Source organism: Triticum dicoccoides, chromosome 3B, assembly GCF_002162155.2.
Source record: "Triticum dicoccoides isolate Atlit2015 ecotype Zavitan chromosome 3B, WEW_v2.0, whole genome shotgun sequence".
NCBI lineage: Eukaryota > Viridiplantae > Streptophyta > Magnoliopsida > Poales > Poaceae > Triticum > Triticum dicoccoides.
Window position 1 is genome coordinate 132,219,067 of NC_041385.1, and position 72,089 is coordinate 132,291,155.

General features: G+C 45.2%; 2 protein-coding genes and 1 long non-coding RNA gene across 10 annotated transcripts in view; 2 read left to right on the forward strand and 1 right to left on the reverse strand.

Moving 5' to 3' along the window:
• The window catches only part of LOC119275155 (DDT domain-containing protein DDR4-like), a 5,999-nt gene extending 3,844 nt beyond the window's left edge, over positions 1-2,155 (forward strand). The window contains exons 7-12 of one of the 2 annotated variants that reach the window (XM_037555955.1): positions 1-124; positions 201-290; positions 407-527; positions 971-1,013; positions 1,108-1,598; positions 1,638-2,155. The exon at positions 1-124 is cut by the window's left edge and continues 39 nt beyond it. In XM_037555955.1, the coding sequence (XP_037411852.1) occupies positions 1-124; positions 201-290; positions 407-527; positions 971-1,013; positions 1,108-1,598; positions 1,638-1,882 (1,114 nt within the window). In that variant the 3' untranslated portion in view covers positions 1,883-2,155. Of the gene's footprint in view, positions 125-200; positions 291-406; positions 528-970; positions 1,014-1,107 lie in introns of both variants that reach the window. The other variant, XM_037555954.1, reaches the window with a different exon arrangement.
• A 1,272-nt stretch (positions 2,156-3,427) lies between these two features.
• On the forward strand, positions 3,428-9,458 carry LOC119275156. Of its 6 annotated transcripts, none has more exons than XR_005135529.1 (7): positions 3,430-3,726; positions 3,797-4,194; positions 4,295-4,395; positions 4,483-4,575; positions 6,043-6,315; positions 6,401-6,467; positions 7,471-9,458. It is a non-coding gene; the product is annotated as an uncharacterized LOC119275156 (long non-coding RNA). The 6 variants fall into 6 exon arrangements; XR_005135532.1 differs by having other exon boundaries at positions 3,432-4,194; positions 7,471-7,558; positions 7,671-9,458; XR_005135533.1 differs by having other exon boundaries at positions 3,433-4,194; positions 7,471-7,558; positions 9,120-9,458.
• A 19,311-nt stretch (positions 9,459-28,769) lies between these two features.
• LOC119275157 lies at positions 28,770-29,958 on the reverse strand. Of its 2 annotated transcripts, none has more exons than XR_005135534.1 (2): positions 29,721-29,958; positions 28,770-29,356 (listed from the first exon to the last, which is right to left on the reverse strand). XR_005135534.1 is itself a non-coding variant. In XM_037555956.1 (2 exons), exons 1-2 carry the CDS (start codon positions 29,733-29,735, stop codon positions 28,893-28,895), a joined length of 597 nt encoding a protein of 198 aa, XP_037411853.1. In that variant the 5' UTR covers positions 29,736-29,958; the 3' UTR covers positions 28,770-28,892. The 2 variants fall into 2 exon arrangements, 1 of the variants encoding a protein (XP_037411853.1); XM_037555956.1 differs by having other exon boundaries at positions 28,770-29,474.
• Between the last annotated feature and the right edge of the window lie 42,131 nt (positions 29,959-72,089).

The following is a 72,089-nucleotide window of genomic DNA, read 5'->3' on the forward strand; positions in this document are numbered from 1 at the left end:
AGAAGATGTATTGGTTGGTTTTAAGAATAACTGGAAGGGGAAGGATGGCCGTTTGACAAAACCAGTTACCAATATTCAGTGGGAAACAGTTGCAACTAATCTTGATGAGTTTCTTGAGATATCAGTTACGTTTCCTGCTGAGATGTTCTTCATGTGCATTTAACTTTTTAGTACCGATATTTGACATGTGATGTTTACAGGAGAAGTTATGCAGCAAGGGTCGATCTGAAGCTACCATTGGGGAGCATCTTAAGGAAAATATTATTCCAGCTGTGGAGAAGTTCCAGAAGGTAAGTTCTACCATAGTTGCATTTTTTGTTATGTTTGCATCTATCTATCCTTGGCAACAGATTACTTTTGCGCTGATGGTTTAGCACAACATTTTTACCTGTTCTTTAACTTGCAGAAGAAAGAGAGGGACTTGAAACGTCGGCAGCAGAAGAATGAGCGTTTGGAGCGTTTAGCTTTTGCTAATGTTTTCCAAACCCGTTCATTGCGCGAACGTAAAGCTGTCAGCTACGATTACTGTAAGGAGCATTTCTATTCCACAACCTTAGCTACAGATGAAAAAAACACACTCTAAATTTCCAGCAGTAGATGAATAATTGCAATTTTAATGAAACCTTGTCACAATTGTTCCTTACATTGGCAATATCTTTTGGCTTCACGGCCTGCAGCTTGGCTGTTATATTAAAACTCGTGTTCTTTGGCATCCCTCGTTTATGTAATCAAATTTATGCATTTGTCAATATGCTTTTACTGGTAATGATCATCAGAGGCAAATTAGGGGAGTTGGAACACCGATTCTACTGTATTTGTTAGTATTTGTTGTTTGCAATATGTGATGTAGGTTGCTTCCACTATGTTCCAATTTTGTAGAAGATTATATCTTGACCGTTCAAAATATTTATATTTTGTGATCACCTGCTATCCTTTTGACATTGATACCATGTGTTTGTTTTCTGGGCAGCTGATTATGATCGTCGCATAAACGAGGCAATAAAAGCTACAGCGTAAGTTCAACAATTCCACTGCTGTTTCCCCCTAGTTTCTTAGTAAATACTATAGTGGTGCATATGTGAAAAGAATCTACTTACTTGGATGCAGGAAAGGAAAGGAAGCTGATTCACGCAAGGAGGCGGCGAAAAAGGAAAAGCAAGTTCCTTGTCAAGCAGACAACAAAGCTGATATAGGTGCTGACATTGAGCATAATGAAGACAGAGAACAGGAGGATGCCAAGGAGGGCCTAGATGATCTTAGTTCTGGCGACGATGAAGTCTCAGACTACGATGACAAGGATGACGGCTCCTCCAGCAGCGATGGAGACACTGATACTTCTGACTCCCACGAGAGCAACTCGGATGAGGAGGTTATTGTACCACGCAAGAGGACCCGCCTTGCTGCCCGGGCTCTTGCTAGCAAGCAGTTTCGACCAGGGGTTCGTCGGAGTCGAAGAAACATGAAAGGTTCTGATGAAGAGATGGTGCACCCAGGGGAGGTGACTCCTGAAGCTATGACAAAGAAAACAACGAGGCAAAGACCGACGCCCATCTCCAAGCAGTTCTCTATGTCAGGCTCTGAAGATGGCTCCGAAGAAGATCATCAGTCAGAGTCAGCTGCAGATTCTGAGAAAGAAGATCATCAGTCAGAGTCAGCTGCAGATTCTGAGAAAGAAGATCATCAGTCAGAGTCAGCTGCAGATTCTGAGAAAGAAGATCATCAGTCAGAGTCAGCTGCAGATTCTGAGGAAGATCATCAGTCAGAGTCAGCTGCAGATTCTGAGGAAGATGATCATCAGTCAGAGTCAGCTGCAGATTCTGAGGAAGATGATCATCAGTCAGAGTCAGCTGCAGATTCTGAGGAGGAATCTGGGTCGTCTTAGAGATGAGTATCTGTGCATCTCTTTTGCATTTTGTGTTGTGGATGGAAGTCGGCGAGTTCGTTAGGTTTAGGGCCCTCGCCAGCTTCCACTTATACCAGCTCGAGGTAGTGGGAATCAGACGGCACCATTGCCTAGTTTATCTTTCTTTTTTTCGAAGAATTGCCTGGTTATCTTGGAAGTCGTGGGTATACTTTGTTGTTGTGGTTGTACATACTTGTCGTGTTGTCAGACTGTTCACTTAAATTTTGCTTTATGAAACTTTAAACTGATCAAGCACGCTCTGGCCAGCCTGAAGTTAATTGTGGTGCTCGTGTGCTCTGAAAGTGGCTTGTTTTTGATGCATGTGACGCTGGAGATTGTTATGCGGCATGTTGTTGGAGGATGTGTGTCCTGTGGAGGAGCCCAATGACAAGGGATATGGAGCAGGAATTGTTGGGACGCCCGCTCAACGCTGCTCCGGTTGAAGTGAAACGTACTAGTGTACATCGGTGGTGGTTTCCCGTACCCCGTCTTCCACTTCGAGGAAAAGAGGCGACCCTGGGCAGGCGGTTTCTCCTCTTGATGGAAGCAGGCGAGGCCGTGGGTCTCCTCCTCTGAAGCAGCGAACAGGCGGCGTCGACAAGCCGATGGCCTTGTCTTCTCATCGTCTGGTCGGGGCGGTGAGATTAGATATTCTTTTTCTCTTCAACTGTTGTTGTTTTTCTAAGTGGTGCTGGAGACTGGAACGAGTTGGATTTTCTGAAGCGGGATTGCTGGTTCGACAACTAGGGCTCTTCCCCGACTACGTCGATGGGATGCGACAGATTCAGATCCAGGTTAGCACGGGGAAGTTCCCTGGTCGACGCGCCACACCAACAAGCGTTGCTGCTTGCAGCAGGATTGCTTGTTGACTCATAAAGTATTTATGGCGATGGTGTTCCTCTGAATTGGGCGATGGTAGAGGTTGTGTTTCTTCTCGGACCAGCGGATGTTGGATGCAGTGATTCAGTGTGTGCAAGGATCCCTATGGACTTTCTTGTATTTCTTTTTATGTCAAGGGTTCCTCTCTCGATAGTTTTTAGGACATCCGTCAACTTCTATTTTTAGTTCTCAAAAGAAAAAACTTCTAATTTCTCTAGGAGTTGGCGCGTGTGCTTGTACATGTATTCTGATTGTTGATCAATGATATGCGTGGTTTACTAAAAAAACACTGCTCCAACTACAATCACCATGGCGAGGGAGGATCCAGTTTCGAGGGGAGGACATCCAGAATCCAGAATCCAGAAATAAGAGAAAGATGGATGTACAAGACTCCTTAGAGCTCAGGCACTCTAGGCCGTCGGATCGTTTCCCTTGATGCGTTCTCGTCCGTCCGATCGAGATCTGGAGATGACTGGGCCGTTGGATCTGGGATTGACACTGCTGGAATGAATAGTAATGGCAGCAAAATGTAAATATCGTGCCCCCACCGGGGTATTTCGGTCATTTCATTTTCCGGGGTATAAAACGGGAGAGCTAGCGCTGGAACCCTAGCCGATTCCCTCTCGCTCCCCCCCGCTCTCCTCTCCTCCCTGTCGCCGCCAGCCATCCTCCCAGCCCCGCCTCTTTTCCTCCCCACAGCCCCCCTCCTCCAGAGAAGCAGCAGGCCCCGCCCGCCGCGCCGCCGCCGCCGTCGCGCGCGACCCTCCTCTCTCGACGCCCGCTCGCACCGACGCATCCAGGGCTGCTCTGGCTCGCGTGGCGCCTCCACCGCCGGCAGGAGGGGGCCGCAGCGGCCGTCGTGCGGCCCGACGACCAGGAGCGCCTCGCTTGTCCGCGTCCACGCCTTCGGCGGCTCCTACGCCGACGAGCTCGTCTCCACCGCGGTGAGCGCCCCCACGCTGCCCACCAACCCTGCGCCTGCCCTCCCACTCTGATCCTCGTAGCCTTGCCTAGGTCTAGGAGCCGGTGGCCCGCGGGAGGATCTCGCCCGTGAGGCGATCCACGTCTGCGTCAGCAGCTTGTTGAACTGCGAGTACTCCGGGTACGCCGCCAGGATCTTGGTGATGTTGTACCCCTCCGCCGCCGCCGCCAGGGCCAGCACCGCCAGCGCCACCGGCAACGTCCGCCGCCGCGCCTCCATTATCCTCTCCTCCTTGGTCGGTGCCGCTGCCGTCGGCGTTTGGAGCTTGGCCGCTAGCGCTGGCCGGGGTCGTTTCAGCTCAGCTCGGGATGGAGTGGGGCGGAATGGTGGAGAGCACTGAGCTGAGCTGAGCAGAGCACCACTGATGGTGTAATCCTCCTCATCCACGACGCCCATCTCCGGCCATGGCGACCTCGGATCTCCGGCCCTGGTTGGTTCCCTCCTGTCCTCCCTCCCCTTGTCTTCTCTGTTTCTTCATCTCCCCTCCCTCTCGTTCATCCTGTCTTTGATTTGTTTTGTTTTGTGTGCAGGTTGCTCAGATGTTGCTGCTGCTGCTGCAGGTGGACGTGGTGAGCTCCATCCCATCTTTTTACCCTGCTGAAGCACATACTGATTATGTGGAGTTTTTCGAGTATGTTGAAGAAAAACTCATCTGCTTTGGATATTCGGCCAAGCACATGAGCATATGTGTTCCCTGACCTTTGTTTCAATTTTTTAGACTGCCTGCTATAAAGGTCAGGGAAGAATAGCACAACATGGATTCATAAACCCACGGTGGGTGGATGGTGAGCTGTTGGTACTCAATGGCAAGGTAAAAAAACATCTGGCGCTTTTGGTTTGCATTTGCAGCAGCACTGCTAGAATTCTACTGAAATAAATGTCTAAGCATCACCATCATGTATAAGTTGTGCACGCTAAAATAGTTGTATTCAATTTTGGAGACTTTTAGAGTATAGTGCTGCCGTTTCCATTTGGAAGACATCAATATAGTGTTTCCAATTCCAAGATTATATTTCTGGATCTAAGTAGCGTATATTTCTAGCATCCTTCTGTGCTAAGAATTTTAGAGAAATCTAACTTTGAGAGAAATATAGTGTTTCCTATTTGTAAAACTATAGAGATTATAGAAGTATTGGATGCCAGAATATAGTGTTTCCAGGATTGCTTCGGCTAAAGCTTATAGATTGTTTTCTATCAATGTTAGATTTGTTTATTGATGTCTTCCAAGTACTCATTTGATGTCACTTCCTGACTTTTGTAGAGTTTTATATCTTGGCAAAATACTTTGTAAAAGAAATGATACGTAAATATGAGGTCTCGAAAGTTCTGTGTATTTTCAGAGCATGGAAACTAAATAAACACTTTGAGTCCATCATTTTGTGTTTGAAAGCTCTTCAGATTTTGTTTATTTGCTACCGTTGGCATTGGACATATTACTCATGCAGTGATACATATATCATATATGTGATGATTTCTGACTTGACTTATGCTATCTCCTTGGTCCTCTGCATGTTCTGGTTGTTGACAAGCAGGCAATGTGCCATGATGAGAGCAACGCAAGTAATGGTTGTTTTAGTGTTGCATATACATCACTGATTGTGTGTATCTACTTCTCAGTTGGCTGAATAATTAGTGGCTCACTAATTAAACAAGCATGGATGCTAGAGCTAATTTGTAGCCCCCTAATTTAACAACCCAGGATGCTAAAACTTTCTACAATGGAGCTAATTAAACAAACCAGGATGCTAGAATTAATTATTTAGTGCCATTATCGAAGTCAACTCCAGTTGTGTTATCGGAAAGCGCTGTAATCGGAAACGAGACTTTTCCACCCAACCAAACGCGTCGATAAATTGTTCTATGCAACTGAATGAAGCAACTTATTATAGTATATGCCTGATAGCTATGGCCATGTAGATTTTTATTACCTTTTTTATTGTGTTCCTCCTTTTGGTACTTCCTCTCTTGTGTTCGTGCTCTTAGTACCGAACTTAACGTCAGGTGGTTACCTTTTGTGGTTTCACGAATGCGCACTGAACTGAATGTTGCCTTAATTCTCATGATGATGTTGAACTCAATGATGTTTTGCTCCTATTACATGTGAATGTTTATTTTTTCCTTTTAGTTTGTTATATCCTGTTTGAATACCCGTGCTAAACCTGGATTCCTTCTAACTTAGCATTACTGGTTTTGATCAACATGTTGGGACCGCACCCTCGCGCCAAGGTTTAATGGTTGGTTATTTCTCCTCTGTTGAACCATACTCTTTTCCTCGCAGGGCAACCATATGTATGCAGAGATGCCTAAGAAATTTGTTAACCAATTTATATGTGTCCTCCAAGAGTGTGGGTTGATGATCGTTGCAAGTTTCTGGTCTTTCTCAAGAAGTATGTCTTCGGGGCGGTGGAGAGTCAATACATGATTAAGTTCACTAGGTATACATCTGTTGCATGGTGGGAGGGTCTAGAAGCAGAATGTCCTTTCTGCACCTATGCACTGACTCCAATTAATCAGCTCCCAAGGTCTACAAACATGCCTGAGCGTTTCACAGGTACTTTTTATGATGCGTGTCGTGATGCTCCTTTTGTATTGGGCATGCCTTTGGTGTATTGACTTGTGTTTTTTTGTATGGACAGATGTGGCTGGGATTATCCCAGTTTTCTTCCTTTTTTCATGTTGGAATCAGTGACAATACCTTGCCGGGTAAATTACCTTCTCTCCTATTACAAAGTAGTGTATACTCTCTAGCTACTTATTGTGTTCTTTCTTGGCTGTAGCTTATTTGCCATTTTTAACTTCAAAATGATATGTCAAATATGCTCTAAATTTTTTTATGCCATCGGAGATCTCAGCTCATATTACTTCCTCTCTGTTTATGGTTGGGTAGTGGTGATTTACTGATTTTCTATGGGTTCATACTTACTTCAACTTTGAAGTGGCATTCTAATATTTAAAAGCCACCTTTATGCTAGCAGATAGCCTGATTTTACATTAAAATTTCTAAGGATGAAACAATCTGCATACCATAGAGCACACATCATTTAACTTACTTTATCGAACTGCGCAATTTAAAACCTTGTTCTGTAATGCAATTCACATTTGGCCCGCTATTTCTTACTTTTAGATGAGTTTTAATGTTAGTCTGATGGAAACTGCAGGGACAGTTATTAACTTAATTTTTTTCCTAACAGCACTCCTCGTATTCTCTCCACTATGTTTAGCTAAGGTTGCAAAGTAAGAAGCATGTATGCTCTTGGTATTCAGTTCTAAAAGTTCAAATAAAAATCATCTAGATTTGGTAACCGTGAATGTTTGTGAGGGAGGTACATAAAAGAGTTAATTTCACAAAGCATAGTGTAGAAAATATACTGACCCTTTTAAGTTAATGGCTCTGGGTACATATGTATTGTATAACAGTTGACCCCTTTAAATTTCCCTTGTCTTTCATGTTCCAGATAGCATGTACCCATTATATAATATATTGTGACAAATAGATAAGAAAAGGCACAACATAATCTCATAAACCTGTTGTTAAAATATATCTGGTTGTATTTCAGCTTCTATAACGTTGCTTAAAATTCCTAAAAAGTTAATAGTTCTTTGTAGCCCAGAACATATCCTGTTCATGTACTCAATAGCAGCAGAGACGAGCACGTGATGCGTTGGTCTTCTGGTGGGTTTCTGACGATTTGGCTCTTGGATGCAGGGTGGGTACCAGGAGATGAGTCTCGTGGCGGTGAGCGGAATGGAGACAAGGATGGCGACTTGATGCTTCTCAGAGACCTCCTCTGGAGGTGAATTTTCTGGGCCTTTTGTTTGCTATTTCACAGAGTTGGATCTGCATGCTCATGTTGTTCTTCAGCTTATGTCATGTAGTTTAGGTTCATATATACACTACTTAATTAGGTTCAGGAGATGGTTCGCTGTTGGACGTGTGCTATGGGATGTTTTGGTGGTCTGATGCTTTTAGCCACCGCTCTCGTTCAGGAGGTGCTCCTTTATCTTGACCATGACTCTGATTTTTAGTTAGACACCATGTTTGCAGATTCAGTTCCAAAGTCAGGGTACTGTTTTTTATTTTTTGTAAGCATTAGTGAGCTGAAATATGTAGAGTTTGGATTGGGGATATAAGCATTGTTAAACTAAAGAAGCCTTTCCATGCTCAGCATTATTGGCGACCTCTCTAATTTGGAGTTGTGAACCAATGGGAGATTCATCGTTTAATATTATTCTTTAATCACTAAATCATATAGGAGATTCCTTTGCTGCCCCATTAACCAAATATTAGTGTTACTAAAAAACTGACAAAATGTTATTCTGGTTGCGACTGAGCCCTACTGAGGCAAGGTCGCCCCTTTTAACCGCTTACATCCTCAATAGGTGAGTCCCTGGCACCCCTCTCTCTATTGATTGATCCATATATCGCCAGGAAAGAATGGCTATCAGTTCAACTACTATTGGACTATGAATTATTGTTTTTTTAGGGAAATTAATTACTCCTTGGAGAATCATAGATCCATGTTCTATTTTTGTCATGTAAGTTAGGTTATAACTATGTAGTTACAACCACATATTCAGAGTTGCAATAAAAAACAATTAATAATAGAAACAAGTCAATTATGCGACTCGGTTGCGTCTTTCCGCATATCAATCTTGGTTTAGGTCATTTATTATTTGATCCAGTGATTGTGTTGATGGCTTAGTTTCTATTTCTTCAGAAAGGCACAAATAGGATCAACCCTATCCAATTAAAGTTTAATCACCTCACATATACATGCTTTTTTTGAATATATATAGTTGTATTCAATTTGGCTAGGATGTAATCCCAGTGCTGCTAAAGTTATTCCCCAAGAAATCACATATTTGCAGTGTTCTTTTTGAAGAAATGTCTTCCTGCACAATACTATGTATGGCTAGCTGCTAGCTGTTGATATATATTGATTTCTGTCAAAGAGATTGCAGTTATATAAACCTTAATTAGACATCTTTGAAGGGAGTTTAGCCATTCCATATTTCTCTTTTGGGCATGTGTTGGCATGAGATTAGTACCAGCGACTGTGGTGGCTTACATGAGAAGTGTTACATGTCTTGGCATGGTTTTATATAAGCCAGTAACACCGTTTTATTTTCTGTCTGTCATGATTTATCAGTTTGGTTGTTATAAATCTGTTTTTCATCAAGCTCATATCACTGTTTATTTGAATTCCTTGCATTTGTGATTAGTTGACGGTATAAGCCTTATTTATCAAGTGAATTTGTAGACTGATGTACTTGCAGACTAATAATAGTATTGACATTTGCTTACTAACTAATGTCTCTGTAGCAGGCTAATTTGTGTGTTTTTGGTTGTGGCAGACCATTTTTAGTCAAATTGAGAAACAACCGCCTTTTTGTCTTGGCCCATAACCAGCCGTGAAAGACGAGATGTTTATGCTGCCCTTCTACCTTCCTCCTTGTCCCTATTTTTCCCCATCGCGTGTTGCGCTCTCTGAAGTAAAATAAACAGGAAACTGTATGCTGAAAAGTGGGGTGATAAATATCTAGTTACTAGATTAACTAAATTTGTGATCCCAATATTGTGAGCAAAATAGTGAAATGTCAGGGTTTGCTCTACTGCAAATTTGCAGTTTACTTGAACTTTGTTGTGATGAGCAATTCTGGTCTGACCAAACTAATAAATGCATGTGCTTTCCATGTTTTGTTCCCAGTAAGAAGTTGATTCTGTATTTTATGTATTTGTTGTGAGCTACTTTTAACTCTGATAAAGAATGTACATTGTATTGTTACTTGCTGGTGTTCTTACATCTTTCATCTGATGCTTTATTACCTGGTTGGGAGTGATCGCACCCGCGGGTGTGCGAGAAGCCACAGTTTCTATCTGGTCTATGTTAAGCCTGTCGAGATGACTTCAACTTCTGTACCCTAAGACCAACCAAGGATTTATCAGTTTGGTTTATAAATTGTCTGTAAGCTACTACGTGTTGTCGTATCTTTTATGCCTAGGATATTTAGTGCTAAACCTATCGGCGAAACATGCTTTCTATGTTCATGCATTATTCAGAGGCTTCTTATTGTGTGTATACAAACATTTGGACCAGCACCCTCGCGCCAAGGCACAATCCCGATCTAGTGCACTATTAGTGGAGAGTGTGGTGGCTGCCCGAGCCGCTTATGAGAGTGACACGAGAGATTGGGCATTAGCCCTTAGGGTTAGGAAAATGATCGCTTCCGACCGACCTTCCTAACTTTCGTTAGGTCACGCGCGGGCCTGCAATGAAGGTAGATCCCACTGCCACGCATCGCTCGATGCTCGTGTTGTCCCCACCTTAGAGCATCTCCAGCCGTGCCCCCAGAACGGCCTTCCTAGGCGATTTTTTTGCGTCGGCGCCGAAAAAACGGCCCAGTCGCGCCCCCAGGACGCCGAATTTCGCCGGCTCGATCCGTTTTTGCGCCCGGCAATCGCAGGCCGAACCCGGCGCACTAGAGGGGTGCTCGGGGGCTCTGGCGCAAGGGAAAAGCGTTCCTGGAGCCACATTAGCAGGCGAAAAGTCAAGCTACCCGTCCAGATTCACCTCCTACCCCCCTCGCTCAACCGCCACCCTGCCGATCCCGGCGCCGTCCACCACCCACCGCAGCTAGGTAGACCATCTCCCGCCGGGAAAAAGAAGGGATTTCACCGAGGCAGCCTCTTCGCTGCTGTCCGGGCAACTTTTCCGGTGTTCCGGCTGCGCAGGGTCTGTACACCGGCGGGCTTGCGCCCACCTCGCCCGCAAGTTGTTCGGTGAATTGCCCGGCCCGGTGATGGACTCCGAAGATGAGGAGGCGCTCGCGGCGTTGCTGGAGGAGGAAGCCGAAGCCGACGTCCAGGAGAAGGAGCATCTCATGGTGCTCGCCGCCCTCGCGGCCTGCTAGCAAGCAGTGAAAAGCCGCGGCGAGGTGGCTCGGCGCTTGGGCGGGTGAAAGCAAAGAACTGGCATCGTCTGGAAGGCTACTGCATGCTCTACTCGGACTACTTCACCGACGCTCCATTGAACAGTGAGAAAACATTTCGGCGCCGTTATCGGATGAGCCGAAAGCTTTTCCTCGGGATTGTGAATTCCATTCGGGAGTTCGACAGCTACTTCAAGTGCAAGATGGATTGCACCGACACACTTGGATTTACCTCGATCCAGAAGTGCACGACAGCTATGAGCATGCTTGCATACGGAGCTCCCGGTGATTCACTCGACGACTATGGGCGCATGGCCGAGTCCACCACCATTGAGTGTTTCTACAAGTTCTGCAGGGCAGTGGTGGCAGTGTTTGGACCGCAGTACTTGCGAACACCCAATGCGGAAGACACTGCTCGGATCCTAGCACAGAATGAAGCAAGAGGATTTCCTGGGATGCTTGGAAGCATTGACTGTTGGAAATATGCCCTAGAGGCAATAATAAAATGGTTATTATTATATTTTCTTGTTCATGACAATTGTCTATTGTTTATGCTATAATTGTGTTATCCGGAAATCGTAATACATGTGTGAATACATAGACCACAACATGTCCCTAGTGAGCCTCTATTTGACTAGCTCGTTTATCAATGGATGGTTACGGTTTCCTGACCATGGACATTGGATGTCATTGATAACGGGATCACATCATTGGGAGAATGATGTGATGGACAAGACCCAATCCTAAGCATAGCACAAGATCGTGTAGTTCATTTGCTACAGCTTTTCTAATGTCAAGTATCATTTCCTTAGACCATGAGATCGTGTAACTCCCGGATACCGTAAGAGTGCTTTGGGTGTACCAAATGTCACAACGTAACTGGGTGACTATAAAGGTATACTACATGTATCTCCGAAAGTGTCTGTTGGGTTGACACGAATCGAGATTGGGATTTGTCACTCCGTATGACGGAGAGGTATCTCTGGGCCCACTCGGTAATGCATCATCATAATGAGCTCAATGTGACCAAGTGGTTGGTCACGGGATCATGCATTACGGTACGAGTAAAGAGACTTGCCGGTAACGAGATTGAACGAGGTATTGGGATACCGACGATCGAATCTCGGGCAAGTAACGTACCGATTGACAAAGGGAATTGTATACAGGATTAGTTGAATCCTCGACATCGTGGTTCATTCGATGAGATCATCGTGGAACATGTGGGAGCCAACATGGGTATCCATATCCTGCTGTTGGTTATTGGCCGGAGAGCTATCTCGGTCATGTCTGCGTGATTCCCGAACCCGTAGGGTCTACACACTTAAGGTTCGGTGACGCTAGGGTTGTAGAGATATTAGTATGCGGTAACCCGAAAGTTGTTCGGAGTCCCGGATGAGATCCCGGACGTCATGAGTAGTTCCGGAATGGTCCGGAGGTAAAGATTTGTATATAGGAAGTCCAGTTTCGGCCACCGGGAAAGTTTCGGGGGTCACCGGTATTGTACCGGGACCACCGGAAGGGTCCCGGGGGTCCACCGGGTGGGGCCACCTATCCCAGAGGGCCCCATGGGCTGAAGTGGGAATGGAACCAGCCCCTGGTGGGCTGGTGCGCCCCCCTTGGGCCTCCCCCTGCGCCTAGGGTTGGAAACCCTGGGGGTGGGGGGCGCCCCACCTGACTTGGGGGGCAAGTCCCCCCCTTTGGCCGCCGCCTCCCCCTTGAGATTGGATCTCTAGGGGCCAACGCGCCCCCAGGGCCCCTATATAAAGTGGGGGGAGGGAGGGCTACGCACCCAAGCCCCTGGCGCCTCCCTCTCCCCCCGTAACACCTCTCCCTCTCGCTGAGCTTGGCGAAGCCCTGCCGAGATCCCCGCTGCTTCCACCACCACGCCGTCGTGCTGCTGGATCTCCATCAACCTCTCCTTCCCCCTTGCTGTATCAAGAAGGAGACGTCTCTCCCAACCGTATGTGTGTTGAACGCGGAGGTGCCATCCGTTCGGCGCTAGGATCATCGGTGATTTGTTTCACGACGAGTATGACTCCATCAACCCCGTTCTCTTGAACCCTTCCGCTCGCGATCTACAAGGGTATGTAGATGCACTCCTCTCTATCGTTGCTAGATGACTCCATAGATTGATCTTGGTGATGCGTAGATTTTTTTTATTTTCTGCAACGTTCCCCAACATCGACTGCATGCATTGGAAATGGAAGAACTGTCCATTTGCTCAGGGGTTGTACAAAGGCGCCAAAAGCGGTTGCATTGTGGTACTTGAGGCAATGGCCACACAGGACCTCTGGATTTGGCACTCTTTCTTTGGGATGCCAGGAACTCACAATGACATCAACGTCCTGGAGTGCTCCCCAGTCTTTGCCAAGCTTGTTGAAGGTCATTCTCCTCCGGTGAACTTCGAGGTCAATGGGCGGCAGTACAACAAGGGGTACTATCTAGTTGATGGCATCTATCCAAGATGGTCGACATTTGGAAGACCATCTCAAACCCTGTGCCGGGAGGCAAGAACGCCTGGTTTGTGAAGGTTCAGGAGGCTTGCAGGAAGGATGTTGAGCGGGCATTTGGTGTGCTCCAATCTCGATTTGTTGTTGTCCGGTTCCCTGCTCTAACCTGGTCGAAAGATCAAATGTGTGAGATCATGACTTGTTGTGTCATCTTGCACAACATGATCATTGAGAGCGAGAAGGAAGAGCCAGTGTTTGACACTGAACCATATTGCAAGCAGGGTCCTCTTGCCCAAGTTGATCACCAGCTACTGGCAAACTGGACTGACTACCTCAATATGCGTCAGGAGATCCGAGACCCACAGGTGCATCAAGAACTGCAACACGATCTGGTGGAGCACCTATGGAGGCTCAAGGGCGAGGCCGGGAATGACGTGTGATGAAATTTGAGTTTTTATTTGTTAAACTATATAATTTGTATTGAACTATTTGGTGAACTATTTGATTTATGTGATGAAACACACCGAACCATGCCGAACTATGTGACGAACTAATTGATTTCTATTTGTATGCGAAAGTTCACGCCGAAACATGCCGAACCGCACCGAATATGGGTCGATTCATGCATATATCAGGTCGTTTTTGGACATAATTGGGCCGAACACTGGGCCGAAATCGGCGCCTGGGGGCGACGGCTGGGTGTCGAACCGCCCCTAGCGCCGAGTTTATCGCCGTCTCACCCCCAGGCCACTCTTTTTGGCGCCCTGGGGGCTGAACAGCTGGAGATGCTCTTATCTCTTTCCTTTTTCTCCTCCTCCCCTCGTGTCTCATCTACATAACCTCTCCCTCTCTCCACACTAAAGAGCTCACTGCGGCCAATACCCGTCGACCCATCGCTGCTGTGAGCCCCTCCCCACCGCATGTTGTTGCCGCCGCGCGTTGCAACCCAGGAGCTGCAGAGTAGAGGCCCCATGGTGCGGCGAGCCTGGCCACTCCCCAGCCATGCTCAAAAATTGAGATCGCTGCATGGAATCGGTTGGATTTGATGCTACGACTACAACTATACTATGCTTGACCCGGCGACGCGCCGTGCTGAAACCGACATGTATTGTGGACAAGTGACGTGATGTGCTAGAACCGGCGGCGAAATTTACCACAACCGGCAATCATGGTGCTATAAAACAGGTGACACATGTGCTCCACGTTGGAGACATTTTGCTGCAACCGTTGAGCAGAAATGTTGGAATCGGCGACCAGTGATGTTGGAACTGGAGAGTGAGGATGCTGCAACCACGGGGGCTTGGAGCTTGCCTGTGTAGAAACTTGGAACGAGCGATGCATTGTGCTGGGACCGGCAGCGTTTTTTTGCTAGAACCGACGACCTTGGTTGCTGCAAACCCGACGGTCAGCAACGTGTGTGGCAACCGGACGCTAGAATCGGCGTCCGGTGATGCTAGAACCGGAGTGCAAGGATACTGCAACCACGGGGGACCAGCAAAGGTTGTGTGACCATCGGGGTCGATTCTTTTGATGGCACCACGGGGCAAAGTTTCTGCAAACGAGTGGCGGATTTGCTACAAGCGGCAAATGGCCGGTGCTGGAGAAGAGGACTAGTGTACATGTTAGGCCGGCGCCTATCGTCGCCCTTAGGGTTATAAGAGCATCTCCAGCCGTTTGGGCCCCCAGGGCGCCGAAAAAGAGCGGCCTGGGGGCGAACCGGCGGTAAATTGGCCTCTAGGGTTCGGTTCGCTCCCAGTCATAGGCCCATGGTCGTCGTGGGTTCGACGAAGTTTGTTTCATTTTTTTGCAAACTCGACGACTTTTGCAGGAACTCGGCCATACTTCATCAAAATTTGTACAACAACGTAAAAACATGCAAGAACTACGTCTAACTTAAAAAAAACTAAAGAGCCTAGCCGCCGCCATTGCCGCCGTCGCCGTCTACATGCCAAGAATCCTATAGAAGTGGATGTAGTCACCGCCGTCGTCGTTGTCGTCGTCGTTGCGCGCCTCGCCTGCGGCGTCCCTGCTGCAGCCTTGGCCGAGGTCGCCGACACGTGGTGGGGCGCTTGACGGCCCGGCCTCGCCCTCATCGTCGTTGTTGATGACGATAACGCCGCCCTCCTTGGCTCGGCGATGGGCCTCAGCGCGGCTACGGGCCTGGGCTCCAGGTACGCCCGGTGCTGGCGGCGCACCTGCTCGCGGACGTAGTCCTCCTTCGCCCATATGAGGGCGGACTCGTCGTCGGGGGCCACCATGTCGACGTGCTCTGGCTTCACGGGGAGCAAGCCCAGCTCGGGCTTTGGCCGGACCAGGCGCAGGGAGCGCCTCACCGGTGCTGTCGCAGGTGGTGAGGGTTCGTTGATGATGAGGGCGCCGCTGCGAGCGCGACGCCCGAGCGGTGTCCCCTCGGGCTCGGGCTTGGCGGGACGTAGGGCCGATGAGCCAGAGCCCGACGACGAGGACGACCCCGACTCCATTCGCCGCGGCATCCAGGAACTGCCGCGGCGGCGAGAGAAGGAGGACCGCGTCGGATACTCCAGCCGCGGCACGCTGCCGGTCTCGATGTGGTCGAGGATGGCGTCGAGTGTACGGCCGGGGACGCCCCACCACTCGCGCCGTCCTTCGGAGTTGAGGCGGCCGCGGGGAATGATGCCGTTGGCAGAGGTGATCTGCTCCTCATGGCGGCACTGGAAGTACAACGTCCACAGTGTTTCGCTGTCAGGCACGTACCTCGGCTGGTTCCGTTGCTCCTCCGATAGTGAGGAGCGGACGCGGGCGATCTGCGCCCGCTGTGCCGCCCCTTCGGGCACCGGCGACACCGGGACTCCGCCGGCGCTCAATCTCCATGCCCCCGGCACGTGCATGTCGGGGGGCGTCGGGTACTTAGCCTCGTAGAGAAAGCGTGCCTCCGGCTCCTAGAGGTGTCGGTGGCTGAAGCCGTTCGCCGCTGCGCCGTTGCCTGAGAACCTCTCGGCCATGCTTTGCTCGTCGGCGGGGAGGGGAGTGGGGGGGGAGCCCGCCGGCTGGGAGAAGGCTTTTGCGAGGGGGAGAGGGGCAGGCTGTGGCGCTCACCGGCGGGCAGTGGGCGCCTTTTATTGAAGGAAATATACCCTAGAGGCAATAATAAAGTTATTATTTATTTCCTTATATCATGATAAATGTTTATTATTCATGCTAGAATTGTATTAACCGGAAACATGATACATGTGTGAATACATAGACAAACATATAGTCACTAGTATGCCTCTACTTGACTAGCTCATTAATCAAAGATGGTTATGTTTCCTAACCATAGACATGTGTTGTCATTTGATTAATGGGATCACATCATTAGGAGAATGATGTGATTGACATGACCCATTCCGTTAGCCTAGCACTTGATCGTTTAGTATATTGCTATTGCTTTCTTCATGACTTATACATGTTCCTGTAACTATGAGATTATGCAACTCCCGTTTACCGGAGGAACACTTTGGGTGCTACCAAACGTCACAACATAACTGGGTGATTATAAAGGAGTACTACAGGTGTCTCCAAAGGTACATGTTGGGTTGGCGTATTTCGAGATTAGGTTTTGTCACTCCGATTGTCGGAGAGGTATCTTTGGGCCCTCTCGGTAATGCACATCACTATAAGCCTTGCAAGCAATGTAGCTAATAAGTTAGTTACGGAATGATGCATTACGTAACGAGTAAAGAGACTTGCCACTAACGAGATTGAACTAGGTATTGGATACCGACGATCGAATCTCGGGCAAGTAACATACCGATGACAAAGGGAACAACGTATGTTGTTATGCGGTTTGACCGATAAAGATCTTCGTAGAATATGTGGGAGCCAATATGAGCATCCAGGTTCCGCTATTGGTTATTGACCGAGAATAGTTCTAGGTCATGTCTACATAGTTCTCGAACCCGTAGGGTCCGCACGCTTAAGGTTTCGATGACAGTTATATTACGAGTTTATGAGTTTTGATGTACCGAAGGAGTTCGGAGTCCCGGATGAGATCGGGGACATGACGAGGAGTCTCGAAATGGTCGAGACGTAAAGATCGATATATTGGACGACTATATTCGGAGTTCGGAAAGGTTCCGAGTGATTCGGGTATTTTTCGGAGTACCGGAGAGTTACGGGAATTCACCGGGGAGTATATGGGCCTTATTGGGCCATACGGGAATAGAGGAGAGATGCCAAAAGGAAGGAGGCATGCGCCCCCCCCCCTCTGGTCCGAATTGGACAAGGGGGGCAGCCCCCTTTTCCTTCTCCCTCTCCTCCTCTTTTCTTCTCCAACAAGGAAAGGAGGAGTCCTACTCCCGGTGGGAGTAGGACTCCCCCCTTGATGCGCCTCCTCCATAGGCCGGCCGCCTCCCCCCTTGCTCTTATATATATGGGGGCAGGGGGCACCCCAAAGACAGACAACAATTGATCCTTGAGATCTATTAGCCGTGTGCGGTGCCCCCCTCCACCATAGTCCTCCTTGATAATATTGTAGCGGTGCTTAGGCGAAGCCCTGCGACGGTAGAACATCAAGATCATCACCACGCCGTCGTGCTGACGGAACTCTCCCTCGACACTCGGCTGGATCGGAGTTCGAGGGACGTCATCGAGCTGAACGTGTGCTAGAACTCGGAGGTGCCATAGTTTCGGTGCTTGATCGGTCGGGCCGTGAAGACGTACGACTACATCAACCGCGTTGTTCTAACGCTTCCGCTTTCGGTCTACAAGGGTATGTAGATTACACTCTCCCCTCTCGTTGCTATGCATCACCATGATCTTGCGTGTGCGTAGGAAATTTTTGAAATTACTACGTTCTCCAACAGTGGCATCCGAGCCTGGTTTTATGCGTAGATGTCATATGCACGAGTAGAACACAAGTGAGTTGTGGGCGATACAAGTCATACTGCTTACCAGCATGTCATACTTTGGTTTGGCGGTATTGTGAGATGAAGCGGCCCGGACCGACATTACGTGTACGCTTACGCGAGACTGGTTTCACCGTTGCGAGCACTCGTGCTTAAAGGTGGCTGGCGGGTGTCTGTCTCTCTCACTTTAGCTGAATCGGGTGTGGCTACGCCCGGTCCTTGCGAAGGTTAAAACAGCCAACTTGACGAACTATCGTTGTGGTTTTTATGCGTAGGTAAGAACGGTTCTTGCTAAAGCCCGTAGCAGCCACGTAAAATTTGCAACAACAAAGTAGAGGACGTCTAACTTGTTTTTGCAGGGCATGTTGTGATGTGATATGGTCAAGACGTGATGCTATATTTTATTGTATGAGATGATCATGTTTTGTAACCGAAGTTATCGGCAACTGGCAGGAGCCATATGGTTGTCGCTTTATTGTATGAAATGCAAACGCCCTGTAATTGCTTTACTTTATCTCTAAGCGGTAGCGATAGTCGTAGAAGCAATAGATGGCGTAACGACAACGATGCTACGATGGAGATCAAGGTGTCGCGCCGGTGACGATGGTGATCACGACGGTGCTTCGAAGATGGAGATCACAAGCACAAGATGATGATGGCCATATCATATCACTTATATTGATTGCATGTGATGTTTATCCTTTATGCATCTTATCTTGCTTTGATTGACGGTAGCATTTTAAGATGATCTCTCACTAATAATCAAGAAGTGTTCTCCCTGAGTATGCACCGTTGCGAAAGTTCTTCGTGCTGAGACACCACGTGATGATCGGGTGTGATAGGCTCTACGTTCAAATACAACGGGTGCAAAACAGTTGCACACGCGGAATACTCGGGTTAAACTTGACGAGCCTAGCATATACAGATATGGCCTCGGAACACGGAGACCAAAAGGTCGAGCGTGAATCATATAGTAGATATGATCGACATATTGATGTTCACCGTTGAAACTACTCCATCTCATGTGACGATCGGACATGGTGTAGTTGATATGGATCACGTAATCACTTAGAGGATTAGAGGGATGTCTATCTAAGTGGGAGTTCTTAAGTAATATGATTAATTGAACTTAAATTTATCATGAACTTAGTCCTGGTAGTATTTTGCAAATTATGTTGTAGATCAATAGCTTGCATTGTTGCTTTCATATGTTTATTTTTATATGTTCCTAGAGAAAATTGTGTTGAAAGATGTTAGTAGCAATGATGCGGATTGGATCCGTGATCTGAGGTTTATCCTCATTGCTGCACAGAAGAATTATGTCCTTAATGCACCGCTAGGTGACAGACCTATTGCAGGAGCAGATGCAGACGTTATGAACGTTTGGCTGGCTCAAAATGATGACTACTTGATAGTTAAGTGCACCATGCTTAATGGCTTAGAATCGGGACTTCAAAGACGTTTTGAACGTCATGGACCATATGAGATGTTCTAGGAGTTGAAGTTAATATGTCAAGCAAATACCCGAGTTGAGAGATATGAAGTCTCCAACAAGTTCTATAGCTAAAAGATGGAGGAGAACTGCTCAACTAGTGAGCAAGTGCTTATATTGTCTGAGTACTACAATCGCTTGAATCAAGTGGGAGTTAATCTTCTAGATAAGATAGTGATTGATAAAGTTCTCTAGTCACCATCACCAAGTTAGTAGAACTTCGTGATGAACTATAATATGCAAGGGATGATGAAAACAATTCCCAAGCTCTTCGTGATGCAAAAATCGGCGAAGGTAGAAATCAAAGAAAAACATCAAAGTGTTGATGGTGGACAAGATCACTAGTTTCAAGAAAAAGGGAAGAAGGGGAACTTCAAGAAGAACAACAAGCAAGTTGCTGCTCAAGTGAAGAAGCCCAAGTCTGGACCTAAGCCTAAGACTAAGTGATTCTACTGCAAAGGGACTGGTCACTGGAAGTGGAACTACCCCAAGTATTTGGCGGATAAGAAGGATGGCAAAAGTGAACAAAGGTATATTGGATATACATGTTATTGATGTGTACTTTACTAGTGTTTATAGCAACCCCTCGGCATTTTGATACTGGTTCAGTTGCTAAGAGTAGTAACTCGAAACGGGAGTTGCAGAATAAATAGAAACTAGTTGAGGGTGAAGTGACGATGTGTGTTGGAAGTGGTTCCAAGATTGATATGATCATCATCGCACACTCCCTATACTTTCGGGATTAGTGTTGAACCTAAATAAATGTTATTTGGCGTTTGCGTTGAGCATGAATATGATTTGATCATGTTTATTGCAATATGTTTATTCATTTAAAATTAGAGAATAATTGTTGTTCTGTTTAAATGAATAAAACCTTTGATGGTCATACACCCAATGAAAATAGTTTGTTGGATCTCGATCGTAGTGATACACATATTCATAATATTGATGCCAAAAGATGCAAAGTTGATAATGATAGTGCAACTTATTTGTGGCACTGCCGTTTGAGTCATATCGGTGTAAAGCGCATGAAGAAACTCCATAAAGATGGATTTTCCGAATCACTTGGTTATGAATCATTTGATGCTTGCGAACCGTGCCTTTTGGGCAAGATGACTAAAACTCCGTTCTCCAGAACAATGGAACGAGCTGCTGACTTATTGGAAACAATACATACCGATGTATGCGGTCCAATAAGTGTTGATGCTCGTGGCAGGTATCTTTATTTTCTGACCTTCACAAGATGATTTGAGCAGATATGAGTATATCTACTTAATGAAGCACAAGTCTGAAACATTTGAAAAGTTCAAAGAATTTCAGAGTGAAGTGAAGAATCATCGTAATAAGAAAATAAAGTTTCTGCGATTTGATCGCAGAGACAAATATTTAGTTACGAGTTTGGCCTTCAATTAAAACAATGTGGAATAGTTTCACAGCTCACGCCACCTGAAACACCATAATGTTATGGTGTGTCCGAACGTCGTAACCGCACTTTATTGGATATGGTGCGATCTATGATATCTCTTACTGATTTACCATTATCGTTTTGGGGTTATGCATTAGAGACAGCTGCATTCACGTTAAAAGGGCACCATCTAAATCCGTTGAGACGACATCGTATGAACTATGGTTTAGAAGTAAACCTAAGCTGTCATTTCTTAAAGTTTGGAGTTGCAATGCTTATATGAAAAAGGTTTTCAACCTGATAAGCTCGAACCCAAATCGGAGAAGTGCGTCTTCATAGAATACCCAAAGGAAACTGTTGGGTACTCCTTCTATCACAAATCCAAAGGCAAAACATTCGTTGCTAAGAATGGATCCTTTCTAGAGAAGGAGTTTCTCTCGAAAGAAGTGAGTGGGAGGAAAGTAGAACTTGATGAGGTAACTGTACCTGCTCCCTCATTTGAAAGTAGTTCATCACAGAAATCTGTTCCTGTGACTACTACACCAATTAGTGAGGAAGTTAATGATGATGATCATGAAACTTCATAGTAAGTTACTACAGAATCTCGTAGGTCTTACAGAGTAAGATCCGCACCAGAGTGGTACGGTAATCCTGTTCTAGAAGTTATGTTACTAGACCATGACGAACCTACGAACTATGAAGAAGCGATGGTGAGCCCAGATTCCGCAAAATGGCTTGAGGCCATGAGATCTGAGATAAGATCCATGTATGAAAACAAAGTATGGACTTTGATTGACTTGCCCAATGATCGGCGAGACATTGAGATTAAATGGATCTTCAAGAGGAAGACGGACGCTGATAGTGTTACTATCTACAAAGCTAGAATTGTCGCAAAAGGTTTTCGATAAGTTCAAGGTGTTGACTACGATGAGAGTTTTTCACTCGTATCTATGCTTAAGTCTGTCTGAATCATGTTAGCAATTGCCGCATTTTATGAAATCTGGCAAATGGATAAACAAAACTGCATTCCTTAATGGTTTTCTTAAAGAAGAGTTGTATATGATGCAACCAGAAGGTTTTGTCAAATCTAAAGGTGCTAACAAATTGTGCAAGCTCCAGCGATCCATCTATGGACTGGTGCAAGCATCTCGGAGTTGGAATATATGCTTTGATGAGTTGATCAAAGCATATGGTTTTATACAGACTTTTGAAGAAGCCTGTATTTACAAGAAAGTGAGTGGGAGCTCTGTAGCATTTCTAATATTATATGTGGATAACATATCGTTAATTGGAAATGATATGGAAATTCTGGATAGCATGAAAGGATACTTGAATAAGAGTTTTTCAAAGCAAGACCTCGGTGAAGCTGCTTACACATTGAGCATCAAGATCTATATAGATAGATCAAGACGCTTGATAAGATTTTTCAATGAGTACATACCTTGATAAATTTTTGAAATAGTTCAAAATGGAACAGCCAAAGAAGGAGTTCTTGCCTGTGTTACAAGGTGTGAAGTTGAGTAAGACTCAAGACCCGACCATTGCAGAAAATAGAAAGAGAATGAAAAGTCATTCCCTATGCCTCAGTCATAGGTTCTATAAAGTATGCTATGCTGTGAACCAGACCTATTGTATACCTTGCTCTGTGTTTGGCAAAGGAATACAATTTTGATCTAATAAGTAGATCACTGGACATGGGTCAAGAATATCCTTAGTGAGGACTAAGGAGATGTTTCTCGATTATGGAGGTGATAAAAGAGCCCGTCGTTAAAGTTACAACGATGCAAGCTTTTACACCGATCCAGATGACTCTAAGTCTCAATCTGGATACATATTGAAAGTGGGAGCAATTAGTTAGAGTAGCTCTGTGCAAAGCATTGTAGACATAGAATATTTGCAAAATACATACGACTCTGTAATATGACACACCCGTTGACTAAACTTCTCTCACGAGCAAAACATGATCATACCTTAGTACTCTTTGGGTGCTAATCACATAGTGATGTGAACTAGATTATTGACTCTAGTAAACCCTTTGGGTGTTGATCACATGACGATGTGAACTATAGGTGTTAATCACATACAGATGTGAATATTGGTGTTGAATCACATGATGATGTGAACTAGATTATTGACTCTAGTGCAAGTGGGAGACTGAAGGAAATATGCCCTAGAGGCAATAATAAAGTTATTATTTATTTCCTTATATCATGATAAATGTTTATTATTCATGCTAGAATTGTATTAACCGGAAACATGATACATGTGTGAATACATAGACAAACATATAGTCACTAGTATGCCTCTACTTGACTAGCTCATTAATCAAAGATGGTTATGTTTCCTAACCATAGACATGTGTTGTCATTTGATTAATGGGATCACATCATTAGGATAATGATGTGATTGACATGACCCATTCCGTTAGCCTAGCACTTGATCGTTTAGTATATTGCTATTGCTTTCTTCATGACTTATACATGTTCCTGTAACTATGAGATTATGCAACTCCCGTTTACCGGAGGAACACTTTGGGTGCTACCAAACGTCACAACGTAACTGGGTGATTATAAAGGAGTACTACAGGTGTCTCCAAAGGTACATGTTGGGTTGGCGTATTTCGAGATTAGGTTTTGTCACTCCGATTGTCGGAGAGGTATCTTTGGGCCCTCTCGGTAATGCACATCACTATAAGCCTTGCAAGCAATGTAGCTAATAAGTTAGTTACGGAATGATGCATTACGTAACGAGTAAAGAGACTTGCCACTAACGAGATTGAACTAGGTATTGGATACCGACGATCGAATCTCGGGCAAGTAACATACCGATGACAAAGGGAACAACGTATGTTGTTATGCGGTTTGATCGATAAAGATCTTCGTAGAATATGTGGAGCCAATATGAGCATCCAGGTTCCGCTATTGGTTATTGACCGAGAATAGTTCTAGGTCATGTCTACATAGTTCTCGAACCCGTAGGGTCCGCACGCTTAAGGTTTCAATGACAGTTATATTATGAGTTTATGAGTTTTGATGTACCGAAGGAGTTCGGAGTCCCGGATAAGATCGGGGACATGACGAGGAGTCTCGAAATGGTCGAGACGTAAAGATCGATATATTGGACGACTATATTCGGAGTTCAGAAAGGTTCCGAGTGATTCGGGTATTTTTCGGAGTACCGGAGAGTTACGGGAATTCACCGGGGAGTGTATGGGCCTTATTGGGCCATACGAGAATAGAGGAGAGATGCCAAAAGGAAGGAGGCCTGCGCCCCCCCTCTGGTCCGAATTGGACAAGGGGGGCAGCCCCCTTTTCCTTCTCCCTCTCCTCCTCATTTCTTCTCCAACAAGGAAAGGAGGAGTCCTACTCCCACCGGAGTAGGACTCCCCCCTTGATGCGCCTCCTCCATAGGCCGGCCGCCTCCCCCCTTGCTCCTATATATATGAGGGCAGGGGGCACCCCAAAAACAGAACAACAATTGATCCTTGAGATCTATTAGCCGTGTGCGGTGCCCCCCTCCACCATAGTCCTCCTCGATAATATTGTAGCGGTGCTTAGGCGAAGCCCTGCGACGGTAGAACATCAAGATCATCACCACGCCGTCGTGCTGACGGAACTCTCCCTCGACACTCGGTTGGATCGGAGTTCGAGGGACGTCATCGAGCTGAACGTGTGCTAGAACTCGGAGGTGCCGTAGTTTCGGTGCTTGATCGGTCGGGCCGTGAAGACGTACGACTACATCAACCGCGTTGTTCTAACGCTTCCGCTTTTGGTCTACAAGGGTATGTAGATTACACTCTCCCCTCTCGTTGCTATGCATCACCATGATCTTGTGTGTGCGTAGGAAATTTTTGAAATTACTACGTTCTCCAACATTTATAGCCAAAGCGGGGCGACGGGAAGGCGGCATGCAGGAGGACACGTGGCGGGAGCGGGCGGGACGCGCGTCGGCGGCGTCTTCATTGCGCCGCCCGTGAGGCATCAATGGAGGCTGACCGGCGCGACAACCTTAGCATTGATTCGGAACCGAGGCGATGAGGGCGACGAAGCGGCCGTCTCGCTGACTCGGCGGGCCCGCGGCTATTTCGCGCCAAAACACTCGCCCAGGCGCGCCCCCAGCGCGTCGGGTTCGGCCTGGGTCCGCCGACGCTGGTTTCGGCCCAAGCCGGCAAAAAACGGGCTCCTGGGGGCACGACTGGGCCGTTTTTCCGCCACCGGCGCGAAAAAATCATTTGGGGAAGCCGTGTTGGAGGCATGGCTGGAGATGCTCTAAGGGCATGTTCAATGCTGGACGCCTGCACAAGCGCTTACAACGAAAAATTAAATATAAAAAAAAGATAAAAAGGTCTCTAGCGCTAACAAACGAGCGCTAATAACGGGCTTTTCACATATTAGAAAAGAAAGGCCCAGCCATCTCGTACAGGAAAAAATGAGCGGAGCGCTCGGTGCCGGCAAACCCGGGAGCTCCTATTCGGCGCGTTCGGCGCTGGGGAAGCGAACCGACGACTATTGGCAGCGCCAAGTGGCCCGGCCCACAAACGGAGCGAGCAGTAAACGGTCACGTGGAAAAAGAAAGCAAAAATGTGGTAGTACCACGACTCAAACTCACGCAGCTAGGCAGCGGGATTTTTCAGCTAACCACTACAGCATCAGATGACTAGTGATTCAAATCAAACGCGAAATCTATAAGAACCATAAGAGCCGCGCCATTTATTGCACAAAATAATACAGTTTACTCTATAACTTGTATTTTAGAATTCCTTAAATATTGTACGTTTTACTTTATAGCTTGAACAAAAGTTCATTGAATTTGAAAATAAGTTCATCAAATTTGAAAAAAGTTCATAGATTTAAAAAAAGTTCATCGAATTTGGAAAAAGTTCATGGATTATGAAAAGAGTTCATCCCGTTTATGAAAAACAGTTCATCGCATTTAAAAAAGGTTCACAAATTTGAAAAAAAAGTTCATCAGATTTGAGAAAAAGTTCATCGATTTTGAAAAGAGTTCATCAGATTTGAAAAAAAGTTCATCGATTTTTGAAAATAGTTCATCAAATTTGAAAACAAGTTCATCAGATTTGAAAAAGTTCATGGAATTTTGAAAAAAAGTTCATCAATTTTGAAAATAGTTCATCAGATTCAATAAAAGTTCATCGGATTTGAATAAAAGTTCATCGAATTTGAAAAAAAGTTCACATATCTGGAAAAAGTTCATCAATTAGAAAAAAAGTTCATCGAACTCGGAAGAAGAAAAAGGAAAAAACAGAAAAAGAAAAACAGAAAACGAAAAAGGTAAAAAGGAAAACAGAAAAAGGTAAAAACGGAAAATATAAAAGAAACTAAAAGTTCATTTTAAACATATAAGGTGCGTTGGCGGCTGGTTTCACGCGTGGTACTACATGCGCGACGTCCCTGGTTCGAATCACAGCTAAAATGGGTCTTTTTGCTGTGATTAAAACAGAGAAGAAAAAAACCTATTGGGCCGGCCCATCCCGCGAGCGCTGCAGGCGCTGGTTCTGTTTGTATTTTCTGTTTCTTTTTGTTTCTTTTTTCTCTTCCTATTTGTTTCTGTTTCTGTTTCTTTTCTTTTCTTTTTCTATTTCAATTATGCACAAACTTTTTAAATTCAATGAACTTTTTCTTCAAACCGATGAACTATTTTTCGAACTTGATGAACTTTTTTCAAATTCTATGAATGTTTTAAAATTCGATGAACTTTTTTCAATTTTTGCCAACTTTTTACAAATTTGATGAATTTTTTTTCAAAATTAACAAACTTTTTCCAAAATCGATGAACTTTTTTCAAATTTGATAAAAAAAATTTCAAATTTGATGAACTTTTCCTTCAAATTGGTGAGCTTTTTTCAGAATCGATGAACTTATTTTTCAAACTCGTTGAACTTTTTGTCAAAACCGATGAACTTTTTTGATAACGATCAACTTATTTTCGAAAAGGGTGAACTTTTTCAATTTTATCATAAAGTTTTTTTCAAAAACCGGTGAACTTTTTTAAGTTTGTGAACTTTTCTTCAGAAATGATGAACTATTTCTCAAAATTGTTGAACTTTTTTTAAATTCTTGAAATTTTGTCTCAAAATCGATGAACGTTTTAAATTCACGATTTTAGAAAAATAAATAAATAAACTGAATGATAAATAAATAGCGTGGGCATTCTAGTTCATGTACAGGTACTGCTATCTAAAATCGCGAGTCACAATCGGCTGTGGTGGCCAGCTAAAGTCGAACAAGCCTTGGCTTCGCGAGCTCGCTAGTTCGATTGCTGGAGCGGCCACCTTTTTTTGCGTTATTCTAGCTTTTTGTGATCGCTACGCTTTTCCATTACGGGCCGGCCCAACAACGCGCTGCTGCGGGCGCCAGCTACCTGTTCGGGCGCTTAAGGCGCCGAACAGGAGCTCCCCTCGGTGCCCAGGTTGGCGTCGATGCAGGACCGGGCGCTGGGAATTGACATCGTAACTGTCGATCTATCGGGATTAGATTCCCAGCGCCCTCTCTTAACGTCTTCCGTTAAAGATGCCCTAAGGGTCTTGAACAACAAGATGGGGAAGACGTTGACCTAATTCTTCAATTAATTGGACCTGACCATGAGCGTGTGAGACCTTCAGACCGAACATGGATGAAACGACACGTACAGACGATTCACCAACGAATTTATCTGATTCCGACTAGCTACACACAAAAGGTACTGTAGCAAGCATCTCTTTAGTTTTCCCCTCGCTAAAGATTTATACAAAGATGAAGCGACACGAATATGAACTCTCCTAGCCGCCGTCCGTCGACCGACCGGTCGATCAGTGCACGAGGTAGGTGACGGCGAGCGCGGCGGCCATGAGCAGGTAGGCCACGGCCTGGTCGACCCTCCTGCCGTCGCCGGCCACGGCCGCCAACCCCTCCGCCTTGCTCGCTCCGCCCTGCGCCGCGCCGGCAGCGGGCACGTCGACGTTCGCCGCGCGAGCCATCACGTGATGACAGAATCGGCTCGATCGACGGCAGGGTTCTCCCCTTCCCTGGTGAGCCGGCGGAGAAGAAGATGCTACTGGAACAAGATCTGGATCCGGGTTGTGGGTGTTGGTCGTGGCCAATTTGTGCTTCGTGGGGAGGCGGTGGGTCTGGCGTGTTTATATAGCGGGATAGGATTTGGGAGGGTATTACGGGTCGGGTTCCCGGTCAAACGTGCCTGCCTGCCGGCCTTTTGCTTGGGCGCGTAAAACTCGTTTGTTCAGAAGCTTCTGCGGTGTTTCCACGTGGCTGAGACGAGGATGCCGCGTCCAAATCGAATCAGGCCGGCTTTGGCTTTGGCCAAGCATCACCGATGAGAACTTCTAGTAGACTAGACTAGTCATCATCAATCAAGATAATTAAAACTACAAGAGGTGGACTGGTCGACTTGAGGTGCAAATGGTGCACTAGCCTTGGTTCACGTATTTAGGCTGTGTTTGTTTGGGCTTCGGCTTGGACAGAATCGGCTGTGGATTCACTGTGGTGGCAAAGCTGATTCACTGACGAATCAGAATCAGCTGCAGTGAAGGTTAGTCGTTTGGCAACGTAGTTGTGGATTCGATATTGAGCTAGTGAAAAGGCTGAAATGCCCCTAAAGTACAGAGATGAGTGTAACTTGCTGATTTTGTGTGAACAGGCTATTTAAATGGCATTTGGACAGACAGTGAATGATTTATTCTCTAATAATGTATACAATATTTCATTATAATATTTCTCTCACTATCTTTCTTATAGATAATTCGAATAACAGAATGCAAAATAATGATGTTGTCACGCTGCTAGTCCATGCAAGTAACAATTTATCTAACAATAGAGAAGTCAGTCCATATAATTTCCTTCCAAAAAAGAGCCAAAGGTTTGGATCATACATATAATTAATAATCCACCATACAAAAGGGAGCTAAAGGTTTGGATCATACATATAATTAATAATCCATACATATAATTAAATATTTGTACAGAAAGTAAACTATCTAGCTTGTCGTGCTATCCACAAAGAGGTCGCAATACTGTCACGCGTGTCGTTCATATTGCCTTCATCAGAGGATGTCAAAACGACATCCCCAAGCAATGGTGTTGCCCGTGCCACCGCGGGCATGTAGTTTTCATTCTCATCACATTTGTCAAACTCTTTATCACGTAGCTTGTTATCCGTAATGTAATTGTGCAACGTCATACAAGCACTGATAATCATCGTTTGATTTCCCATCTTGAATTGGGGCACATCCCTTAGGATGCACCACTTCTGCTTCAGAACACCAAATGTGCGCTCAACCACATTCCGAAGAGAAGAGTGAGCATGATTGTACACCTCTAACTTTCCAGTTGGTGGGCGTCCCGCTCGAAATTCTGGAAGGTGATAGGTCTGGCCTTTGTAAGGAGCTAGATATCCCACCCGGTTTGGATAACCGGAATCCACAAGGTAGTACATATCTACATGCATAGAGATGAAATTAGAACAATGCATGGTGTGGTATGCATCCCAAAGTGCCTTGTTTGTCTTGTCTTCCTTGTCTGCCTTCTTAGCTGCCCTCTTCGTTGCCTTGTCCATCTAGTGCATTATCACCATTTTTATACCAGCATACACACATAAATATATGTCTACATCTACTGAAAAAATCATCCACAATCTATAGTTCCTAGCTTAGCATTCCACATCTACTGAAAAAACTACAAGGAAATGCATCTACATCTACTGAAAAAATCATCCACAACAAGGAACCATACAACAACTACATGTACCATCTACATTCATAAGCAGCAAGAAACTAGCAACATCATTTATGGGAATGCTCACCCCAGGCGACGCCATGATGCACGAGAAGCGGGTGTCACTCTCCGGGAGGTAGGGAGGCCGGCGTGCTCCGGGGTTGGGGAGGTCGGCGTTGGGTCGAGGCGGCAGGCGACCGGAGTTGGGGCGAGGCGGCGAGGGGTGGATCCGGCGAGGCAACCTGCGTTGGGACGTTGGCGGCGAGGGGTGGCGGCGAGCAGGTGTGCGACGGCGGCGCAGGATGTGGGAAAACCTAGCGGGCGTCTGTTTCAGGAGGGGATCGAACGAGACGGGTGGTCTTGTGTCGATGGTTGGCTGCGGTGGCATTTTTGCCGTAATTTTGGTGAAGTGCCAGGGGCAGTTTGGGCGTGGGAACCAGCTTCGCTGGTGAAGTACACCGATGGGTGCTTCAGCCCATTGCACTGCGGAGGGCCCGAATCGGCTCTCAGCTCCGAATCCACAGCTGCTCTAATTTAGCTGTTTGTTTCAGCTTCAGATTAATCTTATCAAAATCTGCCTTGTAAATCTGAAACAAATAGGGCCTTAGACACTTCGCAAGAAAACAAAAAATAAGAGTAGGGAAAAGGTGTGTCTAAACGTAGTACACCACCTTACCTATTGACCCCGTTTTTGTTTCTCCCAAAAACGAGAAAAAAATTTGGGGTTGATCTTTTTTCCCTTTTATTACTCCCCCGTTCCTAAGTATAACCCCTTTTAGAGATTTCAATACGGACTACATGTAAAGCAAAATGAGTGAATTTGCACTCTAAAATACGTCTATATACATTCGAATGTAATATGCATCGAAATATCTAAAAAAACTTATATTTAAAAACGGAGGGAGTAGTTTTTATTTCTTCTCTATATTTCTTCTTTTGTTTGATTCCTTTTTTTCCTCATTGTTCATGTACAAAGAAATGTAAACAAATACTGGACCACCAGACACATTTGTTAGCCTGGCACATGCGCAAGGATTCGAACACCTGGAGAGAGAGGGGCGAAAAGGGAGCAACCGCAAAGCTCCCCTAATCCCGTCGGGGATCCCGTTCCTCTGCTCCCGATGTGTAAATAGGGTAGGAATAGGTCCTGGCGGCATCGGTTTGGTGAGGTGTTCATTGTCGTTCTGGAAAAATAAGTCCGACGTTCTACTCTCCCCTTGCCAGCGCTGGTGGTGCTGGCATGTGGACGACGTGTTCGCACGCCGATCTATGGATCGGCCGGTGTTTGGTTCCCTTCTCCATGGGTGGTAGCACCGGTGTGAGGGGAGATTTTGCTCCTCACGGATCTTTCGATCTCGTGAGTTCTTCACTCCTCAGGCGGGTTCGCGAGGCGGCGGCGTCGACCGGGCTATGTGAGTATCGCTATCCTCTCTGTTGGGGATATAACTATTGGGCATGGCCCGCCCAGGAGGGGCCGGGTCATACCACTGGCGGTTCAAAATGAGAAGGCCCAAGAAGATGTTGAAGATGGCGGTTCATGAAGCAAGCTTACTGAAGGCCCAAGACCCGGAGGCGACTTGAGGCCCAGGGGCATAAATCGCCGTATGTTTAACTTGTATGTTAAGGAAAGTTTGGTTTTGTCACCGAGCCAGACACGTTGTGTATGAGCCGACCGGGACTCTGTAAGCCGTCGGGCATCAACCTGTGTATATAAAGGGGTGACCCGGTGGCGGGTTAGGGCAAGAAACAACAAGGTGAGAACTAGGTCAAGCGTATTCGCTCCCTGGTAATCGAAACCCAAGCAATACAACCTAAAGCAGGAGTAGGCCTTTACCTCGTTGAGAGGGGCCGAACCTGGGTAAAACTCTCTGTGTCCTTTGTCCCATTCAACCCCTTCAAGCTAACTACGTTGCGATGGCTCCACACCTAAGTCCTCATGCTAGGGCATCTGTTGTGACAATTTCATGATAGTTGGCGCCCACAGTGGGGCCAGCACACAGTGGTTTCAAGTTCTTGATGGGCAGCTTCGCAGGGCTTAAGAGATACGCTGTGGGCCGGATGACTAAGAGTCATTGCGGCAAGCTCTACATCGACGACGTGGGATGGGGCCCCGAGACCGGCTCAATTGAGTACAGGTACCGGGTCCCCTTCGGCGAAATTCATGTCTTCATCGGCAAGATTGGTGAGTCAGAAGCTAAGCTGGACACCTGCGCCGACATCGTCGAGACGGCTCAGCGCGTGTGACCCGCCAAGATTCAAGCCGTCCCGAAGCATGTCTTTGTTGGCTTTACTCAATGAGTAGATCTGGAAGGAGGATCTGAGTCCGGTGGTGAGATGGCCGTCTATTCAGGCGATGAGTCCTCAACCGGTGAGACCAACTCCATGTATCAAGTTCAGGATGGTGGGCTTGGGGGCTGTTCTGATGGCGACAGTATTCCAGACCCCTATGAGCCGCCAAACCGGGTTACGATCTTCATGGCCGGTACACAGCCAGGGCAGAATTCTTCAACTGCAGCAACAATGATCTCCGGTTCAGCAACGGCAACGGCATCGGGGGTAGGAGGCCATGTGCACCCGCCAGCTCAAGTTTTATCTGAACTGTTGGATGCTCTGGCAATGTTGTTGACGGCGGATGTGACCCCGACGAACCAAACGCAACATAATGCGGACGTTGCAAAGTTACGTGATGAGATAGCTCAAGCCAAGGAGGATCTAAATGCTGAGAATGCCCAGATGGCGAGGGAGCGAGCCGCTTTGGAGAGGGAGGCAGAACGACTTCAAGCAGAAAATTTTCGCTTGAGCTTGGATCGGGATGCATCAAACGCTGTCTTTAACAGAAGGCATGTGAGTCGCTTATCTCCGGTTTACAATGCGAGAAATATTTTCAACACGCCTGGGGCAGGAACCAGTAACCCGCCTATTGTGGATCGGACCGTTGAGGCGCCGGCGGCTGGAGCACCGGTTCAGCCATGGGCTGCAAAGCCCCCACGTTTGAATTTGACCCCCCTCCCCCGCTTAGTATGTTCTAACACCTCCATGTCGCTATTCTAATCCTCTGGATAACATGATAGCGGCGGCTACTTGATTGGCGTCTCTCCCGGTTCAGGATGAGTCGCCAGCTGTGATGGAAATACGGCGAGCCGGAGAACATCTTCAAAAGGTTGTGGGTCAGCAGGGGGCTTATTCATACAGTCGTGAACGGATTCATTCAACCCCACATCCAAGCCAAAGTTATAGCAGACACATTGATGAACCGGTTGTATCAAGCAGTGAGCGGCACCGCTCAGCCGCGTAGGCCTGACCCGCTGCATGCTGGTAATGATGTTCAGGCTTTAGTGGACTAGGGCAGGGCACGGCGTGAGGCTGAGCTGGCGGCTCAATAACAATCTCCGGTTTATCCGTCAGCATCTGTGAAGACATGGGTAACTTATAGAACTTTGGGCATGCCATGTTTAGTACCGGCTCTACGCAACGAATGCTTGCCTAAGGATTTCAAGGGCCCCCGTAAGGTGCCTAACTACAGGGCGGATCAACCCCCGGAGGCTTGGATTGAAAGCTATGAGATGGCTATGGAGATGTTGGATGTTAGTGATGTTGCATGTGCTAAGTATTTCATCATGATGTTGGATGGGCTAGCTCATACTTGGTTGAAAGGGTTGCCCGCTAACTCCATCAGATCATGGGCAGAGTTGAAATCGTGTTTTATCCAAAAAAATTAAAGACACATGCAAGCAGCCTATGTCGATTCTGGATTTGGACTCTTGCATTCAAGGTGAGGGCGAGTCAACAACCAATTGGGTGCGCTGGATCTCAGCTGTTATACACTCGCCAGATAGCATCAACGCCGGTTCAGCAGTCCTGATGTTGGAAAAGAATTGTCGTTTCCTTCCCCTTAAGCAAAAATTGGGGCGGCTTAAGCGCAATTGCAATGATATGGGGGAGCTCATGGCGGCTCTCGTCAAATATGTCGACTCTGATAGCACTAAAGACCTTAAGTCTGATGAGGAGAAAGGGGGAAAAGGGAAGAAGAGTGGCAATACAAAGGGACAGCATAACACGGCGAGTCAAGGTGGAAACGGTAAGCGCAAGGCTGACAGCGGTTTAGACTTTGTGGCTAACACCAATACACATAGTAATAACCAGCGTCGTAAGGGGAAAACACCAGCGCCCCGGTTTGGAGGGCCGAAGTTCAACCTTGAGGCCATGATGAATCATCCTTGCCCAATGCACGGAACCCAGGATAAGTCGGCCAATCATCTGTGGAAGGATTTCTTCATCATGAGGGAGTATAGAAACTCTAATTTTTTCCAGAATAATCATGGCCTGCATGGCGGTTCAAGATCCGGCTCTCATGGGCCTGGGTTTGGAGGTGGCGGCTCAAGCTCTGGTTTTCAGGGCCAAGGCAATCAAGGCGGTTTTAATCAACAATTTGGCCAGGGGAGTCAGCAGCAGCAGTCTGGTTATCAAAGCAATCCAAAGAAATTGAATAGTGGTCAATATCATGTGTTCACCATAAGTCTGTGCAAACGAGATCAGAAAATCCATAAGCGGCAATGAACTCAGTTGAGCCGACAGTACCTCGTTATTTGAGGTGGTCTGAGCAGCCTATTGTATGGATCCGTGAGGATCACCCACCTCGGGTTGACAATCCAGGTCAATTGGCATTAGTGGTTGCTCCTCAGGTAGGGGGATATAAGCTTACAAAAGTACTCATGGACGGGGGCAGTAGTATCAGTATCCTTTATTATGATACTTTTCGTCGTATGAATTTGACTGACAAAGATCTTAAGACGTCTTCCACTATTTTCCATGGAGTGGTGCCTGGTAAGTCTGCGTATCCAGTAGGTAAGATAACCCCGAAGGTGGCCTTTGGAGATGACCATCATTCCAAAGCTGAGAAATTAACCTTTGAGGTGGTTAAGATCAAAAGCCCGTGTCACGCTTTGTTTGGGCAGCCGACTTGTGCCAAGTTTATGGCACGGCCTTGTTATGTTTATTTGCAGCTTAAAGTGCCGAGTCATAAGGGCACCATCATGGCGCACGGTGATAGGAAGACTGCTCTGGATTGTGAAGAGGGAGATGTTGCATATGCTGAGTCGGCCTGTGCCACTGAGGAGTCAAAGTTTTATAACGACAATGTTGACCCGGCGGATATGACACCTTTGAATAAGCCAACTACAGAGAATGACCCCCTGTTGAAGTTTAAATCGACAGATGATACTAAGTTGGTCAATTTTGTTCCTGGTGACTCGTCCAAGCAGTTCAGTATCAGTGCTATATGGATCCGAAATAGGAAAGCGCGCTCATCGAGTTCATCCGTGAGATCCGGGACATCTTTGCAGGGAAACCTTCTAACATGTCAGGTGTACCGAGGGAACTCGTTGAGCACACTCTTAATGTTGATCCGAAGTTTAAGCCGGTCAAGCAGTTTCTTCGTCGTTTCAATGAAGAAAGGCGTAAGGCCATCGGTGAATAGGTGGCCCGGCTCTTGTCAGCTGGGTTCATCATTGAAGTTTTTCATCTTGAGTGGTTGGCTAACCTGGTGCTGGTACATAAGAAAAATGGCACTTGGCGTATGTGCATGGATTATACACACCTTAATAAGGCATGTCTGGTTGACCCTTTTGCTCTCCCTCGTATTGATCATATTATTGAGGCTACGATGGGTTGTGAGTGTTTGAGCTTTTTGGATGCTTATTCTGGTTATCATCAGATCAAGATGGTAGTTAAGGACTAGGAGAAGACAACTTTCATCACTCTTTTTGGAGCCTTCTGCTATGTATCTATGCCCTTTGGGCTCAAGAGTGCCCATGCGACTTACCAACGGTGTGTTCAGAATTGCCTCCATGACCAGATTGCGCGCAATGTTCACGCCTATGTGGATGATATGGTTGTGAATCCAGGAAGAAAGAGACTTTGATAGATGATTTGAAAGAGACCTTTGACAATCTCTGGGTCTATAAAATGATGCTTAACCCGGCCAAGTGTGTCTTCAGCGTGCCAGCAGGTAAACTATTGGATTTCCTGGTTTCTAAGAGAGGCATTGAAGCTAACCCGGAGAAAATCAAGGATATCACTTATTTGGCTAAGCCGGCATGTATCAATGACGTCCAGCGGTTGGCGGGTCATATTGCAGCTTTGAGCCATTTTATAAGCCGCCTGGGAGAGAAGGCTATCCCTTTGTATCAAATGATGAAGAAGACATATTACTTTGTGTGGAGTGATGTTGCTAATGAGGCATTTGAGGCGCTTAAGAGAAAGCTGGCTGAACAGCCGCTTCTTGCAACTCCTATTGAGAAGGAGCCCTTGCTTTTATATGTGGCTGCAAACAACAGAGGTGTCAGTGTGGCAGTTGTGGTTGAAAGTAAAGAGATACCCACATTGGATCTTAAGGAGTATCCGGTCCAAAGGTCGGTTTATTATGTTAGTGAGGTGCTCATTGAGTCTTAAGCAGAGATACCCACATTGGCAGAAATTGGTTTATGGCGTGTTCAGGGCTAGCCATAAGTTGAAACAATATTTCCTTGGACATCACATCACTGTGGTTAGTTCTGCTCCCTTGGGGGATATTATTCAAAACAAAGAAGCCACGGGTCGGGTAGCTAAGTGGGCCATTGAGCTTGGACCCCATGGCTTGAAGTATATGCCTCGGACGGCTATAATGTGACGCCCCGAGACCGACGATCCAGAAGACTTCCAGCTGTTCCGAGTTTCGCTGTGTGATTTATTTTTGCTTGTTGCATTGCATCATGTCATCATGCCATCTTGCCTTTTAATTTTTTTAAAACTCAACTAAATAAATTGTATGGATTCTTCGATCCATTTAAATCGAGGGAATTCACTTGTGATTTCTCTTTATAACATATTAAAGCCTCTCAATATTATTAGGGAGCTATATTAAATATTCCACTAATTCGGAATCACCCATAAACACACTTGCAAAATAATTTCGTTCCTTTTCTGCTTCAAGTTTGGTCTCAAACCTTGCCATGTAATTCTTTCATCGCTTTCCGGAGCTCCGCCAAAAATCCGAACATTTTTGGACCTTCCCAAACCCTCACTTCCGTTCAAACCCATTTGAATTAAATTCAAATGAGTCTGAATTTAAATCTTGCATTCGTGCCTCTTTTCTATTTTTCCTGGATCGAGCTCATTTTTGCGAGTCCGGGAAAATTGTCTCCATGCGCAAATCCTTTCCCTAACCCTCTCTTTCTTTTTCTTCTCTTTAATTGTTTTCTGCTAAGAAAATATAAGAGAGAGAGAGAGAAGAGGGCCGCTTCCCCGCAGCCCTTTTGACCCAAGGCTAAGCCGGCCCAAGGCCCAGCCGCGCCCCCCTCTAACCCTAGCCCGACCTCCTCTCTCTCGATCCATCCCTCCTCTCGTTCCCCCCTCCGCCGCCAGCCACTCGTCCCGCTCGGATCGTCCTCGATCCCCATCTCTCCCTCCTCTCGATCTCTCCCTCTCCCTCGCTCGTGCTCCCCATCCGCTCAGAAAGACAGAGGAGCAGAGCCCCGCTTCCTCGCGCCTCCGCCTCCGCCCAAGGCATCGCCCTTCCTTCTCCCCCGCGTCCCCATCGCCACCCATCGCATCGAGCTCCCCCGCAGCCATCTTCGCCGGCCGGCCGCCCGCACCACCGCCTCGCCCCTCTCAGCCTCCTGCGCTCGTGCCCCTCCTCTGCCTCGTCTCTGTTTCCGGCCGCCGACAGCGAGCAGCTCCGTCGGACCTCGTCCCCGAGCGCGCCCAACCTCCTCCCTCGCCCGTGGCCTCCTCCTCGTCGCCTCTGCGTGCGACCCTGCTCCCGCGCGCCTCCTCGCCCGCGCGACTCCTCCACCAAGCAGCCTGCCGTGCCCCGTCGGTCGCCTGACCGCCCCTTCCCTCGCCCGTCTCCGGCTAGGTCCGAGGCCTAGGGACCGGGTCCTCCTCTTCTCGGCCATCTTCGTCGTCTGCCCCGCGCGCCGCCCTGTGGCTTCGCCTCCCACAACCCCGCGGCGTCGCCTCGCCCTTGTCCCGCGTTGCCTCTGCCAGCCCTGTGCTGCTGTTTGCATCCGCAAAGACCCGAGACATGTGTGCTCCACTGCCAGTTTCGTGGACGACGAGTACCTCTACGATGACCCTGGATGTCTACGAGCGTCAAGTACCACTACAACCCATGTTCGACTACGTGGATTCGCCAAGTACTACGACCACCGCGTTCCATTTCGTTACTGTCAAGGCCGAGAGGACGCCAAGTACCATGAAGACGAGGACCCGTGTACAACTACCGTCGACCTGAACAACTACGAAAACATGTACCATCTACCGTCGCCCGAAGACCCGTGTACCACTACCGACGCCGTGTACGACTACTTCCCACGACAACACTTGAACAACTACTTCCACTACGCCTGAATACCGTGCATGCGACAAGTTCCTCTCCGGACACGTACGACTACCGTTGCCAAGATCGCGAGTACCTCTACCGTCGCCGTGAACAACTACTTCCCTCGACGACTCGAACCGCTCCGAAAACGCACGCTTCGAAGGTATAACGCCGAGACAACGCCCGTGACCTAATGCATGTGTTGAATGAGATGCACTGTTTGCACCGTGTTCGAATTGTCACTCGTTTTCCATGCTGCCGTCCCGTGGGAACCCGGAATCCGGGATCACCCCACCATCTCTAGCATGTTCCGCACATCCGCTCACTTCCTTTTGCACCGGTATCTCCATGAGCTACCGGAACCGATATGCTGTCGTGGCATCATTTTCGGATATGTTGCCGTGGCATCATTTTCAGATATGTTGCCGTGGCACCATTTTTCGTTTCGCCGCCGTGGCACCCTTTTCCTTCCGCCATGGCGACAAATGCTCCTTATCATCTTCATGTCAACTTTTTCATAAAAATTGCATAAACCTTGATTATGTCATCCGCATCATGATAACAACATTTAAAATGTTTAAATTTGTGTTTGCTTTAAACTACTAAAAGACATGTGGGGATTTACCGGAATTGTTGTTTGTTGTTCCGGCCTCATTTAAACTTGCCTAGATAGGTAGTTTTCATTTGCTTCACCCTCTTGCCATGTTTAACAACATTTAATATTGTTGGGTACATAACGAGAGAGAACTAAATAAGTCATGTGGTGTTTTCTTCAATATGTCACTCCGTTGCATATTGAGCTCCACTTAATTTGTAAGATAGTTTTGTGCACTTTGCCATGCCATGTTTCATTAAACCGGACATGCATCATACTTGTTTCCGCACCGTGCCTTGATTATGTGTTAGTTATTTACTAGGTTGTTTGCTCTTTTCTGGTGTTGCTTCTTCGGGTTGGTTTCGATTAACGTCGCGTTTGTGAGGATCCGTTCATCTACGTTCGTTTGTCTTCTTCATGGACTCGTTCTTCTTCCTTGCGGGATTTCAGGCAAGATGATCATACCCTCGAAATCACTACTATCTTTGCTATGCTAGTTTGCTCTCTCTTTTGCTATGCCAATGCTACGATGCCTACCATTTGCTTGTCAGCCTCCCAAATTGCCATGTCAAACCTCTAACCCACCATGTCCTAGCAAACCGTTGATTGGCTATGTTACCGCTTTGCTCAGCCCCTCTTATAGCGTTGTTAGTTGCAGGTGAAGATTGAAATTTGTTCCTGGTTGGAACATGGAGATGTCGTTCCTTGTTGGGACATATTTACTTGTTGGGATATCACAATATATCTTATTTAATTAATGCATCTATATATTTGGTAAAGGGTGGAAGGCTCGGCCTTATGCCTGGTGTTTTGTTCCACTCTTGCCGCCCTAGTTTCCGTCATATCGGTGTTATGTTCCCGGATTTTGCGTCCCTTACGTGGTTGGGCTATAATGGGAACCCCTTGACAGTTCGCCTTAAGTAAAGCTCTTCCAGCAATGCCCAACATTGGTTTTACCATTTGCACTAACAACCTACCACCTTCCCTTGGGTTCTGCAGACTCAAGGGTCATCTTTATTCTAACCCCCCCCCGGGCCAGTGCTCCTCGGAGTGTTGGTCCGACCGAGTAGACTGCGGGGCCACCTCGGGGCAACTTGAGGGTTGGTTTTACTCGTAGGATGTCTCATCTGAGTGTGCCCTGAGAAAGAGATATGTGCAGCTCCTATCGGGATTTGTCGGCACATTCGGGCGGTGTTGCTGGTTTAGTTTTACCCTGTCGAAATGTCTTGTTGTACCGGGATACCGAGTCTGATCGGAACGTCTCGGGTGGAGGTCTATTCCTTCGTTGACCGTGAGAGCTTGTGATGGGCTAAGTTGGGACTCCCCTGCAGGGATTTGAACTTTTGAAAGCTGTGCCCGCGGTTATGGGTAGATGGGAATTTGTTAACGTCCGGTTGTAGAAAACCCGAAGTTGACCTTATTTAAAATACATCAACCGCGTGTGTAACCATGATGGTCTCTTTCTGGCGGGGTCCGGGAAGTGAACACGGTTGTTGGAGTTATGTTTGACGTAAGTAGTTTCAGGATCACTTCTTGATCGCTACTAACTTCACAACCGTGCCTTGCTTCTCTTCTCGCTCTCTTTTGCGAATGTAGCCACCATATATGCTAGTCGCTTGCTGCAGCTCCACCTCATCACTCCATCCTTCCTATAAGCTTAAATAGTCTTGACCTCGCGGGTGTGAGATTGTTGAGTCCCCGTGGCTCACAGATACTTCCAAAACCAGTTTGCAGGTGTCTATGTTACCGAGCAGGTGACGCAACCAAGCTCAAGGAGGAGCTCGATGAAGATCTTGCCCTTTGTGTTGTTTCGTTCTAGTTGATCAGTAGTGGAGCCTAGTTGGGGTCGATCGGGGACCTTTGTCGCATTTGGGGTTCTTCTTTTATTTTGGTTCCGTAGTCGGACCTTGATTGTATCTGGATGATGTAATGCTTTATTCATGTAATTGTGTGAAGTGGCGATTGTAAGCCAGCTATGTATCTCTTTCCCTTATGTATTACATGGGTTGTGTGAAGATTACCTCACTTGCGACATTGCTTTCAATGCGGTTATGCCTCTAAGTCGTGCGTCGACACGTGGGAGATATAGCCGCATCGAGGGCGTTATAAGTTGGTAATCAGAGCCTTCCCCGACCTTAGGAGCCCCATTGCTTGATCGTTTTTAGCAGCCGAGGTGTGTCTAGAAAAATGTTTTGAGTCACTTAGGAATTATATATCGGAGAGTTTAGGAATTATTTTTACTTCCCAGTCTCCTCATCGCTCTGGTAAGGCATCCTGACGTAGAGTTTGACTCTTCTCTTCTCAAATTTTACTAATTTTTTTTTAGGATCACGCGGGTATCTTGGAATCGTTCTGATGGTTTTATGATGAGAACATTGTCTTGGTGTCTCCTGTCAGGGGTTTTGTGGAAGTGTCCCGGGGAGTTGAGCTCTGAGGTGTTGTCATCATAATTTTATCGTTGCAGTTCTGGAATACCTGAGTTTAGTACGCCGACATCGAAAATCTCTTTTATGCAGTTCGTTGGTGAGATAACCTTGACGCCACCCAGTACTGGGGCGGGAGTTTGGGAGTATTGCCATAACTTGTATAACAGATGCTTTTCGAAGGTTGAGGTAGACGATTTCCGAAGGTTTCTTGGTTATGTGTTGAAGGATGGATACAGCTGGATGTAGGATTTGCTAGTTTGGGTGAGATATTATGCTTCCCCTATATCCCCAACACCTGATTGCATAACCGGAAAATTTCGGGAGTTTCATAGGTGGGAAATCAAGTAGCTCTTAGGATATCTTTCCGACAGATGTATGATATGAAATTGGGGTTCGACGTCTAGTGGTCCGCCTATTCACGGTTGGTTTTACAGTGGTCTCGTTGTGTCTTAAAGAGTCCTTGGCTATGCCGACTCGGGGACGCTTCGTATGTCATGTGCACTGCCTTGTACATGATGGTGCTGTACGATCGAGCCCGTGTAGGCCCCACCACGAAAACTTCAGATGAAATCTCTATCATATGTTTGTTCCGGCTTATTCTGCAAGCCAAATCCTTTGTTTTGTTTTATTTGTGGTATTCGAGTTGCTTCGAAGTCAAATGTTGAATCCATACCTTTCCTAAATGGCGTTCTCATATTGCTATGTGAATACTAATCCTTCTTGATCATCGAGTTTGTCATGTCAATTCTTTCCAACCGGCGTGCTTCTTCAAGTGGATTCGATCATTTCAACTTCCGCAAGATCAATTATCACTTCTTCTCAACGGTGTTTGTTTCATCCGTCTCCAAGTTGCCTTTGTTTTTCCCGCCCTCCCACCCTCTTTCTTCGAGGAATAAGATTTCTTAATCAAGTATCCATCTTATTGATGTGAAGTCTCTCCATTCTTTTCTTTCAATGTTCGTATCTGGTGATTCTCATGAAGATTCTAACGAAGCTTCAAGTTCGTCACTCTTCACTCATTTTCTTCTCCGGTGGAATTAATTCAAGCTTTGGTATTGAGCATACTCCTTTTCTTTTTGCCCAATGCCTATTTATGCCGGTGCACCTCTTAATCTTCCACTTCTCGCTATTCAATTATTCTGGAGTGCTCAAGATATCTCGAAGATTCGTGTTTCCACTCTACATTCGTTCAAACTCTTTCGAGGATGTTATTTCATTCTACCCATTTAATTCAACTGGTGCATTCCCTCTTTTAAATCGTTCTACGGTGTTTCTTTTGACTGGGCCCTAACCCACAGGTCTTTTTCCAGGATCTTACCTGACTCTTCTTATTTTCCCGGCGTTACTCTCAAATTCTTTTCCAAGTTTGACGTAAGAATGAGTTATCATCAGTCAAATGGCTTTCTCCTTGATCTTTCAAATTCTTACATCGTTGGTTCAACCTCTCCAATTTTAATCCCGGAGATCTCAACAATTTGGTGGTGTTTCTCATCGTCATTCCCAGCATTTGAAGACCGAAGAAGATTTTTTTCTCTCTCAATCTTGCTCCTTTCTCTTCAAGGTTCGTGGTTCTAGCATTATGCCATCCTCTCATAGTTGTTTTCGATTGTCAGAATTCTTTTCACTCATCCAGAGTAATTCAGAGTATTTTCTGTCGGATTATCCGGAGCCCATCATCTAAGATTGATTCAGTCCAGCTTTCAGCTCGCATACTCTAAATCATACCGGTGCTTCGTTCAAGTGATCTTTAATCGGCTCGTGATCTCGTCGTTCTCATGTATCTAAATCCTCTCAAGCATCTTCTGTATTTGCTAATTCTAACCGGTGATTCATCCCTTTACTTCGTTTATTTTAATTATTACGATGGTTCGTTCAAGAGTTTTCTTCCTTCGTGTATCATATCTATGCATTCGTGCTTTCTAAATTCTACCGGTGGATCATTGAAGACTTTCTCAAGTTTGCGCAATATCTATCTTAATCCTTTCTACGAGAATAAGTAGTATGCCAAATCCGTTGCTTGTCATCAATTTTAAAATGGTGAAGGATAAGCATAATGTAATTCTTATTCTTGTTTCACCCAAGATATTAATTCCTTATTCCGGAGGCCCATCAAATTCTCGGTTTCACTTGATTCATTTTGCGTTCCCGGAGTCTCAAGCTCTGGCAATTATATCACCACGGAGATTCATCTAAATCATTACAAGGTTTCACCTTGTGTTTTCAACTTCTTTTTCCTTCCATTGGATCATCTTTTTGTTACCGAAGTTCTTCATGGAGGTTCTACATGATGGTTCATCAAGGATTTATTTCCTTCTTGAAGTTTTCATCGAGATTCTTTTAAGGAGCTCAAGCAGTCTTCTTCTTGTAATCCGGAGTGAGATTCTGTCTACCATATTATCGGAGGTGGTGTTATGTCATTTCCGATAATTTTCCTTCGTGTTTCATGATTCACAAGTTATCAAGTATGAGATATTTTAAATCCATCAACCTATTCGTTGGAATTATCTTGGGTTATATTCCACCTAAAGCCTTCCCTAAGGTTTGTTGCTATCTATGGTGCTTATAAATGACCCAAGTTCTTCATTTATCCTCCCAGCGGAATAAGTTTCTCGTCTCCTTGTCATATAAATCCAATCAATTCTTTTCCCGTGAGTGGCAGGCTGTCACCTCATAATTTGAGATGTTTTCCATAAGATCATATCAAGTTTATTCTTTTCGTTGTGGATTGTTTCAACAACTCCGTGTGACCGTTCTCTTTAAGATGCTTTTCAAGCTCATTGGAGGTAGAAGATGTTGTTTTCTTCTCCGTTCTTTTGTTCCGTCGATACAACTTCTATTCTTTCGTTCCGGAGGCATCGTGTTGTTGTTCTCTTCAACCCATCTTCTTGTTGTGTCAAGATCATGTTCTTTTCATGATTGTCCATTTAACCGGAGTGTCGTGCCCTCTTTTCAAGTTCTATCACCTTATCAAGTTCTTGTTCAATTACTTTCTTTTCAACCGGAGTGCTACCCGAATTTGGTCTCCCTTGATCCCCTTCCTTAACCAGAGTGTTTTCTATATATATCTTCCCTTCAACCTCAAAGGTTTCGCAATGTTCTTTGTCTCTCTTTTCTAATGGAGTGTTTTCAACTTCGTTCATCTCTGTTGTATTCTTTTCTCGAAACGGCCTAACCTTTTTCAAGGTTTGTGGTTTCACTCGTTTGTCAAAGAAGCAACTTAGTTTTACCTCTTCTCTGTCTCTTCCGTTTTCTCTCCGGTGCCATTCTAGATCTCGGGACGAGATCCTCTCGTAGTGGTGGAGTGCTGTGACGCCCCGAGACCGACGATCCAGAAGACTTCCAGTTGTTCCGAGTTTCGCTGTGTGATTTATTTTTGCTTGTTGCATTGCATCATGTCATCATGCCATCATGCCTTTTAATTTTTTTAAAACTCAACTAAATAAATTGTATGGATTCTTAGATCCATTTAAATCGAGGGAATTCACTTGTGATTTCTCTTTATAACATATTAAAGCCTCTCAATATTATTAGGGAGCTATATTAAATATTCCACTAATTCGGAATCACCCATAAACACACTTGCAAAATAATTTCGTTCCTTTTCTGCTTCAAGTTTGGTCTCAAACCTTGCCATGTAATTCTTTCATCGCTTTCCGGAGCTCCACCAAAAATCCGAACATTTTTGGACCTTCCCAAACCCTCACTTCCGTTCAAACCCATTTGAATTAAATTCAAATGAGTCTGAATTTAAATCTTGCATTCGTGCCTCTTTTCTATTTTTCCTGGATCGAGCTCATTTTTGCGAGTCCGGGAAAATTGTCTCCATGCGCAAATCCTTTCCCTAACCCTCTCTTTCTTTTTCTTCTCTTTAATTGTTTTCTGCTAAGAAAATCTAAGAGAGAGAGAGAGAAGAGGGCCGCTTCAAGCAGCCCTTTTGACCCAAGGCTAAGCCGGCCCAAGGCCCAGCCGCGCCCCCCTCTAACCCTAGCCCGACCTCCTCTCTCTCGATCCATCCCTCCTCTCGTTCCCCCCTCCGCCGCCAGCCACTCGTCCCGCTCGGATCGTCCTCGATCCCCATCTCTCCCTCCTCTCGATCTCTCCCTCTCCCTCGCTCGTGCTCCCCATCCGCTCAGAAAGACAGAGGAGCAGAGCCCCGCTTCCTTGCGCCTCCGCCTCCGCCCAAGGCCTCGCCCTTCCTTCTCCCCCGCGTCCCCATCGCCACCCATCGCATCGAGCTCCCCCGCAGCCATCTTCGTCGGCCGCCCGCACCACCGCCTCGCCCCTCTCAGCCTCCTACGCCCGTGCCCCTCCTCTGCCTCGTCTCTGTTTCCGGCCGCCGACAGCGAGCAGCTCCGTCGGACCTCGTCCCCGAGCGCGCCCAACCTCCTCCCTCGCCCGTGGCCTCCTCCTCGTCGCCTATGCGTGCGACCCTGCTCCCGCGCGCCTCCTCGCCCGCGCGACTCCTCCACCAAGCAGCCTGCCGTGCCCCGTCGGTCGCCTGACCGCCCCTTCCCTCGCCCGTCTCCGGCTAGGTCCGAGGCCTAGGGACCGGGTCCTCCTCTTCTCGGCCATCCCCGTCGTCTGCCCCGCGTGCCGCCCTGTGGCTTCGCCTCCCGCAACCCCGCGGCGTCGCCTCGCCCTTGTCCCGCGTTGCCTCTGCCAGCCCTGTGCTGCTGTTTGCATCCGCAAAGACCCGAGGCATGTGTGCTCCACTGCTAGTTTCGTGGACGACGAGTACCTCTACGATGACCCTGGATGTCTACGAGCGTCAAGTACCACTACAACCCATGTTCGACTACGTGGATTCGCCAAGTACTACGACCACCGCGTTCCATTTCGTTACTGTCAAGGCCGAGAGGACGCCAAGTACCATGAAGACGAGGACCCGTGTACAACTACCGTCGACCTGAACAACTACGAAAACATGTACCATCTACCGTCGCCCGAAGACTCGTGTACCACTACCGACGCCGTGTACGACTACTTCCCACGACAACACTTGAACAACTACTTCCACTACGCCCGAATACCGTGGATGCGACAAGTTCCTCTCCGGACACGTACGACTACCGTTGCCAAGATCGCGAGTACCTCTACCGTCGCCGTGAACAACTACTTCCCTCGACGACTCGAACCGCTCCGAAAACGCACGCTTCGAAGGTATAACGCCGAGACGACGCCCGTGACCTAATGCATGTGTTGAATGAGATGCACTGTTTGCACCGTGTCCGAATTGTCACTCGTTTTCCATGCTGCCGTCCCGTGGGAACCCGGAATCCGGGATCACCCCACCATCTCTAGCATGTTCCGCACATCCGCTCACTTCCTTTTGCACCGGTATCTCCATGAGCTACCGGAACCGATATGCTGCCATGGCATCATTTTCGGATATGTTGCCGTGGCATCATTTTCAGATATGTTGCCGTGGCACCATTTTTCGTTTCGCCGCCGTGGCACCCTTTTCCTTCCGCCATGGCGACAAATGCTCCTTATCATCTTCATGTCAACTTTTTCATAAAAATTGCATAAACCTTGATTATGTCATCCGCATCATGATAACAACATTTAAAATGTTTAAATTTGTGTTTGCTTTAAACTACTAAAAGACATGTGGGGATTTACCGGAATTGTTGTTTGTTGTTCCGGCCTCATTTAAACTTGCCTAGATAGGTAGTTTTCTTTTGCTTCACCCTCTTGCCATGTTTAACAACATTTAATATTGTTGGATACATAACGAGAGAGAACTAAATAAGTCATGTGGTGTTTTCTTCAATATGTCACTCCGTTGCATATTGAGCTCCACTTAATTTGTAAGATAGTTTTGTGCACTTTGCCATGCCATGTTTCATTAAACCAGACATGCATCATACTTGTTTCCGCACCGTGCCTTGATTATGTGTTGGTTATTTACTAGGTTGTTTGCTCTTTTCCGGTGTTGCTTCTTCGGGTTGGTTTCGATTAACGTCGCATTTGTGAGGATCCGTTCATCTACGTTCGTTTGTCTTCTTCATGGACTCGTTCTTCTTCCTTGCGGGATTTCAGGCAAGATGATCATACCCTCGAAATCACTACTATCTTTGCTATGCTAGTTTGCTCGCTCTTTTGCTATGCCAATGCTACGATGCCTACCATTTGCTTGTCAGCCTCCCAAATTGCCATGTCAAACCTCTAACCCACCATGTCCTAGCAAACCGTTGATTGGCTATGTTACCGCTTTGCTCAGCCCCTCTTATAGCGTTGTTAGTTGCAGGTGAAGATTGAAATTTGTTCCTGGTTGGAACATGGAGATGTCGTTCCTTGTTGGGACATATTTACTTGTTGGGATATCACAATATATCTTATTTAATTAATGCATCTATATATTTGGTAAAGGGTGGAAGGCTCGGCCTTATGCCTGGTGTTTTGTTCCACTCTTGCCGCCCTAGTTTCCGTCATATCGGTGTTATGTTCCCGGATTTTGCGTCCCTTACGTGGTTGGGCTATAATGGGAACCCCTTGACAGTTCGCCTTAAGTAAAGCTCTTCCAGCAATGCCCAACATTGGTTTTACCATTTGCACTAACAACCTACCACCTTCCCTTGGGTTCTGCAGACTCAAGGGTCATCTTTATTCTAACCCCCCCCCGGGCCAGTGCTCCTCGGAGTGTTGGTCCGACCGAGTAGACTGCGGGGCCACCTCGGGGCAACTTGAGGGTTGGTTTTACTCGTAGGATGTCTCATCTGAGTGTGCCCTGAGAAAGAGATATGTGCAGCTCCTATCGGGATTTGTCGGCACATTCGGGCGGTGTTGCTGGTTTAGTTTTACCCTGTCGAAATGTCTTGTTGTACCGGGATACCGAGTCTGATCGGAACGTCTCGGGTGGAGGTCTATTCCTTCGTTGACCGTGAGAGCTTGTGATGGGCTAAGTTGGGACTCCCCTGCAGGGATTTGAACTTTTGAAAGCTGTGCCCGCGGTTATGGGTAGATGGGAATTTGTTAACGTCCGGTTGTAGAAAACCCGAAGTTGACCTTATTTAAAATACATCAACCGCGTGTGTAACCATGATGGTCTCTTTCCGGCGGGGTCCGGGAAGTGAACACGGTTGTTGGAGTTATGTTTGACGTAAGTAGTTTCAGGATCACTTCTTGATCGCTACTAGCTTCACAACCGTGCCTTGCTTCTCTTCTCGCTCTCTTTTGTGAATGTAGCCACCATATATGCTAGTCGCTTGCTGCAGCTCCACCTCATCACTCCATCCTTCCTATAAGCTTAAATAGTCTTGACCTCGCGGGTGTGAGATTGTTGAGTCCCCGTGGCTCACAGATACTTCCAAAACCAGTTTGCAGGTGTCTATGTTACCGAGCAGGTGACGCAACCAAGCTCAAGGAGGAGCTCGATGAAGATCTTGCCCTTTGTGTTGTTTCGTTCTAGTTGATCAGTAGTGGAGCCTAGTTGGGGTCGATCGGGGACCTTTGTCGCATTTGGGGTTCTTCTTTTATTTTGGTTCCGTAGTCGGACCTTGATTGTATCTGGATGATGTAATGTTTTATTCATGTAATTGTGTGAAGTGGCGATTGTAAGCCAGCTATGTATCTCTTTCCCTTATGTATTACATGGGTTGTGTGAAGATTACCTCACTTGCGACATTGCTTTCAATGCGGTTATGCCTCTAAGTCGTGCTTCGACACGTGGGAGATATAGCCGCATCGAGGGCGTTATATATAAAGTCTCAAGCACTTTGTGGATTTCATCAATGACTGGATGGAATTGCAAATGCCTGGGGATAAGTCGGATATCACATATTGGGCTATTCATTTTGAAGGATCCAGGCAATTGGAAGGCTCGGGGGCTGGAGTTATATTGACTTCCCCACGAGGTGATAAATTTTGTTATGTTTTAAGGTTGTTGTTCCCTTGTACTAACAATGCAACTGAGTATGAAGCCTTACTCCATGGTATTCGGATGGCTAAAAGAGATGAATATAAGTTGGGTGAGGTGTTTTGGCGACTCAGACTTGGTGGCTCAGCAAGTGTCAGGAACCTAGGCTTCAAAGGATCCGCTCATGGCTGCTTACCGCCAAGAGGTTGATACTATTGCTGGTCATTTCAAAGGTTATCGAGTGGAGCATGTTGATCGCAGAAAAAATGAAGCTGCTGATGCTTTAAGCCGGCTGGGGTCTCAGTGTAAGCTGGTAACCCCTAATGTTTTCCTCAATGTTTTGCATAACCCATCAGTTAAATTTCCCACGGAAGAAGATGCAATTCCTGACCCAGAAGCACAGTTGGTGGCGGCTCTCCATGTTATTCCTGATTGGACTGTTCCATATTTGGCTTATATGACCCGGGGCGAGTTACCTGAGGATGAAACCTTGGCCAGGCAAATAACCCGGAGGTCTAAGTCAATGACTATTGTCAATGGTGAGCTACACATATGCAGTGTTACAGGGGTGTTTCGGCGATGCATTTCTTCTGAGGAGGGTCGTGAAATTTTAAGAGAGATTCATGAAGGAGATTGGAGCCATCATGCTGGCTCTAAATCTCTAGTTGCTAAAGCTTTTCGTCATGGGTCTTATTGGCTGACGGCTCATGCCGATGCGGAAGATCTGGTCAGTAAATGTGATGGCTGTCAGAAATTTTCAAGACGAGCTCATGTGCTGACTCAAGAATTGAGGATGATTCCAATTATTTGGCCGTTTGCAGTCTTGGGGCTGGATATGGTTGGGCCTTTTAAAAGGTCCAAGGACAAAAAGACTCATCTCCAGGTATTGACAAGTTTACAAAGTGGGTTGAAGCTGAGCCGGTCAGCAAATGTGATGCAACAACGGCGGTTCAATTCATCAAAAAGGTGATCTTTCATTTTGGATACCCTCATAGCATCATTACTGATAATGGTACTAATTTGTCTAAGGATGCAATGAAAGAATTCTGTCAACAAGAGCATATCCGGCTTGATGTGTCGTCGGTGGCTCACCCCTAGTCTAATGGTCAAGCTGAAAGAGCCAATCAAGAAATCTTGAGAGGTATCAAACCCCGGCTTATGGTCCCTTTGCAGAGGATGTCGGGTTGTTGGGTGGAAGAATTGCCCTCAGTGCTTTGGAGTAACAATACCACCCCAGCAGATCTATAGGTTACACGCCTTTCTTCATGGTTCATGGAGCAGAGGCAGTTCTCCCTAGTGAAATACGTCACGACTCGCCCCATGTGGCGGCTTATGTTGAAGCTGATAATGAGAAAGCACATCTGGATGCTATTGACCTTTTGGATGAGGAGTGTGACCTTGCGGCAGCTCATTCGGCGATTTACCGGCAAGATTTGTGTCGTTATCACGGCCGTCGGGTTAAAACCAGGACCTTTCAGGAAGGAGATTTGGTGCTCCAGCTCATCCAGGATCAAACTGACATGCACAAGTTATTCCCACCTTGGGAAGGGCCTTTTGTGGTCAGCAAAAATCTGAACAACGGGCATACTACCTTATCGATGTTCGAGACCACAAGGACTCACTCACGTCGGAGGAGGAGACCCACCGGCCGTGGAATATTGCTCATCTTTGGCCTTATTACACCTGAGCCACCGGCTCTTGTGATGTACATACTTTTACCAATGTATATATTATGATTAGTATAATAAAGCTGGCATACCTGATGATTCAGGGCCTCTGTTGTTTCATTCATGAGAATCTGAGTCTTTATTGTCACTTCATAAGGTCACTTGGGGGCTTCCTGCTCATTCAGTATAGCTATGACTACCCTTTTGATCCCGCTTGTACGCCTTGATTACAAATTACTTGGGGGCTTCCTGCTCATTGAGCATAGCTATGATTACCCTACTGGTCCAGCGTGTACGCCTGGATCAAAACATTACTTGGGGGCTCCTTGTTAACTGAATAGAGCTTTGTTGTCCCTTGTAATAGGCTTGGACGCCAGGTGTATTCACCAAAAATCTGGGTTATCCTGCCTTTGTTTGCTTTCCACTCCGACCAGGTAACCCTGGAATGACTCGTCGTACTCTTGACAGTCAATCTTATAGATACCTTGAACTTGTCAAAGTTAAAACGACGATTGGTCAGGTGAGCCCCGACTTACAATTTTGAATTAAGGAGTAACTCAGTGGTTGTGCAACCCTTGAACAACACTTGATGTTGAGGCTTGGTAGCCTTTGAATGCCCTATTTTTCTGGTTTATATTAACTTTGAATCTTTTTTTGGTGATTTCTATTTGTACCATATTGATATATGGTTGAAGTTGATTCGGGCCATGTTGCCTTGATCTTTATTTGAAAATATCCGGTGTTTTGCTAACCTGGCCTAGCTTTGGACGTTAAGTCGCCAGTGTATGATGATCATATGTTTGGAGTTCTATACTCTAAAGATTTTGGGATGTTACCCTTTATTGTCTATGGCGTTGTAAGCCGGCAGTATGATAAATTGCACAGAGCATTGCGCTCTGAGTCTGGGCTGTTACCCCTATTGCATGTGGCATGGTAAGCCGGCAATATGCATAAGTATCACAGGTATGATATTTATTTTGTTATGATTATATGAGGTTTTGATAAACCGGCCCTGGTTATGGACGATGCAGTCACCAGTGGCTTTCATATGGGGCATTATGACCCGCCTTGGGTTAAAACTGCCACGACACTTGTTCTCTGTCTATATGCAGGGCTTATGAAAACATGATCAGCAAAGTTGACAATGATTATGAGCATAAACAGTGGATCGTCGAATAAGATCAAGTGGCTCATAAGTGTTATGCAAATCAACATGCGTGATGGCATGGTAGATCATTGTTTTCAAACTAGCCTATTACAAGCACTAGACGGCCCAAAAGAATAAAGTGTTTTTAGGCATAAGGTATCCCAACTGGCAGATTACAAGTCGATGCTTGGACTAATGATTTTGACATTGGCATGTAGAGGATTCCGGGTCATCTTGCACCGGTTCATCTCCTTCTTCATCACCCGTTGGCTGGAAGTTAGAGGTGGCCCAATTGATCCCAGTCAAAGCTTTGAACACATCTTCGTCATCGATAAGTTTTGACGGGTCAATATCAGGGGCAAAGGTGTGCTTACGGATTGGCGGAATAAGCTCCTGGGAGTCGTGAACCGGCGCCTTCACCTTCTTGTTATCAACATTATAAGCCGCTGATAACCCACAAGTATAGGGGATCGCAACAGTTTTCGAGGGTAGAGTATTCAACCCAAATTTATTAATTCGACACAAGGGGAGCCAAAGAATATTCTCAAGTATTAGCAGCTGAGTTGTCAATTCAACCACACCTGGAAACTTAGTATCTGTAGCAAAGTGTTTAGTAGCAAAGTAATATGATAGTGGTGGTAACGGTAACAAAAGTAAAGACAGCAAAAGTAATGTTTTTGGTATTTTGTAGTGATTGTAACAGTAGCAACGAAAAAGTAAATAAGCGAGAACCAGTATATGGAAAACTCATAGGCACCGGATTAGTGATGGATAATTATGCCGGATGTCGTTCGTCATGTAACAGTCATAACATAAGGTGACACAGAACTAGCTCCAATTCATTAATGTAATGTAGGCATGTATTCCGTATATAGTCATACGTGCTTATGGAAAAGAACTTGCATGACATCTTTTGTCCTACCCTCCCGTGGCAGCGGGGTCCTATTGGAAACTAAGGGATATTAAGGCCTCCTTTTAATAGAGAACCAGAACAAAGCATTAGCACATAGTGAATACATGAACTCCTCAAATTATGGTCATCACCGGGAGTGGTCCCGATTATTGTCACTTCGGGGTTGCCGGATCATAACACATAGTAGGTGACTATAGACTTGCAAGATAGGATCAAGAACTCACATATATTCATGAAAACATAATAGGTTCAGATCTGAAATCATGGCACTCGGGCCCTAGTGACAAGCATTAAGCATAGCAAAGTCATAGCAACATCAATCTCAGAACATAGTGGATACTAGGGATCAAACCCTAACAAAACTAACTCGATTACATGATAAATCTCATCTAACCCATCACCGTCCAGCAAGCCTATGATGGAATTACTCACGCACGGCGGTGAGCATCATGAAATTGGTGACGGAGGATGGTTGATGATGACGACGGCGACGAATCCCCCTCTCCGGAGCCCCGAACGGACTCCAGATCAGCCCTCCCGAGAGAGATTAGGGCTTGGCAGCGGCTCCGTATCGTAAAACGCGATGATTTCTTCTCTCTGATTTTTTTCTCCTCGAAAGCCAATATATGCAGTTGGAGGTTGCATCGAAGGGTCTCCAGGGGGCCCACGAGGTAGGGGGCACGCCCAGGAGGGGGGGGCACCCTCGTGGACAGGGTGTGGGCCCCCTGGTCTTCATCTTTGGCGAGGATTTTTTATTATTTTTTCTAAGATGTTCCGTGGAGTTTCAGGTCATTCCGAGAACTTTTGTTTTCTGCACATAAAACAACAGCATGGCAATTCTGCTGAAAACAGCGTGAGTCCGGGTTAGTTCCATTCAAATCATACAAGTTAGAGTCCAAAACAAGGGCAAAAGTGTTTGGAAAAGTAGATACGATGGAGACGTATCAACTCCCCCAAGCTTAAACCCTTGCTTGTCCTCAAGCAATTCAGTTGACAAACTAAAAGAGAAAAGGAAAAACTTTTACAAACTCTATTTGCTCTTGTTGTTGTAATTATGTCAAGCCAGCATTCAGGTTTTTAGCAAAGATTATAACTAACCACATTTGCAATAATTCTCAGGTCTCATGTTTACTCATATCAATAACATAATCAGCTAGCAAGCCATAATAATAAATCTCGGATGACAACACTTTCTCAAAATAATCATAATATGATATAACAAGATGGTATCTCGCTAGCCCTTTCTGAGACTGCAAAACATAAATGCAGAGCACCTTCAAAGATCAAGGACTGACTAGACATTGTAATTCATGGTAAAAGAGATCCAATCATAGTCATACCCGATATAAATTAACAGTAATGAATGCAAATGACAGCTGTGCTCTCCAGCTAGTGCTTTTAATAAGAGGGTGATGACTCAACATAAAAGTAAATAGATAGGCCCTTTGCAGAGGGAAGCAGGGATTTGTAGAGGTGCCAGAGCTCGGTTTTGAAATAGAGATAAATTATATTTTGAGCGGCATACTTTCATTGTCAGCATAACAACTAAGAGATGATGATATCTTCCATGCTAAACAAATTATAGGCGGTTCCCAAACAGAATGGTAAAGATTTTACTCCCCCTCCTCCACAAGCATCAATCCATGGCTTGCTCGAAACAATGAGTGCCTCCAACATTCAACGGGTCCCAGGGGGAGTTTTGTTTGCAATTATTTTTATTTAGTTTGCATAAAGCATGGGACTGGGCATCCTGGTGACCAGCCATTTTCTCGTGAATGAGGAGCGGAGTCCACTCCTCTTGAGAATAACCCGCCTAACACGGAAGATAAGGGCAGCCCTAGTTGATATATGAGCTATTTGAGCATGCAAAACAGAATGTTTATTTGAAGGTTTAGAGTTTGGCACATACAAATTTACTTGGAACGACAGGTAGATACTGCATGTAGGAAGGTATAGTGGACTCATATGGAATAACTTTGGGGTTTAAGGGATTGGATGCACAAGCAGTATTCCCGCTTAGTACAAGTGAAGGCTAGCAAAAGACTGGGAAGTGACCAACTAGAGAGCGACAACAGTCATGAACATGCATTAAAATTAATAAACATCGAATACAAGCATGAGTAGGATATAATCCACCATGAACATAAATATCGTGAAGGCTATGTTGATTTGTTTCAACTACATGCGTGAACATGTGCCAAGTCAAGTCACTTAAATCATTCAAAGGAGGATACCATCCCATCATACCACATCACAACCATTTTAATAGCATGTTGGCACGCAAGGTAAACCATTATAACTCATAGCTAATCAAGCATGGCACGAGCAACTATGATCTCCAATTGTCATTGCAAACATGTTTATTCATAATAAGCTGAATCAAGAACGATGAACTCATCATATTTACAAAAACAAGAGAGGTCGAGTTCATACCAGCTTTTCCTATCTCAGTCAGTCCATCATATATCATTATGATTGCCTTTCACTTGCATGACCGAACGATGTGAATAATAATAAGACTGCACGTGCATTGGACTAAGCTGGAATCTGCGAGCATTCAATAAACAGGAGAAGACAAGGCAATATGGGCTCTTGGTTAAATCAACAATGATGCATATAAGAGCCTCTTAAACAATTTAATCATGGTCTTCTCCTACTGACCCCCAAAGAAAAGAAAAGAAATAAAAACTATTTTACACGGGAAAGCTCCCAACAAGCAAAAGAAGAACGGGAAATATTTTTTTGGGGTTTTCTTTTTAATTACTACAGCAAAGAGATAAACTACTACTATTTTTTTTCTTTTTTTTCTTAAGTTTTATCAAACACGCAAGAAGAAAGCAGGAAAAAGAAAATAAACTAGCATGAATATTACAGTGAAAGAGTATGAGCACCGACATCTAGCAATGAGTGTGTGTGAACATGAATGTAATGTCGGTGGGAAATACGTACTCCCCCAAGCTTAGGATTTTGGCCTAAGTTGGTCTATTGCCAGGGATAGCCTGGAGGATACCTGTAGGTGAAGCTGGGGTCATACTGCGATGCAGCGGCTATCGCCTCCTGAGCTGTAGCGTGGCGTCGAGCAGCCTCCGCTCTCCTCTCGTACTCATCTGCCTCCTCTCTGGCAATAATGTATCTTCCTTTTGTCTGAGAATCAAAGAAGGCACGAGCAGAAAAAGTAATACAGACAACATGCCGTTTGTTAAAGATTAATCGATACTGGAGAGGTGGTTCAGTCCTCTCAACAAACTGGTGGGAAACCATAGAATCAAAATCTAAATAAGTAGGGGGTAACTCCGTATCACCCTCGCGAATGTCTATCTCAAGAAAATTAGCTAAGCGGGTTGCATAAATTCCTCCAAATAAATCTTTGTTATGTCTATTATGATGCAACCTACGAGCTAGAATGGCTCCCATATGATAAGATTGGTCTCCTAACACAGCACTTCTGAGAATGCTGAGATCAGGGGCACACATGTGACATGCTTCATCCTTAGCATTTATGCATCTACCTATGAAGAGAGCAAAATAATGTATAGCAGGAAAGTGAACGCTCCCTATAGTGGCTTGTGTTATATCTCTAGATTCCCCCACAGTTATTCTAGCAAGAAAGTCTCTATATTCAGATTTAGGGGGATCCCTGACACTACCCCAAGATGGAAGTTTGCAAGCAAAAGTCAAATCCTCTAAGTCCATGGTATAAGATTTGTCATAAAGGTCAAACATGACTGAAGGAGAATTACGCGAAGATGAAAACTCAAACCTCCTCACAAATGAACTTGTGAGATCATGATACCGGGGGCATTTGTCAGCTTCAAAGTCCTCAAGACCGGCGTTACGCAAATATGCGCTAAATTCTTCTTTGATTCCCGCTTGATTCATAAAATTTTCTAAAGGCCATTCACAGGGCCTCACAGGAGCGTCTCTTGGTGGTTCCTCGTCAGCATCACGCATTGCAAGCCTGGGACCTTGCTTCCTTGAAGAACCACCTTGGAACATCTTCCTAAACATAATGTTTCCTCTGAAAAAATTTCTGAAATTTTTAGTAACTTCAAATAAAAGTGAACCAACTTTAATAAAATTGATAGCAACAACTCCCACAAGTGCCTAGAGCCTATAACAAGCATTAGAACTACTTGGAACCATATAAATTTGACATGCAAGCTCAAGAACATGGTCACCTATGCAGCATAAATTTGCAATGAATAAAGCACTAGAACAAAAACTAATTGGACCAATGGAGGAGTTACATACCAAGGAACAATCTCCCCAAGCAGTTTTGCGAGAGGTGCTTTGAGCAAGGAGATCGAAAATCACAGCAACAAGGGCTGGAACTCGTGCTTGAGTTGGTTTTTCGTGTTTGTGTGAGGCAGAGGAAGAAGATGGGTGCAGGGATAAGTGGAGGAGGGACACCATGGGCCCACAAGGCAGGGGGGCACGCCCAGGGGGTAGGGCGCGCCCTCCACCCTTGTGGCCAGGTGGCAGCTCCCCCTGTGGCAATTTTTGCACAGTAAATCCTCAAATATTCCCGAAAAATCATATTCAATTGGCATGGCATTCTAAGGACTTTTATTTTCGGGATATTTTTATATTGCACGGATAAGTCAGGAAACAGACAGAAAAAATACTATTTTACTTTATTTTTACTAAATAACAGAAAATATAAAGAGGTTACAGAAGGTTGTGCTTCTAGTTTCATCCATCTCGTGATCATCAAAATGAACCCACTGACAAGGTTGATCGAGTCTTGTTAACAAACTCATTCCGAATAATCACGGAACGAGAGAAATTTCGAATAGCACTAAGTTACCTCAACGGGGATATGAAAATCCCCAACAATAAGAATATCATACTTTTTCTTGACAGTAGGGAGAGGAAATTCAAAACCTCCAAATATAATCGATGGAATTTTTCCAATAGAGTTGATGCTATAAACTTGAGGTTGTTTCCTCGGAAAGTGTACCGTGTGCTCATTACCATTAACATGAAAAGTGACATTGCCTTTGTTGCAATCAATAACAGCCCCTGCAGTATTAAGGAAAGGTCTTCCAAGAATAATAGACACTAGATCATTGATGGCGCGCGTTGCCGGGCCCATGTATTTGGAATTTTCTTAAATATAGAATGCTTGAATTAGGAACCATAATTAAATTTGCATCTATGACCTATATATTTGTTAGCAACAGAAGAGAGATGAAATCTAATTGATTTGCAAGGAAGTATAGGGGTAGTATGTCAGGACATGGTTTTTTCTTTGGTCTAATTGCCTTCAGTTGGTGCGAGGATAGTCGACAGGTGACGGGGTAGATAACTGAAATATTAAAAGGAAATTATGCTTCATTTTGGGATTGTAGATTAGTTCATGATGGTTTGACTGTTACTTCAGACATTGTTCCCAGCAGTAGAAGATAGTGTGGAAAATAATGGGACAACTTAGATGGGCCAACTAATATCACTCTATGAGTAAAAGTTTACTGAACATTGCTTTTATTTATACCCCATATACCAGAGCCATCCACCGAGTAAACTTGTGCAATTGGACAACTTAGATTATATAGTATATATGCTTTGATGCTTTGCACTATCAAATTTCATAGAGGCGGTTATAAGATGGTATGGATCCTTCGACATTATGCCAATTTCTTTTGCAGACAATGGTAAGACTTCCCAACGGAGATAAGACGGCAACACAGATTCTGTCACACAAACACAATAAGAGAAATCTATAAATTATATTCATTCTATGGGCATACCTGCATTTTGGTTTCCATAAAGTTTTGCTTTTCATGAAACGCTCAACAATTGAAATCAACTGAAATATCAGAGGTAAAAATAGAGTGCAAACCTTTTGGTTTCACTGCATTGTCAGTAACGTAGGAAATGAAACTCATTCGAGAGAATGTCAGCTTACCCTACTGTGCCGTGGCAGACCGCAAAAAAATAAAATGAAACAGCAAGCATGGCACATTCAGAAATGATGATTTGATGGCCTAATCCATATGCACTCTCACGAGACTATACAATGCTTCATTCCTCTAAAGTAAGCTCCTTGTTCAACTACTCTGCAATGTATTACAGCTCAAACATCACCAATTTCACACTTACACGATGATTTAGTTTCGGAATTTAAAGAACATTCAGGCACATGCCAACTGACGAACAATTCTAGTTCTTTACCAAAGTAAGCTAATTACATCTTAATCCATATCCGGCTTCACAGCGGATTCACCTGATTCTGTGGGCGCATTTTGGCTGTAGTTTGCATTATGTTCAGCAACCTGGCCCCTCGAAGGAGCGCCCCCACAGACGATTCTGAAGCTAACTCTTCCCGAGTGCTACACACCTTGCTCCTGCCATCCAGATTTGCTCGCGCACGTGGACCGCTTCCTGGAAGATAGACAATCTAACCATAGTGCCCACCGGAGATCAGCAAGGACCAAACAAAAAGGATTGAAAACGATCTACTGGGGATTACGGGCAGCTGCGTCTCACCTGAGCACCAGTTTCACTGGAATCCCAATACATCGGCGTTCTCCATGGACCTTATCACCGTTGCGGTTGACGCACCTCCTTCTATTTTTCTCGTAGCAGCAGTCCACACCCGCTGGAACCATTAGAGACGACAAAGCGCCCATAATGAAGGGGAGGTCAAAAATAATCTGGACGCAGTCGTATGGGATCTTTGCTGCACGGGATCGGCGACGTTGATCCGGCGATGTGGAAGGAGGGTAGCGCCGCAGCAGCAAGGGGATCTTCGGTCGCGGGGTACGGATTGAGAACGCCCGAATCGTCGTTGCCCACGGGAACCAGGTGAAGGCTCAGCAGCCATCGTTGTGCAATAGGTTGTTCCCTTCCGCCATTTTAATCTTGAACGCAGAGGTGTCCTTCCACATGGGGGTCGGCGAGGGGCAGCGAGCTAGAGAGGATCACGGCGGTGGAGGCTCATGGCCGTTTTAATCTGCGCATCAACACCCGTTTGTATCGCCCATTGAATCTCCCATCGCCGAATTCACTCGCATCCCACTCGTCTGCTGGATCTCCTTGTGCACCTCTCGATTGGATCCTCTGTATCGAGCCCCCACGAATTGTGGCAAGTGATACAGCCCATTGGGCCCAATTAACACAAAACGTCCGAAAAAACGACCGGAGCAGCGACCCGAGAAGGCCAGCCCTCGTCAGAAAGACTGTACGCGCGATTTAGGTGTTATTAAGAGTGAATCCGACAGCCGAAACTGACTAATAGTGGCGATCCAACGGTTAAAAATACTGATGGCCTGAGAGGGCTCAGAGGATGCTCAGTTATAATGTATCTAAATACTATCATCCTCGGGAATATCAAGAATAACAAAGTCCGTTAAAATAGTAATGTTTGCAACCACAACAGGCACATCCTCACAAATACCGACGGGTATAGCAGTTGATTTATCAGCCATTTGCAAAGATATTGCAGTAGGTGTCAACTTATTCAAGTCAAGTCTACGATATAAAGAGAGAGGCATAACACTAACACCAGCTCCAAGATCACATAAAGCAGTTTTAACATAATTTCTCTTAATGGAGCATGGTATAGTAGGTACTCCTGGATCTCCAAGTTTCTTTGGTATTCCACCCTTAAAGGTATAATTAGCAAGCATGGTGGAAATTTCAGCTTCTGGTATCTTTCTTTTATTAGTAATGGTATCCTTGATATACTTAGCATAAGGATTTGTTTTGAGCACATCAGTTAATCGCATACGCAAAAAGATGGGTCTAATCATTTCAGCAAAGCGCTCAAAATCCTCATCATCCTTTTTCTTGGATGGTTTCGGAGGAAAAGGCATGGGTTTCTGAACCCATGGTTTCCTTTCTTTACCATGTTTCCTAGCAATGAAGTCTCTTTTATCATAACATTGATTCCTTGATTGTGGGTTATCAAGATCAACAGCAGGTTCAACTTCTACATCATTATCATTACTAGGTTGAGCATCATCATGAACATCATCATTAATATTTTCACTAAGTTCATGTTCATTACCAGATTATGTTTCAGCATCAGACATAGAGATATCATTTGGATTCTCAGGTGGTTCAGCAATAGGTTCACTAGAAGTTTGCAAAGTCCTATCATTTTTCTTTTTCTTCCTTTTAGAAGAACTAGGTATATCAATATTATTTCTCTGAGAATCTTGATCGATTCTCTTAGGGTGGCCTTCAGGATACAAAGGTTCCTGAGTCATTCTACCAGTTCTAGTAGCCACTCTAACAGCATACTCATTTTTCTTACTATTCATTTCATCAAGCACTTCTTTCTGAGCTTTAAATACTTGTTCTACTTGAGTGGTAACCATAGAAGCATGTTTGCTAACAAGTTTAAGTTCACCTCTAATATTAGCCATAAAATCACCTAAGCATTTAATCATAAAGGTATTATGTTTTAATTGTCTACCAAAATAAGCATTAAAGTCATCTTGCTTAAACATAAAGTCATCAAACTCATCCAAGCACTGACTAGCAATTTTAGTAGGAGGGACTTCAGCTTTATCATATCTATAGAGAGAATTTACCTTTACTACCTGTGTCGGGATATCGGGATATCGGGATCAGGAGGTTCTTCAGTGAATAAGGAATTGAGATCATATACTTCTTCAACAGGCGGTAAATTAAGACCGTGTATTTCTTCAATAGGAGGTAAATTCTTAACATCTTCAGCTTTAATACCTTTTTCTTTCATATATTTCTTTGCCTCTTGCATATCTTCGGGACTGAGAAATAGAACACCTCTCTTTTTCGGAGTTGGTTTAGGAATAGGCTCAGTAATTGGCTCTGGAGCTGGCTCAGGAGGTGCCCAATTATTTTCATTTGTCAACATATTATTCAATAGAATTTCAGCTTCATCCGGTGTTCTTTCCCTGAAAAGAGAACCAACACAACTATCCAGGTAATCTCTGGAAGCATCAGTTAGTCCATTATAAAAGATATCAAGTATTTCAGGTTTCTTAAGAGGATGATCAGGCAAAGCATTAAGTAACTTGAGAAGCCTCCCCCAAGCTTGTGGGAGACTCTCTTCTTTAATTTGCACGAAGTTGTATATTTCCCTCAGAGCAGCTTGTTTCTTATGAGCAGGGAAATATTTAGCAGAGAAGTAATAAATCATATCCTGGGGACTATGCACACAACCAGGATCAAGAGAATTAAACCATATCTTAGCATCACCCTTTAACGAGAACGGAAATATTTTGAGCATATAAAGGTAGCACGATCTCTCATCATTAGTAAACAGGGCGGCTATATCATTTAACTTAGTAAGATGTGCCACAACAGTTTCAGATTCATAGCCATTGAAAGGATCAGATTCAACCAAAGTAATCATATATGGATCAACAAAAAATTCATAATAATCCTTATCGAGAACACAGATAGGTGAAGTAGCAAAAGCAGGGTCGGGTTTCATTCTATCTCTAAGAGATTCTTTACTCCATTTAACTAGCAGCCTCTTAAGTTCATATCTATCCTGGCAGGCAAAAATAGCTGCAGAAGATTCTGCATCAAAAAGATAACCTCAGGAATAGCAGGCATATTCTCATCATCACTCTCATCATCGTATTCAGATTCTATAATTTCTCTTTCTCTAGACCTAGAAATTTGTTCATCAAGAAATTTACCAAGGGGAACAGTAGTATCAAGCATAGAAGTAGCTTCATCATAAGTACCATGCATAGCAGAAGTGGCATCATCAATAACATGCGACATATTGGAACGAATAGCAGAAGCAGGTTTAGGTGTCGCTAGCTTACTCATAACAGAAGGTGAATCAAGTGCAGAGCTAGATGGCAGTTCCTTACCTCCCCTCGTAGTTGAGGGATAAATTGTTGTCTTAGCGTCTTTCAAGTTCTTCATAGTGTCCAGCAGATATAAATCCCAAATGACTCAAAGAATAGAGCTATCCTCCCCGGCAACAACGCGAGAAGAAGGTCTTGATAACCCACAAGTATAGGGGATCGCAACAGTTTTCGAGGGTAGAATATTCAACCCAAATTTATTGATTCGACACAAGGGGAGCCAAAGAATATTCTCAAGTATTAGCAGCTGAGTTGTCAATTCAACCACAACTAGAAACTTAGTATCTGCAGCAAAGTGTTTAGTAGCAAAGTAATATGATAGTGGTGGTAATGGTAACAAAAGTAAAGACAGCAAAAGTAATGTTTTTCGTATTTTGTAGTGATTGTAACAGCAGCAATGGAAAAGTAAATAAGCGAGAACCAGTATATGGAAAACTCGTAGGCACCAGATTAGGGATGGATAATTATGCTGGATGCGGTTCGTCATGTAACAGTCATAACATAGGGTGACACAGAACTAGCTCCAATTTATCAATGTAATGTAGGCATGTATTCCGTATATAGTCATACGTGCTTATGGAAAAGAACTTGCATGACATCTTTTGTCCTACCCTCCCGTGGCAGCAGGGTCCTATTGGAAACTAAGGGATATTAAGGCCTCCTTTTAATAGAGAACCGGAACAAAGCATTAGCACATAGTGAATATATGAACTCCTCAAATTATGGTCATCACCGGGAGTGGTCCCGATTATTGTCACTTCGGGGTTGCCGGATCATAACACATAGTAGGTGACTATAGACTTGCAAGATAGGATCAAGAACTCACATATATTCATGAAAACATAATAGGTTCAGATCAAATCATGGCACTCGGACCCTAGTGACAAGCATTAAGCATAGCAAAGTCATAGCAACATCAATCTCAGAACATAGTGGATACTAGGGATCAAACCCTAACAAAACTAACTCGAGTACATGATAAATCTCATCCAACCCATCACCGTCCAGCAAGCCTACGATGGAATTACTCACGCACGGCGGTGAGCATCATGAAATTGGTGATGGAGGATGGTTGATGATGACGACGGCGACGAATCCCCCTCTCCGAAGCCCCGAACGGACTCCACATCAGCCCTCCCGAGAGAGATTAGGGCTTGGCGATGGCTCCGTATCGTAAAACGCAATGATTTCTTCTCTCTGATTTTTTTCTCCCCGAAAGCCAATATATGTAGCTGGAGTTGGCGTCGGAGGGTCTCCAGGGGGCCCACAAGGTAGGGGGGCGCGCCCAGGAGGGGGGGGGGGCGCCCCCCACCCTCGTGGACAGGGTGTGGTCCCCCTGGTCTTCATCTTTGGTGAGGATTTTTTATTATTTTTTCTAAGATGTTCAGTGGAGTTTCAGGTCATTTCGAGAACTTTTGTTTTCTGCACATAAAATAACATCATGGCAATTCTGCTGAAAACAGCGTCAGTCCGGGTTAGTTCCATTCAAATCATACAAGTTAGAGTCCAAAACAAGGGCAAAAGTGTTTGGAAAAGTAGATACGACGGAGACGTATCAGCCACCTGGTAATGAGATAGGTCCGTGTCTTCAGCCAGTTTGCTTGCTATAGGGCACATTTCTCTTGCTATCGCCGCAAAATCCTCAGCACTGAAGGGAGACCCGTCATTCTTTACACTTGGGCAGCCATTGGCCAAGTCTTCCGGGTCCAGATCTGCTTGCAACGCCTTGGCCCGGGTTAGCGCAGTGATTGCACTGGCTCTTGCAGCTGATCGCTTCAGATCCTCAACCCATTGGGGCAGCATAGATAATTTTTCCAGCGTGTCCTTGGTGAGGGTTGGTGGTTGCTTCTTATGAGAAGCTGCAGAAATAGCTCGTTGCGCGCCAGTATACAATTGCTCTATCAGAGTATAGGCGGCTTTTAGCTTCATGCACATATCTGCACCAAGATGGGTGATTCTAGAGCCTGCATTACCAAGTAAATCTATAAGCCGGATGAATGATTATTACAATGCATTGGTGGTAACAAATTGAGATAAAGTTATTTATCGAAGAAGGCAGCGGTCATGGTATTTATTTGATGTTTTAAGCCGGAAAGCTCTTCAGCCACCGGCTTAAGGGCTGCTTTTGCCTCTTCTGCTCTCTTCAACCGAGTCGTTTTCTCAGTTTCCCAACCTGCCTGGTCAGCCTTTTCAACTTCTCCATCTCTGCCAAGGCGGTGGTCAATTCTGCTTTGGCCTTGGAAGTTTTGGATTGTTGAGACTTAATATTTTCTTGAAGGTCGGCGACTTGGGATTCTTTCACATTGAGTTCAGCCTGCAGTATGCAAACAACACGCGATGTTACAATCATCTTATTTAAAAGTCCCAAGCACAATACAAGTATTTCACTTGGCACTTGGGGGCTAATGCACATTGCTCTTTTTTCAAGACAATTCATAGGGGCTATATACTTGGATTTTATTGACAAATATGGTAATGAGACCCAACCGATCTTGATAGTTTAAGTCGGCCCTTGGGGGCTACAGGTGCAAAATTGAATCATTACTATTTGAAGTCCCGGCTTATCTTGACAGTTTAAGCCGACCCTTGGGAGCCACATGTGCAAAGTTGAAGCATTACTATTGGAAGTTCTGGCTTATCTTGAAAGTATAAGCTGGCCCTTGGGGGCTACTTGATTTGGTCTACAAGATTATCTAGAGTCTACAGCACATTCAATTATATCATATCCAGTAGACTTGGCGGCTGATAGAAGTATATTCATATGAAGAAGGCTATAGTGTTTACCTCAAAACGTTCCTTCATCAAGTTAACTAAGCCGGCTTCAAAATCACGGCTTGTGTGCAGACAGTTTAGATATCCAGAATGGATCTCTTGAGGGCTATAGTGAGCATAGCTCTCTAAGTTCACTGACCACTTGCCTTTGTCAGCAACAGATATTTCTTTGTTGGCACTGTGTTTTGACAAGACAATGGGTTGGCCTAGTGCTATATAACCAAGCCCAGTAATGATAACATCACCAGCCTTTGCTTTAGTAGTCTTGATGGGATTTGGCGGCTTGGTGGTGGTTGGGTCAACATCCATATGATCTATGGTAATGTTGTGCTCTTCCAGTTCAACTGTGGCTTCATTGGCATGGAGGGAAGTGTCAACGTCCATATGATCTATGGTAATGTTGTGCTCTTCCAGTTCAACTGTGGCTTCATTGGCATGGAGGGAAGTGTCTGTCGACTGCTTCTCCGGTTCAGAAGGGTTTTCGGTTGTTTTTGTCACCTTCGATTTCTTGTTGGGCTTTGCCATAGCTCTGTAAATGAAGCACAAGACGAGGTTAACACAACAATTGAGCACATGATTGAAAGCAGAGATTTAACATTCTTACCCAGGCACAGTCTTGAAGATCGGGATGTGAGTTCTTGTTGAGTCGCCAGAGGAGGAATGAGATGTTCCCTGGTAATTTGAGTCGAAAGGATTAAGAGGTTGTCGAAAAAGACCCGCATTGGGATGAGTTAAGCGGGAAATTGTTGAAACCTCTGGATGACACTTGCAGGGAGCTGGAGTGTTTGGTAAGCCGGAGGAAAGGATCCCGCCTCTGCTATTCCGGGTTGTACAACGAGCTTCATGTTGCTGCTTCTTCAAAATAAAGTTGGGATCCAAATAAGCTAAAGGATGAGAAAACCTTACTTTCCGGCTTGCTTGTCAAGATTTCTGTTTTGGCAAAGGTTTTGAGCCGGAGGAAAGAACAATTACCTCTTCATCACCCGCACTATGGCTTCCGTGTCATCCTGATAATAGTCGTTGTCAATGAGATGTACAAAAAATGAGCCAAGAGAATCAAGTTCTACCTCCGACTCATCATCATCATCATCGTCATCCAAGTTAAGTAACTCGGAGGGGTCGGTCTTCTTCTTGGCAGGCTTTTTGTTAGCCTTGGTCTTTGTTCGGGTCTTCTTGGCTGGTTTGTCCTGCAGCTTCTTCTTCCAAAAAGGAGAATCGACCTGTGGAAGTCAGATGAGTATAAGAGGACAGTTTTTAACGAAAACATGATTCAACTGAAAAATTATGTGCAAAACTTACAGCTGGCGGCTGGTTGAGGGTGCAGAAAGGATTATTAAGTTCGGTTTTGCTGCAATCTGCCAAGCTTTCATTCAATAAAGCCTTGGTCGCATCATTGATTCCTTCATCAGTTAATTGGATCTCACAGTGGCGTTGTGGATCTTTTAAGTCACCGGTGTACTTGCACATTAAGCCGGGGCGGCGGCTTAAGGGCAGAATTCTCCAGGCGGCCCAACACCGAACAAGGTCGATGCCGATTAAGCTGCTAGCCATGAAGGCTCTGATTTTTGAAAAAATGGGTGCATATTTGGCCCGTTCCTTTGTGCTGATCCGCTCTGGGAGTCGATGTGTGTTGCTAAGACGATGTTCACGGTAACTCGGCAGGGGATTTTCACCCTTTGGAGATGTATCTTGGCAACAAAACCAAGTCTGGTTCCAGTCCTTAGGATGACTGGGCGGCTTGGCATATGGGAAGGTGGCTTCTTTCCGCTTCTGAATTGAAACTCCGCCTAGCTCCAAGTTGGGCTTGTTTGTGAATTCAGTCTGTCGGTTCAAGTAATAGAACTCCTTGAACAGTTCGACAGTGGGCTCTTGTTGAAGATAAGATTCGCAAAAAAACTTGGAAGTTACAGATGTTGAAGACAGAATTGGGCCCAATGTCTTGAGGATGGAGCCGAAAAAAGTGTAGCACGTCTTGAAAGAACTTTGAACTGGGCAGGGTGAACCCCGGGATCATCTGATCAATAAAAACGATTACTTCACCTTCCTCGGGTTCAGGAGGATTTCCAGTGGCTGGGACCCTCCAGTGGATGTCATCCTTTTTGGCTAGGACGCATGTCTGAACAAAATTGTTCAAGTCTTCTTTGGTAACCCAGGATGCTACCCAGTTGCATGAGGTGAAGGTCTTAGTCATTTTTGATGATGTTCTAAAAAGAAAATATTGCCGGTTTAAAATTATGTTGTTAAGCCGGTCATTGGTTCAAAGGTAAGAACTATAAACATATAGTGTGTTAAGCTGGAGGATAGTGTTGAGTTATGCAAAGCAATCTATTGGAGGCTTAAGACGGGACTAATGGTACCTGGTGGGTTATGGTTTATTAGTTAAGCCGCCTACACAACTATCAGTTTTCTAATCTATGAGTGAAGGATTGCTAAGTGTTGGACAAACATTTTTCACAGACTGGTGTTATAATTTTGGATCTGCAGCAGTTCAGATAATGAAGAAAAATTCCAAACCTAAGTTGGCGGTAGCAGAACAGTTCACGTGCTCAGATGAGATCTCCTATGGAGGGAAGGCGTTTAGATATTAAAAAGGAATGCTAAACTGCTACCGCACAAGATTGGTACTGTACTCAGATAAAAAACTACAAGATCTAGGGAGGAACAGAGATGAACGGAGATGAGCTCTGATGAACTTGAAGCAAACCCTAATGGAGATATGCAATGAGAAAAAGAGGAGAGCTTACCGGGGCTGATGGACAACGAAGGCGCGTCACGGTGCTCTGGTCCGTTCAGGTTGATGCAGCGGCCGGGGTTGAGGCAGTGTGTGAGGTCGACGACAGCGGAGGTCGGGCGCGTGAGGAGTTGTGAGAAGGAAGATGAAGACGAGGAGGCAAGAAAAAAATTGAAAAGGACCCCTGTACTATTTATAAGGCAGTGGATAGATGGCATGCACGGGAATCGAGGAGGCTAAAAATGATTATGTGACAGCACAGATGCTCGATTTTTGGGAGGTTCATTAAAAGTGAAGATATACTAAGATGTTTTGGGCCTCGTGCGATATTAATGCGAGATGACGTCATGGCGGGTTAGCACAATTCTGTGAGCTGACGTCATGGCGGGTTATAAAATTTCGTAAGGACTGACGATGAAGGATTTTTTCTAAGTCAAGTATTGAAGATTGATATAAACAAGTTCACATCAACCTGGGGCCTAATGTTGGGGATATAACTATTGGGTATGACCCGCCCAGGAGGGGCCGGGTCATACCACTGGCGGTTCATAATGAGAAGGCCCAAGAAGATGTTGAAGATGACGGTTCATGAAGCAAGCTTACTAAAGGCCTAAGACCCGGAGGCGACTTGAGGCCCACGGGCATAAACCGCTGTATGTTTAACTTGTATGTTAAGGAAAGTTTAGTTTTGTCACCGAGCCAGACACGTTGTGTATGAGCCGGCCGGGACTCTGTAAGCCGTTGGGCATCAACCTGTGTATATAAAGGGGTGACCCGGCAGCGGGTTAGGGCAAGAAACAACAAGTCGAGAACTAGGTCAAGCGTATTCGCTCCCTGGTAATAGAAACCCAAGCAATACAACCTAAAGCAGGAGTAGACCTTTACCTCGTTGAGAGGGCCCGAACCTGGGTAAAACTCTCTGTGTCCTTTGTCCCGTTTAACCCCTTCAAGCTAACTACGTTGCGATGGCTCCACACCTAAGTCCTCATGCTAGGGCATCTGCCGTGACAATTCCACGACACCCTACCTCCTCATCGTGGCTCCATTGACTTCCCCATCGGCGGCGCAAAGGCTGGGCCCCATGCTTGTAGGGGTGGATCTTTGGATTTGCATGGAGTTTCGTCGGCGATGGTCGTGTCTCCGGTGTGCTGGTCCTCCGTGGTTGAGGTTCGAGACTTCCTGTTCATCATATTGGCTGTCTACACAAGGGTAGTGCTGGCTTCGGGAGCAGCATCAGCGACGGCGGTGCGCCCTCAGCCCGCTCTGGTATGCGTAGTCTTCGTCAGGTGGTCTGAGGACCTCGTTGTAATTTTCTTTACTTTTGGGGTGCTTTGTACTACTTCCGAAACTTCAATATAATCTTGAGGTCTTTTCTGCAAAAAAGGAGAAGAAATGTAAATAAATATTTAAAAAGTGTTGGCGCATTTCGAAATGCTTCATCATATATTAAAAAAAACAACTAGTTCAGCGAAAAAATTCAGCGTGTGTCCGGAAAAAGTTTAACATGTATTTTAAAAACTATTTAGCATATATTTAGAAAAAAATGTTCGACATGTAATTGAAGAAATCTTCTTATATAAAAATATATATTTATTTTACATAAACAACAAATAGGGGGAATGAAAAAAGGAAAATAAAAAAATGATCATTTAAATAATAAAAGGTGACTGCATTAATTTTAAAAGATTATATTGATTAATTAAAGTGCTCAATGAATTTTTATAAATCTGCTTGTAAATAGGAAAATGCTCGCATTATTAAAAAAAAAGTGTTCAACACATTTTAAAAAATCACATCATTAAGAAAAGTGTTCGATGCATTTTGTAAAAACAATCATATAATTATAAAAATTATAATTTTGAAAGGTGTTAGATACACTTTTTTATAATGTCCACGTAATTTTAAAAGTGTTTCAAGAATTTTATAAAATGCTCATGTAATTTTTAAATAATAACATTGTGTAAAAGGTTCATGTGATCTAAAAACTGTTCATGTATTTTAAATAAAATATTAATGTAATTTAAAGGGATGAATCTTTAAAATTTGTGCTTGTTGTTAAAATTTCGTTCATATAGTATAAATGAAAAAAATGCATGACAAATAAAAAGGGAAAATTGAAAAAGTGTTCAACACATAAAAAATATTTGATTTTTCGATTTTTTTGGGTAATTAGAGAAAAATCAGGAATATATATATAAAATGAAAATAAAACAAATAAAGTTAGTAAAATCTGAAAAATAAAAATAGATGTACCATAAAAATCCAAAAAGAAAGCTGTCGGAGCACATGGAAACTAGATAAAAGAACGATGAATAAAAAAAACTACTGGGTACCTCTCCCTGTGAATCATGCGCTACTGAGTGAAATGATTGTAGGCAAGCAAGATATAACGTTTGCTTTCCATTCTATTTCTTTTTTCCGCCGTCTGTTGCGTTAGATAAGAGGGCGAAGGCCCACATGTGTGTCTCCTAGGCAAGGCCATTTGTCAGATTTTTCAACTTTATTATTTTTCCTCCAATTTTAAACTGGTTTCTTATGGTTTTTGTTTGGTTCTTTCGGATTTTGCATGGATTTACTTTTCTTTTCTTTCACCCTTCCCTCTCCTTTCTATTTTTCATTTAAAATTCAATTCTATATTTGTACACATGAATATGTTTTGGAAACACTCTGGACATTTTTAACACATGATGAACTTTTAGCAAATACATGGCAAATGAATATTTCCCAATACATTTTTAAAAATTGTTTTCAACATTTTTTAGGAAAATATCATCAAACCAAACTTCTAAATAATAATAATAATAAAACCTTTAAGCTTATTAAGCGGCTCATATAGTAGAGTGGGTTTTTGCTCACCTATTTTGATGGCGTAAGAGGAATCCCACCGAAACAAATGCAGGGGCCCATCGTGTGTGCAGGGCGAGCTGGAAGTCCAGGCCGCCGATTTGGCACAACTAGGCCCAAATCTCTCTTCTTCCCCGCACGTAGAAATTTTTCATCGCCTCAGACTGCAGGGCAGCGGTGGAGGCAATCAGAGGAGGAACAACGACGTCTTATGGAGTGGTGGTGCATGAAATAGCGAAGAGATCTTTTTTTTTTACTTCTTGCATTTTTAGTCATGAGTTTCGGACCTCGATTTTTGAGGCCCACAACCTCGCGAAGCTTGCGTTAACATTGGGGACCAACCGCTGTTTGGTTAGGCCACCCAACGATCTTTTGTTCGTCCCTGTAAACATTGTGATAATTTGAATAACACTTTGCAAGTTTGTCAGAAAAACGCAGACGCTGGGCGTGTCTCACTTACGTTGCTCTTCTTCAAGGCGGAGGCGGACCAAGCTAAAAAGGTCCAACAAATGCTAAATACATATGCAAAGGCCACTGGACAATATATTAATCCGTCTAAATGTAGTGCCATGTTTGGCATTTTGTGTCCAGCGATGATGCAAGACGTGGTGAGAGATATTCTCCATATTGGTACTTTTACTTTTGAGGAAAAGTATCTAGGCCTTCCAACGCCTGAGGGTCGCATGTCGCGAGGTAAATTTCGGAATCTGCAGTCCCGGTTGTTGAAAAGGATTATTGCGTGGGGCGATACCCTCTCTCTGGCTGGCAAGGAGACCATGATCAAGGCAATAGCTCAGGCCATCCTACGTATATTATGGGTGTTTTCAAGTTACCTATGACTGTCTGCGATGATCTGAATAGAATGGTCCGGATTTTTTGGTGGGGGGCGTCGGAAGGCAGGCGGAAAACACATTGGATAGCATGGCCGAGGATACAAGCCCAGAAAAGCAAGGGTGGTTTGGGATTCAGAGATTTCCGCCTCTTCAACCAGGCGCTCCTAGCGAGACAGGCCTGACATTTGCTAACTAATCCCACCAGCTTGTGTGCGCAGGTTCTCAAGGCACGGTACTATCACGACAGGCGCCTTGAAGATATCGTATTCTCGGGGAATGCGTCTCCGACTTGGCAGACGATTCAGCACGGCCTCGAGCTCTTGAAAAAGGGCATCATATGGCGCGTCGGGAACGGACAAGACATCCGCATTTGGCGGGACCGGTAGCTGCCTAGGGAGCCATCACGCCAACCCATATCCTTGCAGGGTACGTGCCGCCTAAGGAGGGTGGCGGAGCTCCTGGATGGCGAGGGGTCCTGGTGCATGGACCCGCTCTGC